This window comes from Oncorhynchus gorbuscha, linkage group LG02, assembly GCF_021184085.1.
Source record: "Oncorhynchus gorbuscha isolate QuinsamMale2020 ecotype Even-year linkage group LG02, OgorEven_v1.0, whole genome shotgun sequence".
NCBI classification, from domain to species: Eukaryota; Metazoa; Chordata; class Actinopteri; order Salmoniformes; family Salmonidae; genus Oncorhynchus; species Oncorhynchus gorbuscha.
The window spans coordinates 67,795,988-67,868,076 of record NC_060174.1 but is presented as its reverse complement, the minus strand read 5'-3'; the positions used below and the strand labels follow the sequence as shown (position 1 = coordinate 67,868,076).

At 43.8% G+C, this 72,089-nt stretch overlaps 2 protein-coding genes and 1 non-coding gene across 4 annotated transcripts in view; 2 read left to right on the top strand and 1 right to left on the bottom strand.

Annotated features, from left to right (window-relative positions):
* LOC123990568 (mucin-6-like) overlaps window positions 1-1,188 on the top strand; it is a 45,433-nt gene extending 44,245 nt beyond the window's left edge. The window contains exons 3-4 of the mRNA XM_046291178.1: window positions 243-317; window positions 415-1,188. Coding sequence (XP_046147134.1) covers window positions 243-317; window positions 415-676 — 337 coding nt within the window. The 3' untranslated portion in view covers window positions 677-1,188. The remainder of the gene's footprint in view (window positions 1-242; window positions 318-414) is intronic.
* Window positions 1,189-29,006: 27,818 nt separating this feature from the next.
* On the top strand, window positions 29,007-55,969 carry LOC124008001 (histamine H2 receptor-like). 2 transcript variants are annotated; one of them, XM_046318921.1, is made up of 3 exons: window positions 29,007-29,364; window positions 52,024-52,935; window positions 53,134-55,969. In XM_046318921.1, exons 2-3 carry the CDS (start codon window positions 52,315-52,317, stop codon window positions 53,560-53,562), a joined length of 1,050 nt encoding a protein of 349 aa, XP_046174877.1. In that variant the 5' UTR covers window positions 29,007-29,364; window positions 52,024-52,314; the 3' UTR covers window positions 53,563-55,969. The 2 variants fall into 2 exon arrangements, with proteins under 2 accessions (XP_046174877.1, XP_046174882.1); XM_046318926.1 differs by having other exon boundaries at window positions 51,247-52,935.
* Window positions 43,904-43,958, bottom strand: LOC124015952. Its single transcript, XR_006835266.1, has one exon. It is a non-coding gene; the product is annotated as a U7 small nuclear RNA (small nuclear RNA).
* Window positions 55,970-72,089: the final 16,120 nt, after the last annotated feature.

Here is a 72,089-nt window from a genome sequence, read left to right as displayed (position 1 = left end):
TTAACGTTTACTGGCATAGAGATTTGGAACTCTCTTTCTTGTTGGTCTATTAACTAATTTACTGCATGGTAATTTTGGACAGTCTTTTCAAACAGCTCTTACACTGATAGGGCATTATCAAACATTTCACAATGCCATAGTATTACTCCAATCGCATGTGTGGAAATGTATATAAAACACAGGAAAATTGTGTTTTTGACTGCACTGGAACTTTAATATCGCCTGCTCTCCTGCTGTTTCAGTCGGCGATGCTACAGGACAGGGCAGGACCTCAGGGAGTGCTACACCTGTCAGAAGACCGCTTGTATCGTCTACAGGTGAGACACAAGAAGCATGGTCAGATCGGTTTGACTCGTTCCTCCTGTTCTTGCTTTCCTCAGTTTTCACCCTCCCTCTATCTCTCTGTCGCTGCAGTGTGGAGTATGACTTCAGGCAGCAAGAGAGACGTTTCTTGGCGGTTCTGAATCCTCAGAAGGCTGACAACAACGCTACAACATTTCTCCCCTCCCTGCCTCACAACCCCACCTTGCTGACGAATGCCATCACTAAGACCATGACCAAGTCCAAGGTTAAGAGCAAAAAGTTGTGCAAGACACTTTTCCGATGGCTGCCTAGGAAAATTCAGCGGACAAAGTCCTCCTTTCACCAACTCTCTCCAGATCATTTGAACTCCTAGCATGCTGTCCATGAGGTATCCCCTGTAATATAAAATCTGATGTCCCTATTACAGGAAGCAGCGCTTGTCATCGTGGAAGACAATGCCACTTCCTGTTCACATGATAGCTGTTCTGAAATCTGATTTGCTCCTTTAAGGCTGATTGACACCCTACTGTCCAATCAGGACATAGCATGAACAGGATATCCCCAATAGTAACTAGTGACATTTGCCCAGTCGAGCAAGAGTATATCGTAAGGGAAAACTTCATCCTTCAGGTGAAAATCATAAACCTTCATCCAAAGCACATGCGATAGTTTTGTTGAACTAGATGAGACTTCCAAAGGTTTGCTGGATTGCAATCACCATTTTTCAGAGTAAATGTAGATGAAAGTCCACTTAGTTATGTTCTATAGTGTCTTGTAGCTAAGTGTTGCCGTCCCCTTACAGATTCCCCTAACCAGCTTATCCCAGGGTAAATGTACCTACCTGATTTTTTGGAGAAATAAACCAAAGCTACAGCACATACTGTAAACATGCTCTCTTTCATATGTAAGTAACATTGCTTATTGCTATCCATCTGTCTATCTTAGCCTGTTAGTAATTTAATCACCTCGTCTTACAGACAGACAGACAGACAGACAGACAGACAGACAGACAGACAGACAGACAGACAGACAGACAGACAGACAGACAGACAGACAGACAGACAGACAGACAGACAGACAGACAGACAGACAGACAGACAGACAGACAGACAGACAGACAGACAGACAGACAGACAGACAGACAGACAGACAGACAGACAGACACAGTACAGGGACCCACACATGGTACTACACAGGAATCCTCCCACAAAACTCATAGATACTGTAGTCATCCAGGCCTGCTCTGTTCTCTCACCTGACACAGTTAGACAGTTCACAGCAGCCAGCTGTCCCTGAAAGTGGAGAAACTTTCATTCTCTTTTTCCCAGAAGGGAAAGGCTTGTGCAGAAGGTCTCTAAATCCCCAAACAATCTAAAGCCTAACAGGGTTTGCTAAAAGGCTTCAGAGTTAAACAATGGCAGGACGTATTGCTGCAATGAAGCATGAAAATCCCACAATGCAATTTTCCATGGTCACGTGCAGATACACACCCATGCACATACACACACACCGTATATACGCGTGCGCGCGCACACACACACACACACACACACACACACACACACACACACACACACACACACACACACACACACACACACACACACACACACGCACACACACACACACACACACACACACACACACACAACCTCCTACACTGAACCTAAAAGCACCCAATGGCAGGCTTCAACGAAGCATGAATAACTTAAGCTCATGCTTCTAGTTAATGTCTCTGACAAGTAAGGAGCTGCCTCGGGGAATATGCCATTTTGGAAAAGTCTGATCTCGACTCAGAGATCATGAAAGACAAGGAGAGATATCTTTTTAGAGTCGTCCTGTCAGACAAGGGCTGTGTATTGTTGTGAACTCTTCTTTTGGGAAGCCCTGGCAGCTATGCCAGCATTGCTGCGCGACAAGGACAAAGCAGTGTGGCGTGTGCTCTTACCCCTCTCATACTCTCTTTCACACACTCCCCCTGCACTGCTAGCACTGATAAAATGGGGTGTATGTCCTTGTTCCTATCCCTCAAGTTGTTTACCCAGGACATCTACATAAGGAATACATGTCAACAGAAAAGGCAGAATATTCATCTATTCATTTTGCATTGTGTCTGATGGTAGAGAGAGAGAAAGAGGAAGTGACTCAAATCGCATGCAAGGGTAGAGAGGAACACATGTCATAAGTGTGTGTGTGTGCTTCAGGCTTATGCAGTTACACAGGGAGGCTTGCAACTGTGTTGAAGTTTTAAGTGTTAAGGTTGTTCATGTCCTGTTAGACGTAAAGGCAGAGAACAGTGGAGGAAGCTCATCCCTGTCCGTTTCTGTCAGCACACAATGCCTACGAACCTCCAGTGAGTTCCAACTGGCTTTGAGATGAAAGTTTGGTAAAAAAAAAAAAAAACTTTCTACTGGAAACGAGACAGCTAGCAAAGAGAATGTAATTATCCTTGTAGGGGCAGAGAGGAAACAGGGCCATGTCTCTTAAAAATAACTCGAGACTAAACTGATCCCCTACTTATTGCCTGTATTGCTTATGACTGCCTCATTTCAACAGACCATGACTAGAGACACATGTATTTGATATGAAGTATCAGAAGGTCTTTGCATTTAATCCTATTCATGAGTGACTTTTAATGGCGTGTGCTGTGTTGTTTACAGCGATGGCCTTTCACTTAACTTCTGACGTCCTCACGTGTCAAATTGAATTGCATGAACTATTTGTTTGCTTGCATGGTGTGCTGTGATCCCCCAGATTGGAATGGACTACATGGATTTGAGACAGCAGTTGCCAATTCCCTATCACCACCTCCCTCTCCAAACTCCTTTCTTAACACGCCCTCAGAACTAGTGTTAGAAGGAACCAGAATGTACCTGCAGTGTGATCGGCTGTTCGCCTGCTAACACCGGGGACACGCCCGATATAACTGTGAGAGGCTACACACCCAATGCTACAACCCAGCAGGCCCGGCGCACAGCGAGAGACCGCCCAGCAAGCAGCCACCGACAACTGAGCCATGCTACCAAGAGCTCAATTCATCCAACACTCTCTATAGTGTTACTAAAGAAATTGTATGTTATTTATCCCCTGCGACTATAGTCACTGGGGACATGCCCGACTCAGCTGCCAACGCTACCACGTAGCTGGGCCAGTGCGGAGAGGGTGACGGCCACCGAACTGCTATTGACAACCGAACCAGCGATTAACGACCCCCGATCGGGAGGAAGAGCCAATCCCTGCTCGGGTAGAGACTAACAAACACTTCTCCGAAGAAACCGAAAGAACATTGAGTGAATCAACTGTTGTGTTAATTTGCCCCGGCGCTCATAGTTAGTCTATAGCCCTAAATGCAAGCCATTTTATTGGGCCGTAGGAATACTGTGTATTGTCAATGTTGTAAAAGCTTGAATTTATAATAAAAAACCTTTGTACTTTAGCATGCCTCTGTGGTGTTTGACGTGGGATTTTAGAACTCTGCTTGTGACACAATGCATGGGCAGTAAACACTGTGTGTAAAGGGCAATACTGTGTTTTACTGAGACACAAAATAATGATGGCTCAACAAAGTATTTCATTTATGACTTGCAGCCCCATCTGCGGCCCAGGTCAGCAGACTAGAGAATGTGTGTGTCTGTCTGGGGGTCATTGGTTTGGGGGTGCATGCACTTTCTTTTGTAAGATTTCATTTCCCCCTGCCTTTTCTCTCCTGTCTTTTTCCCTACAATCTCGCAGCAGAATCTGATGAACTGAACAGACTCTTCCACTCATTCTCCCCTAAAAATGGAAACGGTGCTGCTGCGGTTTGATTCAGTTGGAGAGGACTAGCGACTCACTTTGACATGGAGAGCTACTGGCGGTCTTCCCTGGGGACAGCGGGGGGGGGGGGGGGGGGGGGAGATTCTGTCTGGGGAGCTGCGAGGTCGGCGTGCCCCGGGACGAAGATGCGTTCTGGCAGAGGAGGTGGTGATGCTGCAGATAGTGGGAGTGGTGGGGATCTCCCAGGTAGCTCAGGATTCACACTCAGGGATTGGTTGAAGTACCACATTCAAAAAATAACTTTTTATACAATTTTGCATTATGAGCCATTCTGTTGATGTTGTTGGGTGTTGCATTCATGAACATCGTATTAGTGGTTTTTAACATTTGTCTCCTGTCAGCACTTTCTTTTTTTCATATTTGGTGTTTTATAAGTCAGGCCCCTAGAGATGAAAACAACTAATATGACGTGGTTTTAAACCACATCAAGAGATTCAAATAAAGAGGGTTCTAAGCTTTGTGTGTATCAGCTCAACATCAACAAGAATGTGCAGGAGCGATAGCTACAACAGATGAGCTGTTTAGTGAAAATCACCTCGTCCAGCGTTTGTCCGTTTTTGGCACCGTTTGCATTCTGCCCATTGCAAAGCAAATGCCCCCTTTCCATTGTACGCTAAACCTGGTACTTGAAATGAGTTCCTCATGTTTGTCCATTGTGTTGCCCAAAACAGCATCCTTCACCTCTAAAACAGGGTTTATCCAGATCCGGATTATTTGATCAAATATACATTTTGTACTGTTTAGGTTATGAATGTACTGATGTAAGCGGACGCCGTGGCAACCCAGCATCTTCCAGAAAAACAATTTCGGATCAGAGTTGTGCCTGTTCTTCACATGCATATCTGCTCTCTCATTGGCTAGAAGGTTCCCCTCTGATCTCGCCGCCTCCTTTGTGGACATGTATTCCCATTGTTACAGTGGTCAGTCCAGTATTTTGTCAGTATATATGCAGCCCTAACCTTAGCAAGCAGTTGCTTATCAACAGACAGTTTGATAGTAGACCATTTGAATTTAGAGTTTGTGTATTTTATTAGGGTCTCCAATGAGCAGCTGCATTGCTCTTCCTGCCGGGGGTCCAAACAGGAAATAGAACACAAATAAAATACATAATGCATACCATACTTAACACTCTAAAATACATAATACATACTATACATAACACTATAAAATACATAATACATACTATACATAACACTGTAAAATACATAATACATACTATACATAACACTGTAAAATACATAATACATACTATACATAACACTATAAAATACATAATACATACTATACATAACACTATAAAATACATAATACATACTATACATAACACTATAAAATACATAATACATACTATACATAACACTATAAAATACATAATACATACTATACATAACACTATAAAATACATAATACATACTATACATAACACTGTAAAATACATAATACATACTATACATAACACTATAAAATACATAATACATACTATACATAACACTATAAAATACATAATACATACTATACATAACACTAAAAAATACATAATACATACTATACATAACACTAAAAAATACATAATACATACTATACATAACACTAAAAAATACATAATACATACTATACATAACACTATAAAATACATAATACATACTATACATAACACTAAAAAATACATAATACATACCATACATAACACTCTAAAATACATAATACAATGGAAAATGCAATATAAGATATATTAAAATGTCTGTGTCTCTTCACATTCCCCAAGGTGTTATTTTTGATCTGGTTTTATCACTAGCTTGAGTTACCTGGAGTGGCAAGGTTTCATGTAGTCATGGCTCTATTTAATACTGTGAGTTTCCCAGACTCTTTTCTGGACCTGGGGACTGTGAAGAGACCTCTGGCTGCATGTTTTGTGTGGCATCGATGAGGGTCCGAACTGTGTGCCAACTGCTTGAACAGACAGTTCGGTACATTTAACACATCAACACCTCGCACAAAGACCAATAGTGATGTGGTCAATCTCACCTCCACTTTGAGCCAGGAGAGATTGACTTGCATACCACTGACATTTGACCTCTGTGTACATCTAAATGCAAAATGTGCAGCTCTGTTCAGGACCAACTGCAATTTTCTTGTGTCTTTCTCTGCGGCACAAGACCACACAACTGGGCAGTAGTCCAGGTGCGACAAAACTAGGGACTGTAGGACCTGGCTGACTGAGTTAGATCAAGAAAACGGAGCAACGCCTTATCATGGACAGACCTCTTCCCATGTGTTTTGGCTGTGACAGCTTGCTATATAGGGTTAGACCCTACAGTTTAATCTCCTCAACTTGCTCAATCGCCACATTATTCAGTAACAGATCTAGATGAGGTTTAGGGTTGAGTAAGTGATTTGTCCCAAATATTATGCTTTTATTTTTTGAGATACGTAGCACCAACCTATTGCTAGTTACCCATTCTGAAACTGACTGGAGCTCTATGTTAAGGGTGTCAGTTAATTATTTGACCATAATAGCTGACGTGTATACGGTTGAGTCGTCAGCATACATAGACACACAGGCTTAGTTCAAGGTCAGTGGAAGGTCCTTAGTAAAAACAGAAAACAATAATGTCCCAAGCCAGCTGCCCTGCGGTACAACACACTCAACCGAATATGCATTAGAGCGGCTTCTATTAAAGAAAACCCTTTGTGTTCTATTTGATAGGTAACTCTGAATCCATGATAAGGCAGAGGATGTAAATCGATAACAGTGGTCTAAGACACTGCACCTCAGTGCAAGAGGCGTCACTGCAGTACCTGGTTCAAATCCAGGCTGCATCACATCCGGCTGTGATTGGGTGTCCCATAGGGTGGTGCACAACTGCTTCTGGTTCCGGTTGGAGCGAGTGGTCGCATCTGCACTTCGCTCCCGCGGGTAGTATAACTTTTTCATTATATTTCATTATAGCACAACGGTTTGATTTGTCTAATCTTAGCAATTTCTTCTCAGCTAGCTACATAGCCGTCTTTGTATCAAAGATAATTGCGTAATTATCGTATTTCGCCGTCCTAACGTAGTCTTCACTGGCCAGCTAGCTAACGTCCACTGATTAGCTGCACTGGAGAAACTATTACACTCAACTGAACGACTTGATTAGTGTAGTGTTAGCTAGCTACATAGCTGTCTTTGCTGTCTTCGTATCATCATATCCAAGATAATTGTGTTGTTTAGGTTTAGAGTGTGTAGTCTTAGAGTGATTATCTTAATTTACCGAGGTTAGCCAGCCAGCTATTTGTCGTCCTTAACGTAGGTGACTCTGCTAGCTAGCCAACGCTAGCCAACGTCTTCTGATTAGAACTCAACAACCCGGTCGCATTCACAGGTAGTATCACATTTTCACTTCATTTCATTACAGTACAACGGTTTGATTTGTTTGATCGTAGCTAGCTACATAGCCGTCTGTGTATCAAAGATAATTGTGTAGTCTAGAGCGATTTTCTAGGTTCGCTAGCCAGCTATTGTCGTTCTTTTAACGCAACGTAACGTAAACAACACTGCTAGCTAGCCAGCTAGCCCCCGAATAGCAACACTGCAGAAACTATTACACACTCAACGGAACGACTTGATTAGTGTAGTGTCAACAACGCACCCACTGCCAGCTGGCCTACTTCAGCAGTACTGTATCATTTTAATCATTTTAGTCAATAAGATTCTTGCTACGTAGCTTAACTTTCTGAACATTCGAGACGTGTAGTCCACTTGTCATTCCAATCTCCTTTGCATTAGCGTAGCCTCTTCTGTAGCCTGTCAACTATGTGTCTGTTTATCCCTGTTCTCTCCTCTCTGCACAGACCATACAAACGCTCCACACCGCGTGGCCGCGGCCACCCTACTCTGGTGGTCCCAGCGCGCACGACCCACGTGGAGTTCCAGGTCTCCGGTAGCCTCTGGAACTGCCAATCTGCGGTCAACAAGGCAGAGTTCATCTCAGCCTATGCCTCCCTCCAGTCCCTCGACTTCTTGGCACTGACGGAAACATGGATCACCACAGACAACACTGCTACTCCTACTGCTCTCTCTTCGTCCGCCCACGTGTTCTCGCACACCCCGAGAGCGTCTGGTCAGCGGGGTGGTGGCACTGGGATCCTCATCTCTCCCAAGTGGTCATTCTCTCTTTCTCCCCTTACCCATCTGTCTATCGCCTCCTTTGAATTCCATGCTGTCACAGTTACTAGCCCTTTCAAGCTTAACATCCTTATCATTTATCGCCCTCCAGGTTCCCTCGGAGAGTTCATTAATGAGCTTGATGCCTTGATAAGCTCCTTTCCTGAGGACGGCTCACCTCTCACAGTTCTGGGCGACTTTAACCTCCCCACGTCTACCTTTGACTCTTTCCTCTCTGCCTCCTTCTTTCCACTCCTCTCCTCTTTTGACCTCACCCTCTCACCTTCCCCCCTACTCACAAGGCAGGCAATACGCTCGACCTCATCTTTACTAGATGCTGTTCTTCCACTAACCTCATTGCAACTCCCCTCCAAGTCTCCGACCACTACCTTGTATCCTTTTCCCTCTCGCTCTCATCCAACACCTCCCACACTGCCCCTACTCGGATGGTATCGCGCCGTCCCAACCTTCGCTCTCTCTCCCCCGCTACTCTCTCCTCTTCCATCCTATCATCTCTTCCCTCCGCTCAAACCTTCTCCCACCTATCTCCTGATTCTGCCTCCTCAACCCTCCTCTCCTCCCTCTCTGCATCCCTTGACTCTCTATGTCCCCTATCCTCCAGGCCGGCTCGGTCCTCCCCTCCCGCTCCGTGGCTCGATGACTCATTGCGAGCTCACAGAACAGGGCTCCGGGCAGCCGAGCGGAAATGGAGGAAAACTCGCCTCCCTGCGGACCTGGCATCCTTTCACTCCCTCCTCTCTACATTTTCCTCCTCTGTCTCTGCTGCAAAAGCCACTTTCTACCACGCTAAATTCCAAGCATCTGCCTCTAACCCTAGGAAGCTCTTTGCCACCTTCTCCTCCCTCCCGAATCCTCCTCCCTCTCCCCCCCCTCCTCCCTCTCTGCAGATGACTTCGTCAACCATTTTGAAAAGAAGGTCGACGACATCCGATCCTCGTTTGCTAAGTCAAACGACACCGCTGGTTCTGCTCACACTGCCCTACCCTGTGCTCTGACCTCTTTCTCCCCTCTCTCTCCAGATGAAATCTCGCGTCTTGTGACGGCCGGCCGCCCAACAACCTGCCCGCTTGACCCTATCACCTCCTCTCTTCTCCAGACCATTTCCGGAGACCTTCTCCCTTACCTCACCTCGCTCATCAACTCATCCCTGACCGCTGGCTACGTCCCTTCCGTCTTCAAGAGAGCGAGAGTTGCACCCCTTCTGAAAAAACCTACACTCGATCCCTCCGATGTCAACAATTACAGACCAGTATCCCTTCTTTCTTTTCTCTCCAAAACTCTTGAACGTGCCGTCCTTGGCCAGCTCTCCCGGTATCTCTCTCTGAATGACCTTCTTGATCCAAATCAGTCAGGTTTCAAGACTAGTCATTCAACTGAGACTGCTCTCCTCTGTATCACAGAGGCGCTCCGCACTGCTAAAGCTAACTCTCTCTCCTCTGCTCTCATCCTTCTAGATCTATCGGCTGCCTTCAATACTGTGAACCATCAGATCCTCCTCTCCACCCTCTCCGAGTTGGGCATCTCCGGCGCGGCCCACGCTTGGATTGCGTCCTACCTGACAGGTCGCTCCTACCAGGTGGCGTGGTGAGAATCTGTCTCCTCACCACGCGCTCTCACCACTGGTGTCCCCCAGGGCTCTGTTCTTGGCCCTCTCCTATTCTCGCTATACACCAAGTCACTTGGCTCTGTCATAACCTCACATGGTCTCTCTTATCATTGCTATGCAGACGACACACAATTAATCTTCTCCTTTCCCCCTTCTGATGACCAGGTGGCGAATCGCATCTCTGCATGTCTGGCAGACATATCAGTGTGGATGACGGATCACCACCTCAAGCTGAACCTCGGCAAGACGGAGCTGCTCTTCCTCCCGGGAAGGACTGCCCGTTCCATGATCTCGCCATCACGGTTGACAACTCCATTGTGTCCTCCTCCCAGAGCGCCAAGAACCTTGGCGTGATCCTGGACAACACCCTGTCGTTCTCAACCAACATCAAGGCGGTGGCCCGTTCCTGTAGGTTCATGCTCTACAACATCCGCAGAGTACGACCCTGCCTCACACAGGAAGCGGCGCAGGTCCTAATCCAGGCACTTGTCATCTCCCGTCTGGATTACTGCAACTCGCTGTTGGCTGGGCTCCCTGCCTGTGCCATTAAACCCCTTCAACTCATCCAGAACGCCGCAGCCCGTCTGGTGTTCAACCTTCCCAAGTTCTCTCACGTCACCCCGCTCCTCCGTTCTCTCCACTGGCTTCCAGTTGAAGCTCGCATCCGCTACAAGACCATGGTGCTTGCCTACGGAGCTGTGAGGGGAACGGCACCTCAGTACCTCCAGGCTCTGATCAGGCCCTACACCCAAACAAGGGCACTGCGTTCATCCACCTCTGGCCTGCTCGCCTCCCTACCACTGAGGAAGTACAGCTCCCGCTCAGCCCAGTCAAAACTGTTCGCTGCCCTGGCCCCCCAATGGTGGAACAAACTCCCTCACGACGCCAGGACAGCGGAGTCAATCACCACCTTCCGGAGACACCTGAAACCCCACCTCTTTAAGGAATACCTAGGATAGGATAAGTAATCCCTCTCACCCCCCCCTTAAGTTTTAGATGCACTATTGTAAAGTGACTGTTCCACTGGATGTCATAAGGTGAATGCACCAATTTGTAAGTCGCTCTGGATAAGAGCGTCTGCTAAATGACTTAAATGTAAAATGTAAATGTAATTGGCTGAGGTAGGATGTTATATTTTAAGAATGTGAAATGTCAGAATAATAGTAGAGAGAATGATTTATTTCAGCTTTTATTTATTTCATCACATTCCCAGTGGGTCAGAAGTTTACACACACTCAATTAGTGTTTGGTAGCGTTGGCCATGTTCTGTTGTAATCTCCACCTGGCACAGCCAGAAGAGGACTGGCCACACCTCATAGCCTAGTTCCTCTCTATGTTTCTTCCTAGCTTTTGGCCTTTCTAGGGAGATTTTCCTAGCCACCGTGCTTCTACACCTGCATTTCTTGCTGTTTGGGGTTTTAGGCTGGGTTTCTGTACAGCACTGTGACATCAGCTGATGTAAGAAGGGCTTTATAAATACATTTTTTGATGCTGCCACCCCCATGCTTCACAGTTGGGATGGTGTTCACCGGCTTGCAAGACTCCCCATTTTTCCTCCAAACATAATGATGGTCATCAGACCAGAGGACATTTCTCCAAAACGTAAGATCTTTGTCCCCATGTGCAGTTGCAAACAGTAGTCTGGCTTTTTTATGGCAGTTTTGGAGCGGCCTTTCAGGTTATGTCGATATAGGACTTTATTTACTGTGTATATACATACTTTGTACCTGTTTCCTCCAGCATCTTCACAAGGTCCTTTGTTGTTGTTCTGGGATTGATTTGCACTTTTCGCACCAAAGTACATTCATCTCTAGGAGACAGAACGCGTCTCCTTCCTGAGCGTAATGATGGCCGCGTGGTCCAATGGTGTTTATACTTGCGTACTCATTTTGTACAGATGAATGTGGTACCTTCAGGCACTTGGAAATTGCTCCCAAGCATGAACCAGACTTTTGAGTTTGAAGGTGGGCCTTGAATTACATCCACAGGTACACCTCCAATTGACTCAAATTATGTCAATTAGCCTATCAGAAGCTTCCATGACACAATTTTCTGGAATTTTCCAAGCTGTTTAAAGGCACAGTCAACTTAATGTATGTAAACTTCTGACCCACTGGAATTGTGATACAGTGAACTTTAAGTTAAATAATCTGTCTGTAAACAGTTGTTGGAAAAATGACTTGTGTCCTGCACAAAGTAGATGTTCTAACCGACTTGCCAAAACTATAGTTTGTTCACAAGAAATGTGTGGATTGGTTGAACAATGTATTTTAATGACTCCAACCTAAATGTGTGTAAACTTCCGACTTCAACTGTGTTTTTTCAGCAATAGGTTCTGATCAATGGTATCAAAAGCTGCACTAAAATCTAACATAACGCCTCCAAAATTGTATTATTATCAGTTTCTTGCCGAGCATGTTGAGTGCCCTTCCCTATAAGCGTGCTGAAAGTCTGTTTTCAATTTGTTTACAGTAAAATAGCTTTGTATCTGGTCAAACACCATTTTTTCCATAATAAAACAGACTGATTAGTTGGTTATTTGAGCCAGTAAAGGGGTAATTACTATTCTTGGGTAGCGGAAAGACTTTTGCTTCCCTACAGGCATGAGGGCTCACACTATCTAGTAGGCTTCGATTGAAGATATGGCAAATAGGAGTGGCAATATCGTCCGCTATTATCCTCAGTCATTTTCCATCCAATTTGTCAGACCCCAGTGGCTTGCCATTGTTGATAGACAACAATAATTTTTTTCACCTCTTCCACATTTCGTAATTGTATTTCATAATTGAATCAGTTATACTTGGATGTGTAGTGGCAGTGTTTGTTGCCGGCATGTCATGGCTAAGTTTACTAATCTTGCCAATGAAAAAAATCAGTAAGTAATTGACGATATCAGTGGGTTTTATGATGAATGAGCCATCTAATTCAATGAATGATGGAGCTGAGTTTGCCTTTTTCTCTAAATGTAATTCAAGGTGCTCCAAAGCTTTTTACTGTCATTCTTTATATGAGTTATCTTTGCTTCATAGTATATGTTCTTATTTTTTTATTCAGTTTAGTCACATGATTTCTGAATTTTCAGTACATTTACATTTACATTTAAGTCATTTAGCAGACGCTCTTATCCAGAGCGACTTACAAATTGGTGCATTCACCTTATGACATCCAGTGGAACAGTCACTTTACAATAGTGCATCTAAAACTTAAGGGGGGGGGGTGAGAGGGATTACTTATCCTATCCTAGGTATTCCTTAAAGAGGTGGGGTTTCAGGTGTCTCCGGAAGGTGGTGATTGACTCCGCTGTCCTGGCGTCGTGAGGGAGTTTGTTCCACCATTGGGGGGCCAGGGCAGCGAACAGTTTTGACTGGGCTGAGCGGGAGCTGTACTTCCTCAGTGGTAGGGAGGCGAGCAGGCCAGAGGTGGATGAACGCAGTGCCCTTGTTTGGGTGTAGGGCCTGATCAGAGCCTGGAGGTACTGAGGTGCCGTTCCCCAGTACGTTTGCCAATCCGCTATGAGGCCAGACTTATTTGTCATTTATTTTTCCTCATCCCTCTCAACCATACATTTTTTTCAATTCCTCATCAAACCACCGTTTTTACAGTTATTTTCTTAATGGGTGCATGATTATTAGTTACTGGCAGAGGTGTGGACTCGAGTCACAAATATGATGACTTGCAACTCGACTTTGACTTTAACATCAATGACTCGTGTCTTAACTTGGACTGGAGCCTTTTGACTCGACCTGACTTGATTCCCTCCCGAAGCCCAAATATTAAAAATGATGCTGTTAAAAAAAGTGAGCAGCGCATCAACTCTTCTTTTCACGGATTACAGTTCGAATCGGACAGCAGACAATCAAATTGTGCCAGCTGAGAAAAAGTTGTGCCTGGCAGTGCAGAGGAACGTCGGCGGGTGAATTCAGATGGAGCCCTTGGAAAGATGATACCCCAAATGTTTATTTTCGGATATGAAATGATGACGCTGTATCAACAAAAACGGATTGTAACAACATTTTTACCAAAACAAGTTGTGTTAGTAAATCAGTTTTAATCCCAAAACAGCCCATGCCCTACCCTGATTGTTTATAGTCAGACTGTCTCTCAGTCAGGTTTAGGATGCACCATGAAACTATACTGTAATTACAGTAATAACCCTGTAACCCTGGGGTGCAGTACCACCATGGAAAGGATTAGGCAGCAGTGTGAGTTAAAGACAGGAGTGACAGAGCTGGTTAGTCAGGAACATGACGTGGGAGCCAGTCCACTAACAGCTTGTTAGCACACAGCAGAGGATGAGCATGATGGACAGAGACAGGATCTCAGTGCCAAGAGACCTTTTTCATCCCTGTTAATTGGGCCAGAAAGTCATACAGCCTGAATAATCTTAGTGACATGACATGTCCTCCCGAGGAGCACATAGCCTTCACACACAAAGACACCCTCACCGTGCTGGGACACTTACGCACAGAAACTATGTAAACACACGGGGTAGGATACAGCTAAACCAACGTATTCAACCGGGGGTCCTCGGACCCCTAGCTTTGCAAGAGGTCCACGAATATATATATACATACTTACATATATTTATATACACTTACATATATTTATATATATATATATATAAGTATGTGGGCACCCCTTCAAATTAGTGGATTCGGCTAATGCAGCCACAACCGTTGCCAGGGGCGGAACTAGAGTTTTCTACATGGGGTGACCGGGGGGTGGCCAAGGCTACTTCAGGGGGTCCATAGATCATGACAGAAAACATGTGTGTCACGCTAACCTGGTATCTAAGGAGCATGAATGAATCCTATGATTGCTGATTAGAGGTAGAAGTGATAATTCACTTAACCCGGAGTTCTTCAATGAGGCAGATAGGGTGGTCCAAAAGGGTTACTTCACTAGAATCCTTTAACATACTATGAATAGTCAGTGTCTCTACCTCGGAACTGCAGCTCAATTTCTTTCTCTCTCTCTCTCACACACACACACACAGTACTGTACTCACATACTGGAGACACTTGGGTCACTCTGTTTTCATGAATATATAATCTGGGTCTGTAAGTGTTGAACATCCAAAATATTTTTAGAAAATAAAGCTCAAGCACCAAGGAGATAAGAGCATTTCTGTGTTACATAAATTGCATAGTTTTATTTACATTTGACATGGTATTTGACATACCAGGTATCAATCAGAAATGGACTTTAAAAATCATTTTGATGCCCATCAATATTACAAATTTACAGTATCATATTTATGCTCATATATTATGTTAACTAATAGGAAAGAAAAGTTTAGGAGTTGGCCTAATAAAGACCAAATTGAATCTGTGTGACATGGTACCCTTTGAATTTGTCGTTTTAAAATGTCAGTGTACTAGTTCGTACACAGTGCAGGTTTTAATCATTACCAGAGGGACCACCTAAGTGCCAAATTATCCTAGGTAGATTTAAAACAGCAATATTCTGCGGTTCTGTTGAAAACTGGCTAAATGTTTCACAACCTCATCCATGTTGAGGGTGCGAGTCCTCCTCGACTCAACACTGAGAATTCCGAGGTGACTTAACCTGTCATCAACCATTGTTGTCCTAAGGGTTTTAATCGGTTGTAAAGCTGAGAAGCTTCTCTCGCAAGAAGCACTGCGGACTGATGTAACAACAGAAATCTTCTAAAGTGGAAATAAAGTAGAATGGCCTTACTGAAGAGCGCAGTGATTTTCAACGTTGCACCGTCATTACCAACAAGTCAGTTCGTCAAATTTCTGCCCTACTGCCCTTCTGCCTCACTGTAAGTGCTGTTATTGAGGTGGAAAACTCTACGAGCAACAACGGCTCAGCCGTGAAGTGTTAGGCCACACAAGTTCACAGTGAAGTGGTAGGCCACACAAGTTCACAGTGAAGGGGTAGGCCTCACAAGTTCACAGTGAAGTGGTAGGCCACACAAGTTCACAGTGAAGTGGTAGGCCACACAAGTTCACAGTGAAGTGGTAGGCCACACAAGTTCACAGTGAAGGGGTAGGCCTCACAAGTTCACAGTGAAGTGGTAGGCCTCACAAGTTCACAGTGAAGTGGTAGGCCACACAAGTTCACAGTGAAGTGGTAGGCCACACAAGTTCACAGTGAAGTGGTAGGCCACACAAGTTCACAGTGAAGTGGTAGGCCACTCAAGTTCACAGAAAGGGAGCGCAGAGGGCTGAAGTGCGTATCACGTAAAAATCGGCTGTCCTCGGTTGCAACACTCACTACTAAGTTCCAAACTGCCTCTGGAAGCAACGTCAGCACAATAACTGTTCGTCGGGAGCTTCATGAAATGGGTTTCCATGGCCAAGCAGCCGCACACAAACCTAAGATCGCGCAATTTCAAGCGTTGGCTGGAGTGATGTAAAGCTCGCCACCATTGTACTCTGGAGCAGTGGAAATGCGTTTTCTGAAGTGATAAATCACCATCTGGCCGTCTGACCGACTAATCTAGGTTTGGCGGATGCCAGGAGAACGCTACCTGCCCGAATGCATTGTGCCAACTGTAAAGTTTGGGGAAGGAGGAATAATGGTCGGTGGCTTTTTTTTAATGGTTCAGGCTAGGTCCCTTAGTTCCAGTGAACGTTTGCTGCTCTTAGCGAACATGTGCTTTGAGTTACCTTTCTATCTAATAGGCTAGAGGTTAGAGTTTATACTTCCTCTTCCAATTATAATGTGGGGAGCTAAATATATTGAAAAACTATTGAAATCTATTCATTTTAAAAGATTGATTACTTCTCCTTGCCATTATCATTCATCTGATGATGAGAAAAGAAGTGATGGTGCTTCTGTGATGATGGTGTCTCTGGGTCGCAGGTTTGTCCCTTTGCAAGAAAAGGTTGAAGACACGTGAACTAAACAAGCACATACAGTATGTACATTCTGGACACTGTGGTAAACTGTGGGGTGTTGGTTTGAGCGTGCTAAGATGGACTCAGAAAACATGACTTTATTATGCAACAAAAATAAACAACGGAATAACTTAGGGTTGGCTCGGTCCTTCTTCTCCTATTCGGCTCCGTGCCTCCGGGGATGTGTTCCCGTCTGTAGGCTCACTCCTTGCCTCTCTCTTTGTCCTCTTCATGGTGTGCCACAGTGCTCCATTTAAGTGACCTGCACGTTCAGTTGGCACTCTCCACTAATTACCTCTACTTGGGGCCATCAGTGTCGGGGTGCCCAGCCCGTGTACCCCTAGCAGAGGGAGCCAACGTTGCGGCACGTACCTCCCCTCTATCACCAACTCCTGGGGTAGACCTCCCGGGATACCACACACCTCCCCCTTAGCCCTGACTGGGAGGAGGGTGTGCTCAGGCTTAGGTTTGCATTATTCATGGGGAGGGCATCCGCATTGCCATGCTGGACCCCCGACCTGTGGATGACAGAGAAGGAGAATCGCTGTAATGACAAGAACCAGCAGGTGAGGTGGCCATTCGTGTCCTTACCTCCTGCCATCCATTCGAGGGGGGCATTGTCAGAGATCAGAGTGAACTTCCTACCGAGGAGGTAATACTTGAGGGTGTCCAGCACCCATCCTCTCCCTCATCTCCTCCACCTGTTCCACCACTCTGTGAAAGGGGGTGGGTTGGTCCTCCCAGACCTCCGAGGCAAGGTCCAGCAGTCCGTGTGGTTGACGGCCATACAGGAGCTCAAAGGGGGAGAACCCAGTGGACGCTTGGTGTTTCTTGCGTACCGAGAACATCAGGTGTGGCAGTAGCTGGTCCCAGCTCCTTCCGTCTCTCTCAATGACCTTCATCAGCATCTGCTTTAGGGTCTTACTGAAACATTTGACTATCCCGTCCATTTTCGGATGGTACCCACTGGTCCTCACCTGTTTGATTTGTAAAAGATTGCAGACATCTTTCATTACACAAGACATTAATGTGGTGCCCTGGTCCATCAAGATTTCCCGTGAAATACCCACCCGGCTGAATAAATGGAAGACGACCTGTGTTTTTAAAATATCTGTTCGATAATATATCAACCGGGACAGTTGGCTTTTCACTAGGACTGGGAGTAACAATGGCCGCCTTTCTCTTTTGCGCACAATTCACTCTGAGGGCCCACACCTATCCACTTACGCAATGTGGTAGTTCAAGCTCATTCTTCAAAATAAAAGCATGAAACTATGTCTGAAGACTGTTAACACATTGAGGAAGCGATAGGAAAAGGAATCTGGTTGATATCCCTTTAAATGGAGCATTGGGAGGCTATGGAACATGGAGTTAGAAGCTATTTTTATACTTATAGTTATACTCACATACAATATTTTGACAGTTTTTGGAAACTTTAGAGTGTTTTCTATCCTAATCTGTCAATTATATGCATATTCTAGCATCTGGTCCTGAGAAATAGGCCGTTTACTTTGGGAACGTTATTTTTCCAAACATAAAAATAGTGCCCCCTAGCTTCAAGAGGCAAGGGAACCAAAGGGTTTCTATAATGTGCCCTTAGAGCTTTAAACTGGCACTCCGGGCAGGTATGGCAGTATTCCTCCACGGTGTGCATGACTCCGGGCCAGAGAAACCAATTCCCAACTGGTTTTCTGCATTCCCGGGTGTGCCCCGAGGAGGTGTGTGTGGGCGATCACCAACCCCCACGGTAGACCTCCCAGGATACCCCAACACATACACACAAACACACTTTCACATACATAAACTCGCACACATTGGCATACACAGTTCAAAGACATGTCTATTTTAACTCTGGATGTCAAACGATTTTTAAAAATTAACTAGATAGCATGAAGGATTTCCAAATTTGCTCAAAGTAAACTTGTGATTTTTCATTTACTAAAAATAACGAGAATTTTGAAGTCTTGATTTTGGCTAATGAAACGGTTAGCAAAATTAGATAACTAAAGAAAGCATCATTTCTAGACTAAACCGGCTCCGATGCTCGTCGGATGTGGCAGGGCTTGCAAACTATTACACACTACAAACGGAAGGACAGCCACGAGCTACCCAATGACCCAAACATTCCAGACGAGCTAAATTACTTCTATGCTCGCTTCGAGGCAACACAGAAACATGCATGAGAGCACCAGACCTTTAAACAGGTCAACATTCACAAGGCCGCAGGGCCAGACATATTACCAGGATGTGTACTTTGAGCATGCGCTGACCACCTGGCAAGTGTCTTCACTGACATTTTCAACCTTCAACCTTTGAGTCTGTAATTACCAACATGTTTCAAGCAGACCACCATAGTCCCTGTGCCCAAGAACACTAAGGTATTGAGCCTAAGTGACTAGAGGTCCTTCCTGCCGTGAAGGACCTCTATATCAGGCAGTGTCAGAGGAACGCTACCCTAGTCATGGGCTGTTCTCTCTGCTACTGCACAGAAAGCAGTAGCGGAGCGCTAATTGAGGTCCAAAAGGCTTCTTAAGAGCTTCTATCCCCAAGCCATAAGACAGCAAAACAGCAAATCAAAGGGCTACACAGGCCCCTATTTTACGCTGCTGCTACTCTCTGTATATTATCTATGCATAGTCACTTTAACTCTACCTACATGTACATATTACCTCAATTACCTCGACTAACTGGTGCCCCCGCACATTGACTCTGTACGGTACCCCCCTGAATATAGCCTCGCTTGTTAATTTACTGCTACTGTTTAATTGTTTGTTAATTTAATTCTCAATTTTTTTCATATCTATTTTGTACTTAACACTTTTTGTCTTAACTTCTTAACTTCTTAAAGCATTGTTGGTTAAGGGCTTGTAAGTAAGCATTTCACTGTACGGCCTACACCTGTTGTGTTCGGCGCATATGACAAATTAAAATGGATTTGATTTGAATATGTACGCATGTGAATTAGATAGTTCTGTATTTCATTTCCAATAAATATGCTATCTTTTTTTTTTTAAACACGGGTATTGTGTGTGAGAAAACAAATAATAATGCATTTTGAATTCAGCTTGTAAAACAACAAAAATGTGGACTTAGTCAAGGGTTATGAATACTTTTTGAAGGCATTGTACCAATCATTAGTCAGTGTGATGAATGGGGGCTGAGCTAGAGTGTTTTTTGTGAGACAAGGACGGATCCCGAAGGGTCCCAGGGCAGGGTCTTCTCTCAAACATGTCTGTAGAGTCCAAATCTGTTTTCCTTCATAACGCTGACAAGCCAGACATGAGAAGTTAAACTCAGCAAAAAAAAGAAACGTCCTCTCACTGTCAAACACGTTTATTTTCAGCAAACTTAACGTGTAAATATCTGTATGTACATAACAAGATGCAACAACTGAGACATAAACTGAACAAGTTCCACAGACATGGGACTAACAGAAATTGAATAATGTGACCCCGAACAAAGGGGGGGTCAAAATCGAAAGTAACAGTCAGTATCTGGTGTGGCAACCAGCTACATTAGGTACTGCAGTGCATCTCCTCCTCGTGGACTGCACCAGATTTGCCCATTCTTGCTGTGAGATGTTACCCCACTCTTCCACCAAGGCACCTGCAAGTTCCCGGACATTTCTGGGGGGGAATAGCCCTAGCCCTCACCCTCCGATCCAACAGGTCCCAGATGAGCTCAATGAGATTGAGATCCGAGCTCTTTGCTGGCCATGGCAGAACACTGATATTTCAATCTTGCCGGAAACTCGAGCAGAATGGCTGGTGGCATTGTCATGCTGGAAGGTCATGTTAGGATGAGCCTGCAGGAAGGGTACCACATGAGGGAGGGGGATGTCTTCCCTGTAACGCACAGCATTGAGATTGCCTGCAATGACAACGAGCTCAGTCCGCTGATGCTGTGACACACCGCCCCAGACCATGACCGAACCTCCACCTCCAAATCGATCCCACTCCAGAGTACAGGCATTGGTGAAACACTCATTCCTTTGAAGATTAACGCGAATCCGACCATCACCCCCGGCGAGACAAAAATGCGACTCGTTAGTGAAGAGCACTTTTTGCCAGTCCTGTCTGGTCCAGCCACGGTGGGCTTGTGCCCATAGGCGATGTTGTTGCCGGTGATGTCTGGTGAGGACCTGCTTTACAACAGGCCTACAAGCTCTCAGTTCAGCCTCTCTCAGCCTACTGCGGACAGTCTGAGCACTGATGGAGCGATTGTGCTTTCCAGGTGTAACTCGGGCTGTTTTTGTTTCCATCCTGACCTGTCCCGCAGGTGTGATATTCGGATGTACCGATCCTGTGCAGGTGTTGTTACACGTGGTCTGCGACTGTGAGGACGATCAGCTGTCAGTCCTGTAGCGCTGTCTTTGGCGTCTCACAGTACGAACATTGCAATTTGTTGCCCTGGCCACATTTGCAGTCCTCATGCCTCCTTGCAGCATGCCTAAGTTCATGCAGATGAGCAGGGACCCTGGGTATCTTTCTCTTGGTGTTTTTCAGAGTCAGTAGAAAGGCCTCTTAAGTGTCCTAAGCTTTCATAACTGTGACCTTAATTGCCTACCATCTATAAGCTGTTAGTGTCTTAACGATCGTTCCATAGGTGCATGTTCATTAATTGTTTATGGTTCATTGAACAAGCATAGGAAACAGTGTTTAAACCCTTTACAATGATTATCTGTGAAGTTATTTGGATTTTTACTAATTATCTTTGAAAGACAGGCGACCTCCTGAAAAAGGAACCTTTGTTTTGCAGAGTTTGCATAGAAGACCATAGGATCTTTTTTTATTTAACAATGCAAGTCAGTTAATAACACATTCTTATTTTTAATGATGGCCTAGGAAGAGTGGGTTAACTGCCTTGTTCAGGGGCAGAATGACAGATTTTTACCTTGTCACCTCGGGGATTCGATCTTGCAAAATTCCAGTTACTAATCCAACGCTCTAGCCACTTGGCTACCTGCCACACCATCCCATGACCTAGTGTCTATAATACTGTTTTCAGCTCACATAGGGTAGTGGCTGTCACAAACTACAAACTCCACACAGTTGTCTCTGACTAATTGGATATTCATTTCCCACTGAGCAAATTGCTGTACTTCTGCATTCTTTTAAAGTAATTTTTATCAGGTGTTTGCATGGCGGACCTTTGTTTTAAATTTACATTTGTCAATAAAACTCATGTTTATGTGAAATTGTTTTGTGTTCTATAGTTAACCCTGGCTGTCCTGAAAATAAATTAGTAAAACACTTTATTGTGATGCTAAATATAAGGGACATGAAGATTTTTCTGTTGATAATGTGCGCCGTCTATAAATACCCCCCCCCCCTCCCCCTACATTAGAGTCCAGATGACAGAAGACTTCACAGCTGAGCACAACACATCATGTCACATTAGCATAGAGAGAGTGTGTGTGGTTGTGTGGTGTGTGCGTGCGTGCGTGCGTGCGTGCGTGCGTGCGTGCGTGCGTGCGTGCGTGCGTGCGTGCGTGCGTGCGTGCGTGCGTGTGTGTGTGTGTGTGTGTGTGTGTGTGTGTGTGTGTGTGTGTGTGTGTGTGTGTGTGTGTGTGTGTGTGTGTGTGTGTGTGTGTGTGTGTGTGTGTGTGTGTGTCCTTGTGTATGCATGCGTATGTCAGTGCATGAATGTGTACCAGAATCTACAAAATCAGAGCAGCTGTGGCTTTCATTGCGTCAAAACACGGTGTCAAAAAGATGACTTCAGTACTACCAAAGGCCACCAGAGATCAGCAGAGAGTAATATTGCGCTCCATTTGAATCTTTCTCTTTCCGTTGCTTTATTTAATCACACACACAGGCACAAGCATACACACATTGTAAGGCACATGTTTGTTATGTGATAAGGGTACAGCAAGTGTGTGGTTTAATAACACATGGAGAGCCCATCTACTGTATTATGTTTACCCTTGAGTCAGTCAGTAATGTCGTTTGACGCACTACCATGATACTGGCAGTGCATTGATCGGTCCCCAGTTATCAGCAACACTATCATTGATTTGTGTTAGGTCTGTTTGCAGAGTGGACGCCTCACCTCTGGACAACTCCCGCATGTACGCAGCAGACAATGAAGCTCATGTGTACTTTAACTCATAATCAGCCACAACAATGTATTTGTCAATAAGAGGGTGATAAAACCAAGAAACACAGAAGCAATCCACTTTCAAAAACGTTATTTTGGATCACGTCACTGTTCTGTGTACAATTAATAAGAATTGCAACATTTACCTGGAGCTAACTCTGCAAATAGTGCTGCTCGGTGATTTAAAAAAGGTGGTCAATCGATTTTTAATATGATAATACTTTTAGCAAAAAATGTTATCTTTAATTTCCAGTCTGTTGAAACCATAACAATAGAAAGGTTAAACACTTTAGTGAATCATCACATTTGAAAAATATGTGTAAAATAGAAATCAAAACTGGATGGTCTTCAGAGATACAGGGCAGGGGTTAAGGATAGCTGAAGGATGGAACTAAAAACAAACAAAGATAACTATTGTAAAATATACTGTGTCTGTAAAATGTATATAATATTTATACTCTGGAAGAAGTCCATTAGTTTACTCCAATTAGGGGTGGTATGGTTAAGGGAAATAACAAAGGAGAATATATTTTAAATATATACATATTTTATATATATATTTACAACAACAAAAAGATATAGGAAATTGCAAATGAGGCAGACAATTCCATTGATGGAAGCCACAATCTGTCTGCACTATTAAAGCTGATTTGATTTTTTGAAATGAAGGAGCTAATCAACCTCAATGGACTGGAACATAAATGATGCTACTGTTCACCGAGGGTTTGGAATTTCCTCAGTTGGTCAATTGTTAGAAATGTCTATTTTTGTCATGGAAAATACAAGACCATGTGGAATATCTACTATAAGTCTGTGAGATGGATATTTCAGATGTTTCATTGTCCACTGTTTATATACTTGGGATTAACTGTTCTCCCATGGTGTACTTTGTCTCCTGGAAGATATTTCAATAACAATGCTTTTCAGGGATAAAAATAGATGTTATGTTTTATTTCTATGAGGTTAGAAGAGCAGTGACACAGAAAGCTTTTTACTGTTCAGATCAATAAAACTGTATTGTAGACAGCTTGTCCACATCACACTACATTCTCATCATGTCCTGAAGGATATTCTCTAACCCAGTCAGCCTTTTTAGTTACATTCAACTTACCGATGCCTCTGATGGTTCAGAACAGTTCTCTGCCAGCACCATTCGTCTCTGTCCTCCCCTTGACTAGGTCGGTTTTATGGAGCCTATCACACCACTATTTCTGGTTAAACATACAGACCATTCTGATTCTCATGCGTCCTCATCCGGGTTGGGGTCAATTCTAAATTCATTTCAAATGAATGAACGTTGAATTCTATTCAAATGTAAATCATGTTTGAGTTATGGAATTGAAATTAAATTGTAATTAGACTTGACTGTTTGAATTGGGATTGAATTGGAATTGTAAAAAACTCAAACAAATGTACATTTCCCAGATAATTGAATGAATGAACTTAGTATCGAAAATGGACTGCAGGATTTATTTTCAATAATGTAAACTTGTATATCTATATTTCCAGTATAGCTAGGCTATCTGTACAGTGACATGATCAGACTGAAAGCCTGAGCGAATTGAGTTCTAATTGGAAGTTGTGGAATAGTTGGGGATAATATTGAATTAGAAATTGAATTATTGGAATTTACATAACATTGGAATTGAGAGGAATGTGTTATCTCTCAATTCAAAGACTGACCTGGAATTTGAATTCAATTTAATTTAAAGGGAGAGGGAGGGAGTTTAATTACAGCTCGAGCTGTTTTGCAAGGAGGAATGGGAAAAAATGTCAGTCTCTCGATGTGCAAAACTGATAGAGACATACCCCAAGCGACTTACAGCTGTAATCGCAGCAAAAGGTGGCGCTACAAAGTATTAACTTAAGGGGGCTGATTAATTTTGCACACCCAATTTTTCAGTTTTTGATTTGTTAAAAAAGTTTGAAATATCCAATAAATGTCGTTCCACTTCATGATTGTGTCCCACTTGTTGTTGATTCTTCACAAAAAAATACAGTTTTATATATTTATGTTTGAAGCCTGAAATGTGGCAAAAGGTCGCAAAGTTCAAGGGGGCCGAATACTTTCGCAAGGCCCTGTATATTGAATTTGTGGAATTAACTTGTAAACTATTTAGTGCAAAAAGGGTCAATGCAGATAGTCCGAGTAGCTATTTGTAAACTGTTTAACTATTTAGTCTTATGGCTTTGGGGTAGACGCTATTCAGGGTCCTGTTGGTTCCAGGCATGGTGCACCTGTACCACTTGCCATGCGGTAGCAGAGAGAACAGTCTATTTAGGGCCTTCCTCTGACACCGCCTGATTTAGAGGTCCTGAATGGCAGGGAGAGAGGATTCAGAGATGTGCCACGTTGTACGCATTACCCTTTGTAGCGTCTTGCGGTCAAATGCCAAGCAGTTACCATACCAAGCAGTTACCATACCAAGCAGTTACCATACCAAGCGGTGAAGCAGACTGATGGCCCATACCAAATCTTTTCAGCCTCCTGAGGGGGAAGATGTGTTGTCGTAACCTCTAGCCTTTAGCTCAGTGCGGATGTTGTCTGTAATACATGTCTTCTGGTTGGGATATGTGAGGATGAAGACTTCGATGTACTTATTCATTAATGAAGCCAGTGACTGATGTGGGAAACTTCTCAATGCCATCGGATGAATCCTGGGACATATTCCAGTCTGCGCTAGCGAAACAATCCTGTAGCTTTAGCATCTGCTTCGTTGGACCACATCTGTATTGTGCGGTTCTGGTTCTTCTTGTTTGAGTTTCTGCTTGTTTGCAGGAATCAGGAGGATAGAGTTATGGTCACATTAACCAAAAGGAGGGTGAGCTTTGTATGCTTTTCTGTGTTTGGTGATCTAGCGTTTTTTCATCTGTAGTTGCCAGAGGTGTGGACTCGAGTCACATGACTTGGACTCGAATCACAAATATAATGACTTGCAACTCGACTTTGACTTTAACACCAATGACTTGTGACTTGGACTTGAGCCTTATGACTCGGCCTGACTTGAATCCCTCCCCAAGCCCAAATATTAAAAATGATGCTATTAAAAACAGTGTGCAGAGTATCAACTCTTCTCTTCACGGATTACAGTTTTAATCAGACAGCAGCCAATCAAATTGTGCCAGCTGAGAAAAAGTTGTGCCTGGCAGTGCAGAGGAACGTCGGCGGGTGAGTTCAGTCTGTGCGGGAACGTGAGCATCGCACCCAAGATTGAGCTACAACTGGCTAGGCAGTTAGTAGCCTAAATCCTGCCTGATGTTACTGCTGTTCCTAAAACCATTGACATATGTTAGCCTACTGTAACCACACACAGATTGTGTACAAGCCTACATCGCCCGATTGCATCCCATAGCGATCCTCGATTGTCGATCACTATTGGGGGGGTGTGTCTTTCTCATGGCTACCCATGTATTTCCATGGAAATCTAACGTTTATTTGGAAAGTAATAAATATATAGATATCATAATTTGCGTAAATGTAATATACTAACTATTACTCTTGTTATAATATGAAATGGTGAAGAGCACATTATGACTTGTTTAGGACTCAAAACTCAAAGTTAAAGACTTAAGACTTGACTTGATACTTGCCTGTCTTGACTTTGGGACTTGACTTGGGACTTGAGTGCTAAGACTTGAAACTTACTTGTGACTTGTAAAACAATGACTTGGTCCCACCTCTGGTAGTTGCACACCTGGCATTCTAGTAGAAATTAGGCAAGATGGATTTCAGTTTTCCTGCACTGAAATCACAGGTAACTAGGAGTGTCTTCTCTGGGTGAGCATTTCCTTATCTGTTTATGACCCTACATTGCATTTGGAAAGTATTCAGACCCCTTGACCTTTTCCACATTTTGTTACATTGCAGCCTTATTCTAAAATGTATTAAATAGTTTTTTCCTAATCAATCTACACACAATACCCCATAATATTTGCAAATGACTTAAAAATTACAAATAAAACGTACATTTACATAAGTATTCAGAGCCTTTAATAAGTACTTTGTTGAAGCACCATGGACAGCAATTACAGCCTCAAGTCTTCTTGGGTATGATGCTATAAGCTTGGCACAACTGAAATTTTGGGAGATTTCTCCCATTCCTTTATGCAGATCCTCTCAAGCTCTGTCAGGTTGGATGGGGAGCGTCGCTGCACAGCTTTTTTTAAGGTCTCTCCAGAGATCGGGTTCAAGTTCGATCGGGTTCAAGTCGGGGCTCTGGCTGGGCATCTCAAGGACATTCAGAGTCTTGTCCCAAAGCCACTCCTGTGTTGTCTTGGCTGTGTGCTTAGGGCCGTTGTTCTGTCCTGAGCTCTCTGGAGCAGGTTCTCATCAAGGATCTCTCTGTACTTTGCTCCATTCATCTTTCCCTCGATTCCTACTAGTCTTCCAGTCCCTGCTGCTGAAGACAAGAGAATCTTGTTTCTGAGGCCTTTTGGCAAACTCCAAGCGGGTTCTCATGTGCCTTTTACTGAGGAGTGGCTTCCATCTGGCCACTCTACCATAAAGGCCTGATTGGTGGAGTGTTGCAGAGATGGTTGTACTTCTGGAAAGTTCTCCGATCTCCACAGAGGAACTCTGGGGCTCTGTCAGAGTGACCATTGGGTTCTTGGTCACCTGTGTGCCTTCCAAATCATGTTCAATCAATTGAATTTACCACAGGTGGACTCCAATCAAGTTGTAGAAACATCTCAAGAATGATCAATGGAAACAGGATGCACCTGAGCTCAATTCTGAGTCTCAGCAAAGGCTTTGAATACGTATATTAAATAAGGTTTTTCTGTTTTTTATCATTAATACATTTGCCAAAATTTCTACAAACCTGTTGACTTTGTCATTATGCTGTATTGTGTGTGAATTGATGAGGAACTGCTTTATTTAATCCATTTTAGAATAAGGCTGTAACATAACAACATTTGGAAATAATCAAGGGGTCTGAATACTTTGTGAATGCACTAGCTTGTTGTGGTTTTAGTGCCAGCGTCAGTTTGTCGTGGTAAAAAAATATAGACAAACACTCTCTTGGTAAATAGTATGGTCTACAGGTTATTAATGAGGTATTCTAACTCAGGCAAGCAGAACCGCAAGCCTTGCTGAACATTAGAGATTGTGTCAGGACCCGGTTACAAACCCGGGTCTCCAGAGTGAGAAACAGTCACTTAACCAACTGAGCCACGAATAGTCGGCAGAACCCAGAAGATGAGGCAGACACAGCAGAGACAGTGTATTTAATGAAGTAAAAAAGTGAAGTCCTTCAGGAAAACATGTAATTCCACAACCTCATGAGGAATTCCACAAGAACAAAGGTAATCCTCCAAGACAAAAAGGTAAATCCACAAGAACAAAAGAACAAGAACAAGAACAAAAAACAGAATTCCACAAGAGAGTCCACCGGGATCAACAAGAGTACACAGAATACTAGGGCTGGGTGCTAACATACAAACACAGAGCAAATAACTGAGGAAAACTAAGGGTTTAAATACAATCAGGGGAAACGAGGCACAGGTGCAAATAATAATCAAGGGAAAACAAAAGGTCAAAAAGCACAATGGGGGCATCTAGTGACCAAAAACCGGAACAACCCTGGCCAAATCCTGACAGATTGTTCACCAGCTGTTGTTAACAAAGAGTCACACACCTCCCCTCTTGAGCTTACCCGACGCTGCCCCTCTGTACTGGCGATGCATAGACAAGCCAGCTTGATGTACATTATCCATGTCTTTATTCAGCCACAGCTCCGTGAAACATTTACATTTACATTTAAGTCATTTAGCAGACGCTCTTATCCAGAGCGACTTACAATATTACAGTGCTTTAGGTCCCGTTGATAGGATAGTTTCGAACGGATCTCGTACAATTTGTATGTTCACCAATAGAACGGAGGGTAGACAGGGTTTATGTACTCACCTACGTAGTTCCGTCAGGGTGCCGGCTCATCGGCCTCTCTTACCAACGTGTGGGCTCGCGATGGGATATTAAGTTAACAAATAATGATTGACTGCTTCTGGATGTTCAGTTCCCATCAAATATTAGCACCGGTAGAGGAGTGTTGATGCACAATAATCACTAATCCCAGTTAGAGTGCTGTGTTTGTACAGTATGAGTATGTGAGTACAGTACATGGGTGCCTGCGTGCGTACGTGTGTGAGTGTGTGAGAGAGACAGAGAAACGACAGGGAATAGAGATAGGGACAGAGAGAGAGAAGAGTTGTCATTTAATTGTTTTATACGATTCATTTCTCATCCTATTTATGTAACTACAATCCAATTGAATGGGAGGATGTAAACAATAAACAAATAAATATGGCAATGACGAACACTAAAAGGAGGAGGAGGGAGTAAGCAAACAAAGGACAGGAAGAGAGGGAGAGAGCGGGAAAGAGTGATAGGGAGGGAGAGGGAGTAGACACCAGATGGAAACTGAAATTACATTTATAACCTGAGCAGAAGGTTAGGTTTGGCGAGAACCACTGTCGTCATTCTGACTCCCATCAGCCAGTGTGAGGTGAGCTTCTCATTCTGTAACTCCTTCACAGCTTTTGGCACTTTGGTTGTCTTTAAACTCGTTGTGTTTGCTGTGATTCATGTAAATTGTGAATGTGTATTTCTAAGTTTGTGTAGATGTCAGTCCAGGACGTTGTAATAGTTAACCACATTACCGCTGTGTGTGCTTTAAGTGGTTTCCTGGGGGGGTCTTAGTCTCTTGCTGTATTCTGACAGTCGTAAATAAATAATAGTCTCGAAAACCCGATCCTAGGCAACACTGTGACCAGGGTCCGGTTTCAATGATGGACTATTTTGGAATGGAGGAACTACTGCCTACGTCGTTACCTGCATCATTACTTTATACGCTTGATTAAAATACAAAATTGTTTAAAATAGTAACTAGCAAGATGGAGATCACAGAGGTTCTTTTCTTTTTAAAGAGTGCTTTTTTCAAGTGGCTTGTTTGCATCAACTACCTTCACTATAACCACTGCAAAAGTTCTGCAAACTTTGGTTTTGAATTGTGATGTTCTGGCATGTCTGCTTGGTTATTGGTCGGGAGGGTCCCACCATTTTTTCTCTCTCTTATCAATGTAGGCATGACAGAGTTCCTCTATGCCTATAGTGTCCATAATTGAAACCAGCCCCTTGTCACTGTGTTGCCTAGGTTTGGGTTTTCATGACAACGCAAATACACTGTAACAAAAAATGTAAATGATGCTATGTTTTGAACATACTGTGTATTTGGCTGGTCTTCTGCAGTTCGGAGAAGTCTCAGGCTCACATATGTACTGTTCCTTTGTGCGTTTGTGTGCCTGGGTGTGTGTCCGTCACAGGAGGCTGCTGAGAGGAGGACGGCTCATAATTAGTGTAGTGTAGTGAGTGAATGGTATGGTATGGTATGGTATGGAAACCATGTGTTTGATGAGTTCGATGCCATTCCAACTACTCCATTGCAGCCTTTGAGCCCACCCTCCCCAATTAAGGTGCCACCAACCTCCTGTGGTGTATGTGTATGTGCATCTTTGTTTACATGCACACTCTGTAACATATATGGAGAGATTGATGTGTTTGCATAGTGATCCATCTGGGTTTTGCCGTCATTGGTTAGCATGCTAATAGGTGGTTGTAGCTTAGCGGTGCTCTGTTCTGTTCTACTGTTCAATGATTTATCCTGCTGTTGGGATGGACCCAGACTTCTGACTCTAGGCAGTGACTATAAAAACATACCGGTTTATACCTAACCCTGAGGAGATGTCTTATTTACCCAGCATTGACATGTGGGTATTCAGTGGGCAAGGTAGGCACAGGCTAGCCTACACCAAGCTCTCACCAGCCCAACATGGGCTAGACCAGCATCACCAGCCAAATCCACAGCATCACCAGCCAAACACATCAAGCCAACACCAGCCCAACACGGCCCAGCCTAACCCCGGCCAATACAAGCTAACCCACACCAATCCCACATCAGCCCAACATGGGCTAGCCATCACTAGCCCAAAACAAGCCGGCTGGTGATCGCTAGCCCGTGTTGGGCTGATGTGGGATTGGTGCAGGTTAGTTTGTGTTGGCCTGGTGTAGGCTGGCCCGTGTTGTGCTAGCCCACACCAAGCCCAGCTACTTCATAATGTAGAGGTGGGGCTCATTTGAATATTTGGGGGCATAGTTGTACACACTCGTATGCACTTTTTGTGCAACTGTTTCTTTCGTGCTTCTACACCTGCATTGCTTGCTGTTTTGGGTTTTAGGCTGGGTTTCTGTACAGCACTTTGAGATATCAGCTGATGTAAGAAGGGCTATATAAATACATTTGATTTGATTTGATTCTTCCTTTTTTTCTTTTTCTTTCTGTACTATACCGCACTTTACTGTACTCTATTTTACTGTACTGCACCGAACTACTCCAATGTACTCTACTATACTGCACTGTACTCTACTGTGATGTAGTCTGCTGTACTGTACTCTACTGTGTTCTACTTTGCCATACTGCGATGTCTAAAGCTGTGAAACATAGACGACTATGATTGGTTCAGATTTGGTCTGGTCCAGAACAACCACATTTGTACTTGTTTGAGGCCTGAGCTCATATGAATATGAGCAAGTGTGTAGAATACCAATAATGATGATATTGCATATTGCTGCCTTTGTGTACCTGGTCAGGGTACATCACCATGAAGAGAATGACACTCCTATCCATAATTATGTGTTACTGAGTTGTACAGATCTTGTACCCGTGATGTTATTCCCATTACAGTAATTATGTTACCTGATGTAAATCCACTTTACTTACTGTAGTTCAATAACCAAAATATATGTTATTAAACTCAAGGTGTCATGTAATCCATTGACAATCCATTGTTTCTGCACAAATATTTTATGCGACCACGTTTTTAGAAAACGTTGGGGTGGCAGGTAACCTAGTGGTTAGAGTGTTGGGCCAGTGAACCGAAAGGTTACTGGACTGAATCCCTAAGCTTAGGTAAACATTTGTCGATCTGCCCTTGAACAAGGCAGTTAATCCACTGTTCCCTGGTAGGTTGTCGTTGTAAATAATAATTTGTTTTCTTAGCTGAATTGCCTAGTTAACTAAGAAAATAGTCAATAAACAACTTCTCTGATAGAAGATGGCTTATGTGGTATTGATATTAGTCTGAAACGTTTCAAAATAGCCTACAATGTGTACATCTGATCATTTTGGTCATAAAGGCAGTCTCATGTAGAACAGAGTTTAGTAAGATCGTCATGACTTTTAATTACTTTTTTATGAAGGTAAGGGTCAAAATGATTGAAATCCCTGTTTTCAATACCTCACCTTGGAAGGATAATGACACAGAGCCTTTTTCTAAAATGTTTATGATACTGGAGAACGCATTGGGAGCTATCTTAGACCAAACTGTCATCAAGGCAAAGGGTGGTTAATTTGAAGAATCTCAAATATAAAATATATTTAGATTTGTTTAACACTTTTTTGGTTACTACATGATTCCATGTGTTATTTCATAGTTCTGATGTCTTCACTATTATTCTAATGTAGAAAATAGTCAAAAATAAAGAAAAACCCTCGAATGAGTAGTTGTGTCCAAACTGTTGACTGGTACTGTATGTGTCCTAGAACACATTTAATTTGTTCTTTAAAAGTTCTCCGAATATTTTCTTAGGTTGTGGGAACAGTCTGGCGGGAACATTGTGGGGACATCCCGAAAGATATGTTCCCAAAATAGAAAAACTGTCAAGTTGTACAAATTATTACAATGCTACTTTTAGGGTACAAAAAACATTCACCTGATGTTGTAAGAACATTCCCGGAATACATGTTCTATGTTCTTTAATAAAACATTTCTTTAGGTTGTGGGAACATTGTGGGGATATGGTTACCTAAACACTAAAACTGTCCCGTTGTGCTGACATTCAGATAATGTTTGTATCGGACTGCTCAAAACATTCCTTTGATGTTGCAAGAATGTTGACAGGACAGCCTTTAAGTTACGTGAAGGTTCCCAGAACATTTAAATAGGTCGTGGGAACAGTGTGGGTACATTACAAGAGATTCCCAAAACACAAACTATGCTCAGTTGTGATGACATCCATACAATGTTTTAGTTAGGTTGCACAGGAGTTTAGGTTAGGTTGCACAGGACGTTCCCTTAATGGTCTTAAAAAATGAAATAAGTCCGTTTATATGACGTTCACAAGGTATTTGTTTTAGGTTAAACAAAATATTCAATTGATGTTCATGCAATATACATTTGACCTTGTCTTGGACGTCCTCAGAGCAGAATATTTAGAAAATGTTATATTTAAGTTTGACCTAATATTACCACAACGTTCTCAGCATGCACATGAGAAAGCAGATTTGCTTATTTTTTCCCCCATGTGTTTATGTACCCTGCACGTGTGACACAACTCCACCATTCATGTCATTAGCAAAGATAATAGCATTTTTAATCATATTTTGAACATGGTTTCCGATCTCAATTAACCGAAAGGAAGAGGTTGTAGTGTGGATGAAGGGGAAAGGGCAATTATTTAAACAAGGGGTGAGCCATTCGTACTAATCTACAGGAGAACCCCATTCAGGTTTAAGAATAACTTTTCAACGACTGAAGCTTTTAGTGAGATGTTTAATGCTTTAGAATGTAATACTTTTAGCCCCCAGAACTCATATTCATTAGAAAAATAAGCATGTTTAATTTTGTCTGGCAAGTTGTCTGGAGTAAGCAGGGCCATAAGTAAATATGTAAGTACACTTTGAAATCGCAAGTACGACTCCACGAGGGGGCTAAATGGGGCTTAGCCTGCGTTCCTACAACACAAAAGTAAGACTGGAGGCGACAGGGCTGCTGAAGCTGGCTTTAAGTTTACAGTCACCATGGTACACAGAATCCTCAACGAGTACGAAGTCATTTGGGCACAGTGCAGTGCTGGTGGCATTGACACACCACCAGCTCCAAGCAAATGACAATGTTATGTACATACACATTTCCAGCAATATATGGTGGACAGTACAGTAGGCCAGCAGGACCGAGGAAAAGAGACAATGGAAAGTAGGGTTTTTCAGCGTGTTAGATGCTGTCATTGGTAAAATGGCAGAACGATTCAGCGAAAGCAACAGCCAACTGGTGGAGACGTTGTGTGCCCTTGACCCGGAGAGCCATGACTTTCTAGATGTGAAAAACGTCAAACCACTGCTTGAACCAAGCCAAACAGATTTGATGGAAGCTGATTTTACTGTCACTCACCAGTGTTTGCTGGTGAGCGATGGTCCTCTCTGGCTCCAATGAGGACCCCACTTGAATTCCAGCAATGATCCTCTGGGTATCTCTCCACCATCCTGGCCATGCTTACTGCACTGAAACATGGACTGACTTTTGGGGCATCCACGGCTACCTGCGAAAACAAATGTTCTGCATTGACAAATGTGTTCAGTCAGCACAGAAGAGGCATGCTACACCCGAGGAAAGCTGAACTAATCCAACTGGCATTTGAGGGATTTCTTACAGGTATATTTCAGGGAGAACGGAGTAATTTACTACTTAGGAAGTTCCACAAAGCATCAAGGAAGCTGCAACTCTTTGAAAATTGTTTCAAGAAGATTGTTTCAATCTGGCTGGTTGGATTTGATCAAAATCTTGCTTTAATCTGTAGTCGGACACGGAACAACGAAGGCTACAGGGGATTCAGCCCCTTCAGTTCAAACTTTAGCTCCTGCAGTTTTAGTTTCATGTCCCTACAAAAAAAATATCAAAAAATGTAAAAGATTGAGTGACAGGCACCGTATCAACACAATGGACAAGGTGCTCTGCTGTATGTGTAGACAGGCTGGTCTCATAGACTATACATAACAAGGTAGAGTGCCTTGGAAAAGTTTTCATTCCCCTTGGCATTTTGTCCTATTTTGTTGCATTACAACCTGTAATTTAAATTGATTTGGACGTGTAATGTAATGGACATACACAAACCAGTCCAAATTGGTGAAGTGAAATGAAAAAAATTACCTGTTTAAAAAATTGAAATAAAATAATAATTGAAAAGTTGTGCGTGCATATGTATTCATCCCCTTCGCTATGAAGCCCCTAAATAAGATCTGGTACAACTGTCCATAGGACATAGGACAGTATCTGTCCATAGGACCACTTTATGCCATACACTCCACAGAGCTGGGTTTTACGGGAGAATGGCCAGAAAAAAAGTCACTGCTCAAAGAAAAAAATAAGCATCTCTCATCACGCCGAGAATAGCATCCTCACAGTGAAGCATGGTGGTGGCAGCATCATGCTGTGGGGATGTTTTTCATCGGCAGCGACTGAGAAACTGGTCAGAATTGAAGGAATGGTGGATGGCACTAAATACAGGGAAATTCTTTTGGAAAACCTGTTTCAGTCTTCCAGAGATTTGAGACTAGGACGGAAGTTCACCTTCCAGCGGGACAATAACCCTAAGCATTCTGCTAAAGCAACACTTGAGTGGTTTAAGGGGAAACATTTAAATGTCTTGGAATGGCCTATTCAAAGCCCACATCTCAATCCGATGTAGAACCTGTGGTATGACTTAAAGATTACTATATGTCAGTGGAACCCATACAACTTGAAGAAGCTGGAGAAGTTTTGCCTTGAAGAATGGGCAAAAATCCCAGTGGCTCGATGTGCCAAGCTTATAGAGACATACCCCAAGATACTTTCAGCTGTAAAGGTGGCTCTACAAAGTATTGAACAGCTATGCACGCTCAAGTTTTCAGTTGATTTGTATTATTTCTTGTTTGTTTCACAACAAAAAATATTTTGCATCTTCAAAGTGGTAGGCATGTTGTGTAAATCAAATGATACAAATCCCCCAAAATATTTTTAATTCCAGGTTGTAAGGCAACAAATGAGGAAAAATGCCAAAGGGGGTGAATACTTTCGCAAGCCACTGTAAACATAAATCTGGGAAACTCAAATTAGTATCATATGTTACGTTTGGTACAGTTACATAAGACAGAAGGTTACTTAAAGGTGCAATATGCTGAAATCACTCCTCCAGTTCCTGGTTACTATAATTCAAATAGTTTGCCTAATTTCTATAAGGACAAGGTAAGACCCAGATGCAGACCGTGTCGAAGTAACGTTTATTGCAGCAACAGAGGCAAAGGTACAGGACGGCAGGCAGGCTCAGGTCAGGCAGTTGTCGGAAATCCAGATGGGGCAATGGTACAGGGCGGCAGGGAGGCTCAGGGTCAGGCAGAGTGGTCAGGCTGGCGGGTTCAGGGTCACGACAGGCAAGGGTCAAAAACCAGGAGGGTGTGAAAAAGAGAGGCTGGGAAAAGACAGGAGCTGACAGGGCAAATGTAACGGCGTTCGTCTGTTGAAGGAAGAGAGTCGGACCGAAATGCAGCGTGTTTGTTACTCATGATCTTAAATGAACGAAAACGAAACGATACATGAAATAACTCAATACAAAAACAACAAACGGAACGAGAAACCTATTACAGCCTATCTGGTGAACACTACACAGAGACAGGAACAATCACCCACGAAATACAAAGCGAAACTCAGGCTACCTAAATACGGTTCCCAATCAGAGACAATGAGAATCACCTGACTCTGATTGAGAATCGCCTCAGGCAGCCAAGCCTATACAACACCCCTAATCAGCCGCGATCCCAAATACTACAAACCCCAATACGAAAAACAACATATAAACCCATGTCACACCCTGGCCTACCCAAACATAGAACAAAAACACAAAATACAATGACCAAGGCGTGACAACAAATGCTGGTAAGCTTGACAAACAAGACGAACTGGCAACAGACAAACAGAGAACACAGGTATAAATACACAGGGGATAATGGGGAAGATGGGCGACACCTGGAGGGGGGTGGAGACAATCACAAAGACAGGTGAAACAGATCAGGCCGTGACAATTTCAGTTTATGTGACAGAACAAGCAGTCATTGTGTCGATAATCAGTGTACCATCTATATAAGGAACTCAATAAAGTCCACAATAGCCCACAAATACATGTGATTTCCTGTGTGTAGGAAATTGCCCTGGGAGAGCACAGTGAGATTTTGTGCCATTGAACCTGTCACTTCTTGGTCAAAAGCATTTTGTTTTACTTTAATGTTTGTGGTATAGTGTGATATAAGCAGAATTCAATATAAATCCAATGCAAGAACCCAAATTACACCCCTGGCTGTAGCTACATATGGGTATGTTTCATCACTGAAATTATGATATTATGGTTTTCTTGGTAGCCTATTGGTTTTTGTGGTTGTGAATGGAACTGCACTTATTAGAAACGTGTTTATGGTAGGCTGTCACTGCTTAATTGATTATGTGGGTGGGATTTGATTCACAGAAGTGTATTGTGACATATCACAACGTATTACTGAACTTGTAGTTCTTCTGGTACCTACTACTATACCCGTTCAAAGGCACTTAACTTGTGTGTGGTAGTCATGTGTTTGTTATTCACCTAATATAAGCGGGTCTAATGGACCCTCAACATTATTGGGTTTAAAAAAAAATACAACCATAATTTATGTAAAAAATACTTAATATTTAATACTTAGATGTTGACTTATATCAATTACAAGCAATATAGACAGCATACATGGTTAATATTTGCCATTTACCTCTGCTAGATCACATTTATCAATAAAATGTTCCTATCAAATCTAGTTGTATTGGTCACATACACATGGTAACAGATGTTATTGTGAGTGTAGCGAAATGCTTGTGCTTCTAGTTCCGATTATAATCAATTATGCTCAAGACATGGGTGGAGAAAAAATCCTGTTTATCTTGAACAAAAATAGAGTTAACAAGGTTTTCATCACTACCGATATGTATTGCTTTGAACAGAACACATTGGAAGGACATATTTTACTTACAGTATTTAACGATAAATGAGCCCCATTGAATACAAATTAAGGCCGGTCTACACCCCACATGAGGGACTGAGTTGTTGGTTCTGTGGGTCGGGGGGATGAGGCACCAGCATCCTCCTCCTGAATCCTCCTCACAGTGGGTGCGAAAGCTGAGGTCCTTGGGATATGTTTCCTCCTCTGGATTTGAGGTCTTACCAATGCCTTGCCCAGCTCCCCCAGAAAGAGCTGTCTCCTCTGGAGCTTCCCTCTGTTCCAATCTGGGTTCAACGCTTTCCAGATGACACACACGTTGTACGCCGAGATGTCCAGATGTTGAAGAATATCACATGGCCAGCACAGGGTTCTTCTTTTGCAGCTGTAGCCAGTCACCAACTTGTCTAAATTGTGTGGCATTGTAATCCATTATGTTTTCTGTTTTTGATGTTCCTGGCCGCAGATTCTCCCACCCGTATACAGCGTGCTCATGATTACCACATTTCTGCCTTTCTTTGGAATGCAGGACACTAGGGATGTGTCGGCCACAAACACAAACTTAGAGGAATTGATAGGCCTGTTCCGTGTATTCTGGCTTGTTTTTTCATACTGTTCCTACCATCGTCAGCTTCCTGTTGAGGAGCTCTTGTCCCAGCTTGTGGGAAGTAAAAAAGTGGGAAGTAAAAAAGTGATTGCATGTGGTGTTATGGACACGGAGTCCCTGTGTCACATCCACGAAAACTCATATCCCTTGGTTCTTGTCAAGGGCTCCTCCACCTGGCTTCCCTGTAAACACTTGCAAGTTCCACTCATATGATGAAGCAGCAACACAGGCAGCCTAGATCTTGATTCCATTTTTTTGTGGGTTTAGACGGTATGTACTGCCTGAAGGGGCAGTGGCACATAAATGGCATAAGCTGCTCATCAATAGTAACGTTGGGCCCAGGGTTGTAAAACAGGGGAAGGCGGTCCACCCACTTGTCTCACACTGACCCGAATGCAGCTAGCTGGTCTCTCTGCCGCCGAGCTGGTCTGGTCTCCGTTATCGAAGGGGAAGATCCTAGAAATAATGTGGAAGTTTTCAAGAGACATTGTTGCACAGACATGTTCTCTACCAGTTTCTGCATCCCACAGGGATTCTGTGGATTCCCCATTGGATCTGAACACACAAGCAAGGATAAGAAGTATGCATGTAAATGAATTTGGTCCATCTCCTTACATCTCTCTCCAAAAACACACCTTCCCTCCAAATTAGTGCGGTTCAGAATGGTTTTCTGAACACTTTATGTCCTGCACATGAGTAACCGACATCCACGTTGGCCCTGGTTGCATCCCTATCACATTGGCAGCCATGCGGGGTGGCTCATTCCTTGGGCAAGAAGACCATTCAATTTCACCCTTTTTTAAATAATGGCCCATCTGTTCTGTTGTCTATCTACCATTGATCTTGAGTGCTGTAGAGTGGAGTACATGCACTTAGGGTGACCAGACGTCACTCACTCAGCTGACCTTTGCTGATAAACGTACACAGGTGGATTCCCTAAGATCAATTCAATTCTCTTCTCTCAAAACTGAATAATAATTTCATACACCATATTGAGGGATACATCACATCTACTGCCTCAAATTGACTTACCAAGTCATACTAACCAGGTCCGTCAGTAGAAATATTTGACAAAGGGTCCCGCCACATGAGAACCTCAGTAGTCATAATAGTACTTCTGAGCTGGTAAATAGAATAGGACAGTGTCACACGTGATTGTGTCACTGCTGAAATACTGTGACCAAAGTCATTTTCTTGAGCTATCATGACTGCCTAAGAACTGTAGTTCCATGCGTGCAGCGTGGGTGAAATGTAAAGGTAGAGATGACAGCTCATGAGTTGGTTCAACAGTCTAACCAAACCACTTTAGTCAACAACACCCTGTTATCTTTGTCCCCTCCCTGACAGTACCCAGAACCCTGCTCAGGTGGGCAAGAAGACAACACTGCCTGTTGAAATCACCAGGGAGAGCACAGACTTGCCACTCATGGCTATTAAAGTCTCCATGGAAACGGACAAGAGTTCACACCACAGAGGAATCTATATTGACTTTGTTTCACTTGGTTGCTCCAAAGGGCAGAACGCAAGTGAGACATTTGTGGTGTTCTTATACAGTGAGGCCATTATGATAATCAATTTCGATACCACTTTTCCACTGTCGTTGTTGTAAATCATTGTCTGTATTGCAGGGTATACATGTACATTATCTCTCTCATTCTTTTGGTCTCTCACAAACACTCTCTCTCCCCCTCTCCTTTTCCTTCTCTCTCTCCCCGTCTCCCTTTCCTTCTCTCTCCCCCTCTCCCTTTCCTTCTCTCTCTCCCCGTCTCCCTTTCCTTCTCTCTCTCCCCCTCTCCTTTCCTTCTCTCTCTCCCTCTCCCTTTCCTTTCTCTCTCTCCCTCTCCCTTTCCTCTCTCTCTCCCCCTCTCCTTTTCCATCTCTCTCTTGCCCCCACTCCTTTCCTTCTCTCTCCCCCTCTCCCTTTCCTTCTCTCTCTCCCTCTCCCTTTCCTTCTCTCTCTCCCTCTCCCTTTCCTTCTCTCTCTCCCCCTCTCCTTTTCCATCTCTCTCTTGCCCCCACTCCCTTTCCTTCTCTTTCCCCGTCTCCATTTCCTCTCCCCTCTCTCTCTCCCCCTCTCCTTTTTCTCTCCTCTCCTTTTCCTTCTCTCTCCCCTCTCCCTTTCCTTCTTCTCTCTCCCCGTCTCCCTTTCCTTCTCTCTCCCCCTCTCCCTTTCCTTCTCTCTCTCCTCTCCCTTTCCTTCTCTCTCCCTCTCCCTTTCCTTCTCTCTCTCCCCCTCTCCTTTTCCATCTCTCTCTTGCCCCCACTCCCTTTCCTTCTCTTTCCCCGTCTCCTCTTTTTCCATTTCCTTCTCTCTCTCTCTCATCTCCATTCCATTTCTCTCTCTTTCTCTCCCTCTCCCCGTCTCCCTTTCCTTCTCCCTCTCCCTCTCCCTCTCCCTCTCCCTTTCCCTTTCCTTTCCCTTTCCCTTTCCCTTTCCCTTTCCCTTTCCTTTCTCTCCTCTCCCTCTCCTTCTCTCTCTCCCCGTCTCCCTCTCCTTCTCTCTCGTCCCCACTCCCTTTCATTCTCTCTCTCCCCTCTCCCTTTCCTTTCTCTCTCCCTCTCCCTCTCCTCTCTCTCTCGCCCCCTCTCCCTTTCCTTCTCTCTCTCCCCATCTCCCCTTTCCTTCTCCCTCTCCCTCTCCCTCTCCTTCTCTCTCCCCCTTCTCCTTTTCCTTCTCTCTCTCGCCCCCACTCCCTTTCATTCTCTCTCTCCCCGTCTCCCTTTCTTTCTCTCTCTCCCTCTCCTCTCTTTCTCTCTCGCCCCCACTCCCTTTCCTTCTCTCTCTCCCCGTCTCCCTCTCCTCTCTCTCCCCCCACTCCCTTTTCTTCTCTCTCTCTCCTCCCTCTCCCTCTCTTTCTCTCTCGCCCCCACTCCCTTTCCTTCCTTCTCTCTCTCCCCGTCTCCCTCTCCTTCTCTCTCTCCCTCTCCCTCTCCCTTTCCTTCTCTCTCTCTCCCTCTCCCTCTCTTTCTCTCTCGCCCCCACTCCCTTTCCTCTCTCTCTCTCCCCGTCTCCCTCTCTTTCTCTCTCGCCCCCACTCCCTTTCCTTCTCTCTCTCTCCCTCTCCCTCTCTTTCTCTCTCGCCCCCACTCCCCCTTTCCTTCCCTTCTCTCTCTCCCGTCTCCCTCTCCTTCTCTCTCGCCCCCACTCCCTTTCCTTCTCTCTCTCTCCCTCTCCCTCTCCTTTCTCTCTCGCCCCCACTCCCTTTCCTTCTCTCTCTCTCCCGTCTCCCTCTCCTTCTCTCTCGCCCCCACCCCCTTTCCTTCTCTCTCTCCCTCTCCCTCTCTTTTCTCTCTCTCCCCCACTCCCTTTCCTTCTCTCTCCTTTCTCCCTCTCCCTCTCCTCTCTCTCTCGCCCCCCTCCCTTTCATTCTCTCTCTCCCAGTCTCCCTTTCCTTCTCTCTCTCCCTCTCCCTCTCCTTCTCTCTCTCCCTCTCCCTCTCTTTCTCTCTCGCCCCCACTCCCTTTCCTTCTCTCTCTCCCCGTCTCCCTCTCCTTCTCTCTCGCCCCCACTCCCTTTCCTTCTCTCTCTCCCCGTCTCCCTTTCCTTGTCTCTCTCCCTCTTCCTCTCCTTCTCTCTCCCCCTTCTCCTTTTCCTTCTCTCTCTCGCCCCCACTCCCTTTCATTCTCTCTCTCTCCCCTCTCCCTTTCTCTATCTCCCTCTTGTTTTAAGAAGGTCATACAGAGGATAATTTTGCTATTTGATTTAGAATTGTTTAAAACAAATAATTTAATTGATAGACAGATTCACTACATGGAACAACAGATAATCCCCCCAAAAACAAATATAAAGGAAGTTTGTTTGGAAGTGTCTATCATATATATTAATCTTGTTAACTGGTCCCGGGGGACCTTCAGACGAGTATTGTGAGTACTGGGGGCATCATAGAGACCAGTCGAAAGATCGGACACGCCTACTCATTCAAGGGTTTCTTTCTTGATTTTTACTATTTTCTACATTGTAGATTGTAGATTGCATGAATCAGGCCTTCATGGTTGAATTGCTGCAAAGAAACCACTACTAAAATAAGAAGAGACTTGTTTGGGCCAAGAAACACAAGCAATGGACATTAGACTGGTGGAAATCTGTCCTTTGGTCTGATGAATCCAAATTTGAGAGTTTTGGTTCCAACCGCCGTGTCTTTGTGAGACATAGAGTAGGTGAACAGATGATCTCCGCATGTGTAGTTCCCACCGTGAAGCATGGAGGAGGTGTGATGGTGTGGGGGTGCTTTGCTGGTGACACTGTCAGTGATTGATTTAAAATTCAAGGCACACTTAACCAGCATGGCTACCACAGCATTCTGTAGCGATACGCCATCCCATCTGGTTTGCACTTAGTGGGACTATCATTTCTTTTTTGACAAGACAATGACCCAAAAGACACCTGTGTAAGGGCTATTTGACCAAGAACGATAGTGATGGAGTGCTGCATCAGATGACCTGGCCTCCACATTCACCCAACCTCAACCCTATTGAGATGGTTTGGGATGAGTTGGAATGCAGAGTGAAGGAAAAGCAGCCAACATGTGCTCAGCATATGTGGGAACTCCTTCATGACTGTTGGAAAAGCATTCCTCATGAAGCTGGTTGAGAGAATGTCAAGAGTATGCAAAGCTGTCATCAAGGCAAAGGGTGGGTACTTTGAAGAATCTGAAATATAAAATATATTTTGATTTGTTTAACACTCTTTTACTACATGATTCCATATGTGTTAATTCATAGTTTTGATGTTTTCACTATTATTCTACAATGTAGAAAATAGTTCAAATAAAGAAAAGAATGAGTAGGTGTGTCCAAACTTTTGACTGGTACTGTACGTATTCGTGAGAGTCTCATCTTTCCATAGAGTAGTTTGTAGGCTAAACCGTTCGGAGGCTACAGATGATTGTGTGAGAATACTGATTTTTGGATATCTCATGGTCTGATCAACATTGCTCACACTCTGTCACCTTTCACTGCAGATGCAGAAGTGTTTCATACAGTCGGCGGAAGGGGTGGATTGAGATCCATCCAATGCAAAAGAATAGATACTGTGCCTCTAGCTTAAACTGATTGATTTTTATGGGGATTTTTTTATTGTGCTAATTAGATTTCAGCGGGGTGCAGACATCGACCTGAGGTTAAGAAATAATTGCCCCTAACAGTATAAAAGTGTCTTTTGTCCAAGCCTACTGAAAATGTCTGCGGGTGTTAATGCCATGTCTAGACTATGGAGGACGGTTTTTGTCAAATTAAAGTTTATGGAAAATTTTGGCATTTCCACTGAATAGATTTTTGTTTATACCACTCCCACATGAAAAAATATTATAGTTAAAAAGCTGTAGTGTTTTTGTGGACTATATTCTTTTTGCAGACTGTGGTATACTGTATTTTTTTCCTATAGAGTTTTTGCAGATATTACTGTAATAGACTATAGTATTTACAGTTTAATATAGTATAAATACTGTAGTATTACTCTAGTTAATAAACTGTAGTATATTCTATAGTACTTTCTATGGTGTTTTGCGGGCTGTACTACAGTATACTGTAATATTTACTGTTGTGTTTTTGTGGACATTATACTGTAGTTTTACTATAGTGTATTATTTTATTATATTTTGCATAGAAAAGGAGGGCTTTCTCCTTGAGGAAACCTACTTGGCAAATACTAAAAGAGCAAATTTTCCATAAACTGTAGGTAGGCAGGTATCCTTGTGGTTAGAGCATTGGACCAGTAACCGCAAAGGTTGCTAGATCAAATCCTTAACTGACTTGCCTAGTTAACTATAGTATTACTATAGTTAAACTGTAGTGTTTTTGCAGACTGTAGGATACTGTAGTATTTACATCTCATCGCAATATTCTATAGTAATTGCTACACACGAATGAGAGACACTACATTGTGTAGTATAGTACAGTTCTACAGTTTACTACAGTATTCTACAGCAAACTGTAGTATTTTTTTCACGTGGGACTGCAGTCAAAGTCGGACACAAACTCATATGGATGATATTATGCGAGAAAGAAAACAGAATGACACAATTTCAAGAATATTTTATGAATGGTCTAGACCCTTCATGTTACCTAAGGAGAAGTGTGAAGCCATTTAGCTTACACAATTACTGTTCATCGTTATACTTTGTGTTCTGCATGTTTCTGTGTTCTCTGTAAGTGTGTGTGTGGATTGATGCCTACACATTCATATCAGTTGTGTTCCCACATTGTATTCATCTTTCCTTATTTCTATTGTGGATTGTGTTTACGTTACGTGCACCTATGGAAAGTCTACAAAACTATGAGCAAGCCAGCCTATGTATTGAATACATGGATTCGCATTTCGCTACACTCGCATTAACATCTGCTAACCATGTGTATGTGACAAATAAAAATTTGATTTGATTTGATTTGATTTGATTTGATGACACTGATGAATGAATACTACACACAAATATTAAAAAAATATTAAATATTAATAAAAAAAGAGAGTAATATAATTCTGCACCTTTGGATAGTTCTACTGTCACACTTGCTATTGGCACATTTTGTCAGATGTGCTCCCTCTCCAGCCTCTAGGTCACCAGGCTGCTCACCTGTCCCCATCGTTACGCGCATCAGCGCATAATGACACTCACCTGGACTCCATCACTTCCTTGATAACCTGCCCTATATATGTCACTCCCTTTGATTCCTTCCCCAGGTGTCATTGTTTCTGTTTTCTGTTCTGGTTTATGTTCATTAAATGTTTCACTCTCTGAACTTGCTTCTAAGCAAACACATTACAGAATGACGCCTCACCATAGGGAAGCATCAGGGAGTTTTCTTTTGTGTTGGAGGTGAAGTCAGGTCTGAGTGTCCAAACCGGAGCTACCTGGGAGGCCTCAGCCTGTTTGTCAGGCTCTCCTGCCTCAGCTGGGTGAACAGGTTCCCAGTGCCTTGACCGAGGCAACCGGGGAAGTCTTAGCTAGCTCATTAGGCTCTCACACCTCAGCCGGTTCATCATAATGACTCTCACCTGGACTCCATCACCTCCTTGATTACCTGCCCTATATCTTTAAGGCAGGGGAGCCCGTCAAGCCCACTGGGGCGTCAGGTAGCCTAATGGTTAGAGCACTCGACAAGTAACCAAAAGGTTGCAAGATCAAATCCCCAAGCTGACAAGGTAAAAATCTATTGTTCTGCCTAGTTAAATGAAGGGGGAAAAATGTAACATGTCACTCCCTTTGGTTCCTTCCCCAGGCGACATTGTTTCTGTTTCCTGTCTGCGTTGTTCATGTTTCTTGTTTTGTATTATGTTCAATTTATTAAATGATCCACCCCTTGAACTTGCTTCCCGACTCCCAGTGCACATCACTACATCTACTTCCAATTTTGATCATGATTTACTGACTGCAAAGAAAATGTATTGACCTACTTGGATTTTTAAAAGACAAACTAACTTCCTGTTTTGTCTGCTCGGACTAAATAGATAAGCACGGTTGTGTTTTTGCAGGCAGTCGTTCTTTTGATGAATGTATTTGCAATTTTGACAGCTCAATATAGTTTTGATGAATGTATTTGTTTTGAGATTTGGAAAACCCATTTACTGTTTTTCAAAAACTTGTGGACTCTGTTTTAAAAATCGACAACATTGTTCCAAAAAAATGCTTGTCTGTGATTGAAAAAAAAAAACATAAAGCCAGCTCTACAGTGCATATCTCTGCCCGCAGTTATGCATGGGGACTGCATTGTCTTTGAGTTGCAGGATATAAATGTTTAGAGCCTTTGCATACCTTGTCACACCCTGATCTGTTTCACCTGTCCTTCAAATCAAATGTATTTATAAAGCCCGTCGTACATCAGTTGATATCTCAAAGTGCTGTACAGAAACCCAGCCTAAAACCCCAAACAGCAAGCAATGCAGGTGTTGAAGCACGTTGGTTAGGAAAAACTCCCTAGAAAGGCCAAAACCTAGAGAGGAACCAGGCTGTGAGGGGTGGAACATGGCCAAGATGTTCAAATGTTCATAATTGACCAGCATGGTCAAATAATAGGTCTGGGACAGGTAGCACGTCCGGTGAACAGGTCAGGATTCCATAGCCGCAGGCAGAACAGTTGAAGCTGGAGCAGCAGCACGGCCAGGTGGACTGGGGACAGCAAGGAGTCATCATGCCAGGTAGTCCTGAGGCATGGTCCTAGGGCTCAGGTCCTCAGAGAGAGAAAGAGAGAATTAGAGAGAACATACTTAAATTCACACAGGACACCGGATAAGACAGGAGAAGTACTCCAGATATAACAAACTGACCCTAGCCCCCCGACACAAACTACTGCAGCATAAATACTGGAGGCTGGGTCAGGAGACAATGTGGCCCCATCCGATGATACCCCTGGACAGTGCCAAACAGGAAGGATATAACCCCACCCACTTTGCCAAAGCACAGCCCCTACACCACTAGAGGGATATCTTCAACCACCAACTTACCATCCTGAGACAAGGCCGAGTATAGCCCACAAAGATCTCCGCCACGGCACGACCCAAGGGGGGGCGCCAACCCAGACAGGAAGATGACATCAGTGACTCAACCCACTCAAGTGACGGACCCCTCCTAGGGACGACGTGAAAGAGCACCAGTAAGCCAGTGACTCAGCCCCTATAATAGGGTTATAGGCAGAGAATCCCAGTGGAAAGAGGGGAACCGGCCAGGCAGAGACAGCAAGGGCAGTCATTGTGCTTGTCTCCACCCCCCTTCAGGTGTCACCCATCTTCCCCACTTATCCCCTGGGTTATTTATACCTGTTTTCTGTCTGTGCCAGTTTATCTTGTTTGTTCAAGCCTACCAGCGTTTTGTGTGTCAGCTCCTGCTTTTTCCAGTCTCTCTTCTCTCACCCTCCTGGTTTTGACCTCTGCCTGCCCCTGAGCCTGCCTGCCATCCTGTACCTTTGCCCCTACTCTGGATTACCAACCTCTGCCTTGTCTGACCCTGATGGTCGGCTACGGGAACGAAGGAGGGAGAAGAGGTACGATTGTGGTCCCAATCGCTCACTCAGGGATCCCACCTTGCATCTGAACTCCGGAAGTCCCCAGCGTTTACGTGTCCGAGAGGGTCCAAGCTTACTCGAGTCCCTCCAAGAGCCTCGATGTCGATGCAGCTAGGCTGTCTCCAGCCGACACCATACCCAGAGTTGTCTGTATTGAATTACTGCCGGTCATTATGTGTCTACCTGTCCCCTCAAGAGACCTTACTCATTCGTTGGAGTGAGTACTCTGGTGGGCCTTAAAGATAATTTCTTTGTCTCCCCTTGCTCGCCACCCTGCGGTGGGGTGAACATTCCAAGTCTCTCGAGGTACTCATCGACTCGGGGGGGGGGGCGATGTGAGTCTCATGGGTGTTACCCTGGTGTCCGAGCTGAGCATCCCCACTCAACCCCTCTCCATTCCCATGGGTATTAGAGCACTGGATGTCTGCTCTATAGGCCGGGTTACCCACCAGACCACCCCCAACCTACGAGTGTCGGAACCACAGCGAGACGATCCAATTCCTGCTGGTTGATTCTCCGCAGGTTCCCGTGGTATTGGGATTCTCTTGGCTCCAGCAACACAATCCCTCCATTGACTGGGTTACTGGTGCCATCATGGGCTAAAGCCCGTCCTGCCACACTCATTGCCTGAAGTCAGCTCTGCCTGCCCCGGGACGTCTTCCTGGGGGCTTGGAAATTGCCCCAGACCCCTCTGCCAGCTCCGCAGAGTACCAGGACCTCCGGAAGGGGTTCAGTAAGACCCGGGCCATTTTGCTTCCACAGCAATGACCGGTATCCAAGAAGGTCAAGCCTGAGGTGCCGGCACGCCACTATAGGCCTCTATAGGCTATGACCCCGGAAGCCGAGACTTGATTTACCCCCGCTCCAAGATCATTAGCCCCTCTGCTGTTTGTCCTCTGTTGCCCCGTACCCTCCATATTGTTCCTACCTTTTCTGTGTCTGGAGTTAAAACTGTTGTTTCCAGGCCTACCCCTCTCCCCTGTCTCATTGACGGCCAACCAGCGTACGTGATGAGACGTCTCCTGAAGGCTCGACCTGGGGGCAGGGGATTCCTGTACCTGGTTGACTGGGAGGGTTATGGCCCGGGGGAGAGGTGCTGGGTCTCCGCTAGGGATGTCCTGGACCCAGGCCTCATCTCTGAGTCCCAGCGCCGGCACCCCGCTCAACCAGGTATGGGCCCAGGTAGGATGCAGGGGAGTGGGTGGTACTGTCACGCCCTGATCTGTTTTACCTGTCCTTATGCTTGTTGCCACCCTCCTCCAGGTGTCACCCATCTTCCCCACTTATCCAATGGGTATTTATACCTGTGTTTTCTGTCTGTTTGTGCCAGTTTGTCTAGTTTGTTTAACTTCTTGCGTCGAGCCATCCCGGATCCGGGATCGTGACTACAGCCTCAAGCCCATTACCATAACGTAACGTTAACTATTCATGAAAATCGCAAATTAAATTAAATCAATACGCTAGCTCTCAAGCTTAGCCTTTTGTTAACAACACTGTCATCTCAGATTTTCAAAAATATGCTTCTCAACCATAGCAAAACAAGCATTTGTGTAACAGTATTGATAGCTATTGATATCTAGCGTAGCATTTAGCGTTAGCATTCAGCAGGCAACATTTTCACAAAACCAGAAAAGCCTTCAAATAAAATTATTTACCTTTGAAGAACTTTGGATGTTTTCAATGAGGAGACTCTCAGTTAGATAGCAAATGTTCAGTTTTTCCTGAAAAATTATTTGTTTAGGACAAATCGCTCCGTTTTCTGCGTCACGTTTAGCTACGAAAGAAACCTGTATCCAGGATTGTGTAAATCTATCCGCAAGCTCATTAGCATAACGCAACGTTATCTATTCATGAAAATCGCAAATGAAATGAAATAAATCTATTTGCTCTCAAGCTTAGCCTTTTGTTAACAACACTGTCATCTCAGATTTTCAAAATATGCTTTTGAACCATAGCTAAACAAGCATTTGTGTAACAGTATTGATAGCCTAGCATAGGATTATGCCTGGCATTCAGCATGCAACATTTTCACAAAAACCAGAAAAGCATTCAAATAAAATCATTTACCTTTGAAGAACTTCGGATGTTTTCAATGAGGAGACTCTCAGTTAGATAGCAAATGTTTTTACAAAAAGATGATTTTTGTTGACAAATCACTCCGTTTTCTTCATCACGTTTGGGTAAGAAAAAAAACTAAAATTAAGTCATTAAAATGCAAACTTTTTTCCAAATTAACTCCATAATATCGACAGAAACATGGCAAACGATGTTTAGAATCAATCCTCAAGGTGTTTTTCACATATCTATCGATGATAAATCATTCGTGGCAGTTGACTTTCTCCTCTGAAGAAATGGAACACGCATGGACCAAGAGATTACGCAATAATTTCGACACAGGACACCGGGCGGACACCTGGTAAATGTAGTCTCTTATGGTCAATCTTCCAATGATATGCCTACAAATACGTCACAATGCTGCAGACACCTTGGGGAAACGACAGAAAGGGGAGGCTCATTCCTGGCGCATTCACAGCCATATAAGGAGATATTGGAACACAGCGCATTCAGAATCTGGGGCATTTCCTGTATGGAACTTCATCTTGGTTTCGCCTGTAGCATTAGTTCTGGGGCACTCACAGATAATATCTTTGCAGTTTTGGAAACGTCAGAGTTTTTTCTTTCCAAAGCTGTCAATTACATGCATAGTCGAGCATCTTTTCGTGACAAAATATCTTGTTTAAAACGGGAACGTTTTTTATCCAAAAATTAAAAGAGCGCCCCCTATCTCGAAGAAGTTAAGCCTACCATAGTTTTGTCTCAGCTCCTGCTTTTTCCAGTCTCTTTTCCCACCCTCCTGGTTTTGACCCTTGCCTGTCCTGACTCTGAGCTCGCCTGCCTGATGACTCTGCCTGACCCTAAGTCTGCCTGCCGTCCTGTACCTTTTGTCCCGACTCTGGATTACCGACCTCTGCCTGACCTGACCCTGGACCTGCCTGCCGTCCTGTACCTTTGCCCCACTACTCTGGATTATCGACCCCTGTCTGCCTTAACCTGCCCCTATTACAATAAACATTATACTTCTACACAGTCTGCACTTGGGTCTTACCTGATATACCTGTCATATAGCTCCCTCCTTTTCATCAGGTCCCTTTGGTGGGTTTTGCTCTGTTGAGGCATTTATCCAGGCCCACTTCACCATTACTAGATATGAAGTGCATAGTCGGCCCTCAACAAAGATCTCTTTCCTGGCTGACTCCTGATTGCCTGTGCATATTTTCTCTAAATTACAGTCAATCTTTCCTTATATTCAGACTATGGTTAATTCATGATCTTGTGAGGAAAGTACTGTATGTTTGGCCTGTGCTGACTGGGCTGGCTGCCTGCTGTGGATGTTGCCTGCGTAGCGCCTCATGCCTCTGTAATTTGATTGCCGTTTGGATGGCACAGTATAATCGCATCAACTGGGAGCTTTCATAGCTCCCCTATGTCGGTGTCATCCATCCTTAATGATTGTATTGGATCAGCCCTGTTCAGGCCAGGTTTCATCTGTCTGTAATGGGAACACTAGCTACAGTACTTCACCTGGGTTAGGGAGTTGTAGAGGGAGGGCAGCTAGTGGAATTATAACATATCCCCATAAGAACATGGATATTTTCACTAGTCTGGACATTTTCAGTACCTTGGACAAGTCCAAGCTAATGTTAGAGCCCAAATGTGATGTGGCCTTCTAAGAAGTGCTAATGATGTCTCAACATGGTTTATAAAACAATGCCTCGCCTGGTGGCAATTTCCCAATATTCAATGTTAGATTTTAAATGCATATTTTGAGCAGGCCTTTAGGTCATCTTTGACTCCTGGGTTCTGGGTCCAATATGTAAGCTGCATAATCAAAAGGCCTGCAGATAAACTTTAGCGAAGCTTCAAGCTAATGCTGGCGTAATGTTCTTGTGTTCTTCCAGAACAAACAGCACCACACTGCATCAGAGGCAAGTGCATTCATTAACATTTCTCCTTCACATGATGTGCAATTGAATTACCATCATGAAAGAAAACAATTATTCAATGAAGTGAAGGACGACCTTTGATATTTCAACCATGTACTGTATATTAGACACCAAAGGGCCATTGTTTCAGTTCTGTAGTCTAAGAGACGTGAATTTTCATACATAAAAAGTATATATATTATATATTTGCGTAATGACAATTTTCTCATGGGTCAATGTTTTTTTTACCTTTACCTAAAGGCTGTCATGTTATCCAACACAGCCTTAACCTCGTACCACTTAACATCAGTCTACTAATGCACTATCATGTTGAAATCAACACAGCCTTAACCTCGTACCACTTAACATCAGTCTAACTAATGCACTATCATGTTGAAATCAACACAGCCTTAACCTCGTACCACTTAACATCAGTCTACTAATGCACTATCATGTTGAAATCAACACAGCCTTAACCTCGTACCACTTAACATCAGTCTACTAATGCACTATCATGTTGAAATCAACACAGCCTTAACCTCGTACCACTTAACATCAGTCTACTAATGCACTATCATGTTGAAATCAACACAGCCTTAACCTCGTACCACTTAACATCAGTCTACTAATGCACTATCATGTTGAAATCAACACAGCCTTAACCTCGTACCACTTAACATCAGTCTACTAATGCACTATCATGTTGAAATCGACATAGCCCAATGGCCATTGTTTTGTTTTTTTGTACACCAGGGCAGCTTGAAAGAGGACATCTTCTGTGAAATTATTAAACAAGAGATGGCTGCAATACAGCATCCCCCGACAGTGTGAAGCCCTCATTAATCTGATGGATACTGACAGCTGAATTGACAGGACCCTGTCATTATACCAAGTCCTCAACAAGCTTGTTAAGCAGAGGGCTGGATTCTATGCAGTAGTCCTGTCTGTAGTCCTGCCTGCAGGAGAAGATAAGCTGACAGAAGCAGTAGGTCTGATGTGGAGGCAGGGCCGGACCTTGTGACCTAGTGCAGGGGGAGGCACACCATGATCTCCACGGCACTCCGTTGGCTGTTTCTGGTGTCCTTCATCGTGTTGACCATCGGCGGGAACGTGCTGGTGTGTTTGGCCGTGGGGCTCAGCCGCCGCCTGCGCCGCATTGCTAACTGCTTTGTTGTGTCACTAGCTGTGACGGATCTGTTGCTGGGCCTGCTGGTGCTTCCCTTCTCTGCCACCCTGGAGCTGCGGAGTGGACACTGGCCCCTGGGGGGCACCCTATGTAACATCTATGTGTCTCTGGATGTGATGTTTTGTACGGCCTCCATTCTGACTCTGCTGGCCATCAGTGTGGACCGTTACCTGGCCATCTCAGCCCCACTCTGCTACCCCCGCAGGGTCACCCCTCCCCGAGTAGCCCTGGCCATCACCACCATCTGGGTCACTTCCCTGGCCATGTCCTTCCTCCCCATCCACCTGGGCTGGAACACGGCTGACTTCAGGGTGCAGAACCTGGACTGGGGCATTTGGGACGAGGTGGAGGAGGGACGCACCTGCCGCTTTGAGTGGCATAACAACTACGTGCTCCTAGATGCCTTTGGCACCTTCTACCTCCCACTACTGGTCATGTGCGGGATGTACCACTGCATCTTTCAGATAGCACGCAAACAGGTTCATTTTATTTATTTGTTGTGTGGTAGTATCATCAGTGGTAGTAGTGATAACAGTAATTATGACTGGAGCAGCAATAGTAGTATTGGAATAATTAGTAGTAGCTACTGTAGTTCCATCCATTTATTAATGTCATCATTTCAGTCATCCATCTGCTGACCCTCTTTCTCTTTAACCTGTCTTTATCCATCCATTCAGGTACGGCGTATCCGAGCTGCCACACCCTCATTCGCCCCCACAGCATCAGCGGCGGCCACAGCGCGGGAGCACAAGGCCACAGTGACTCTAGCAGCAGTCCTGGGGGCCTTCATTATCTGCTGGTTCCCCTATTACACCTTCTTTACCTGCATGGGCATCGGGGCAGAGACTAACCCCCCTACTACTGCCCACTCTGTGGTGCTGTGGCTGGGCTACTTTAACTCCGTTGTCAATCCCATCCTGTACCCAGCCTTGAATAGGGACTTCCGCAGAGCCTATGGGGAGCTGCTGTGCTGCAGGGGGCCGCGGTGGAGACACATATCCACAACTATCTGCGTGTCCTTGCAGAAACAAGTGCCCCTCTCTAGCGAACACAGAGACACTGATCTGACCAATGGCCACACAGACACCCTCCCTAAAGACAATTAGCCAGAGGGAAAGAGCCTCACCTCTCAGAAGAGCAATGGCAGCAACATTGCTGACCAGACCTGGTAAAATACAATACACACTGGATAGGGACTAGGTAACACATGCAGGACACTTTATAAAGGTGAATGAGGGACAGTTGTGCAGGAGCTAGTACAGTATGATATAAAATGACTGATACGTTATCTACCACCTGCGTATAAAACAAAGGAGAACAAACCCATACCAAGAAGATAAAGAGAACAGAGAGCCGAGTCAATATTAACTGTCTAAATAGCTGTGTCTGTGCTGATAATTTCCCAGCTAACTGATGGAGACATAGGCAGTTAAATGTTTTGGTGATCCTCTCTGTTGCAGACCCACTTGTGGTGAATTGGTGACTAACCTGGATGGATTTACTTGAATGTATATGTGTGTTCATCCCTAAAAGGTACAGAATGTCCAGTCAGAGCTACAGTATGTTGGATGGCTTCCAGGAGGTTGGCGGAGGGGATACAAGGACATCTGGATGTGTCATCCAGGCATCCCGGCCCCATATGGGATACCTGTCCACCTTTAAAAAATGTACCCCTGCCTCAACAGCCAGTTGATGTAGTTCCACTGGGCATAGGTTCCCTCAACTTCAGTGGTTTCTAAACCTTTTGGTGTTGTGACATCTTCCTATGGTCCTCAGATTAACCTAACTGTTTCCTGCCACAGGCGACAGCCCAATCTGTGACGCAGTAGAAATACCTGACCTACTGTTTGACAATTATTATCTCACATCAACCCAACAACCCCCACATTCACATGTGCTGCCAAGATACACTCACCTGTGCTGCTATTATATGGCATGTGACATTCACACCATGAGACGTTACTGTTGACTGTTTATCAGAATGTAGTGTAATTTGCCCACTGGATTTGTAGACTTTGTTTCTGTCTGGCCATGTGACCTCATATTGTACATACAATAGTTCATAATATAAGTGAATGACATTTTTTTTTTTAAGTGCCCGATACAATCAAATACTCTCATTCACACTCGGACACTTGCAAACGATGTACTTTGTCTGCAATGACTTCTATAAATGACATGTCCCTGCCCTCTAGTGACCAAATGTGTCATCGCACTCACCCTCACAAGAAGAGGTGACAAAATCAATTGTATCAGTATCTGTGTGTACAAATCATTGTTACAGACATATGTTTATCTATAATGTATTATACATGTACATACGACCAATTATAATGACCTAATATGTCCTGGTTATTGTTGAACTGCAAAGCAAGAAATAAAATTCCAATCTGAAAATGGAATTTAAACATCACCTGACAATTTATTTTCACTAAGCACTTTCAGGCATGATACAGTACAGTACCTGTACTGTAATTAAAATCTGGAGAAACAACAACCAATTCTCCACTCTCACACTCTGAACCCTCTCCAGCAATCAAATCCTTCTTCTGGAAACTCTTGTTGCTCTTGCTCTCAGTGACGAACCACTTCATATCTGAAGACAGACAGCAATCATATCCTCAATATCATACACAACCGTTTTTGACATTATACCTTTACGTGAGGATATTGTTTCTTCTTGTTATGTGTTTTTTTTTTATATATCTGTAGTAGTATTGAACTACCATTGGGATTACTGAAGGTCAAGACAGCTCGTGACCTCCAGGGAGAAGTTGTCTGAGCTCCAAGGAGACTCCTCAGCTCCACGCTTCTCTCCGGGCCCACTCTCTGAGTTAGGGACATCCTGACGTCCATCTGACACATCTGAGATTAAACGCACCAGATATTCATATCCAAGAATCAGATTCCTAATTGTACATTTCTCTGACATCATTTGCATATTTCTGCTTCTGACAAATTTGCGAGGAGATGTGGCCTGATAGGCCTGCATTTTGCAACACTGCTTTATGATATACCAACGGGGATTATTATTATTAAGTTTATAAAACAATACATAAAAGATGAGTCTTGGGTCAAGGGAATGCATCACAACAAGTCTTACCAGTTGTGTCTTATAACCACAGAAGCAAGGAAATAGCATTGAACAAATAGCAGAGAGGTGTTACCTGATAATTCATTACCTGTTAGCACCAAGGTGGAAAACGTGAAACAAACCAAACAAAACTATGTTGGTAAATCCATTTAAATTCTCTTTTTGACAGCACCTCTTTTGATTTGAACGAAACCTTTCATTGTAGAAGTGGCCAGAAAGGGACTTTTTGGACCTGAATGCGTTCAAGAGATAAAGGTGCTCAAATTGTATCTATTTTGCATACCCCACCATACCATGAGACATCCATGTCTTCGTCAGTGGAAAAGATACATGGTTTGGATTGATATAATTTAAAAAACAACCCATTTTATAATTGAGTTTTTTTTAAATAATGTACAATGTCTCTTTTAAATTTTTACATTAAACGTCAATTATCTAAAATCTCGTAAACTCCGATATTTTTCATATTTGTATATATTGCCACTTAGACCCTCTTTTACATCATCTGAGGTTTTTGTGTTGTGCCTGTCATCGGGTGGAGACACAACATGCTCTTTCTATGATCTCAATAGGTTACTAGCCAACACTTAACCGCTAGGCTACCTGTTTTACAACAAGTGATGGTAGACGAGGCATCTGTTACAGCATTCCTTATTTTGATTTAGACAAAGACAGGACTAACTTCATCTTGGCGTGACAACAAATGGTCAACTCATGCACAATTAGGCCTAGTCTGTGCTTCAGTCTGTAGCCTACTGATAATATAATAATAATAATATAATAATATATAATATATGCCATTTAGCAGACGCTTTTATCCAAAGCGACTTACAGTCATGTGTGCATACATTCTACGTATGGGTGGTCCCGGGGATCGAACCCACTACCCTGGCGTTACAAGCGCCATGCTCTACCAACTGAGCTACAGAAGGACCACGGCTGCGGGTAGCCTGTTAACTCTGATCCCATCTGGGCCAGGGGTAACATCATGTCATGTTTTTATGGACTAAGTTATAGGCCCATTTATTTTTGTTCTGAGAAAATGTGAATGTGATCAAATGGGGTTTATATTCACACGTCGGGTGGCTTGGCTACCAAGACCTTGTTAATCCAGAATTATTGACTGGAATGAATCAATCAACACAGTAGTGATGACATACTGTATGAGTATCTCTTTAATTACAGATCCAAAGGCCTACCCGATGCAACCCTGCATACAACCATCTCAGCCCTGTAAATGCTATTGTCCAATCAAAGTTGTTTTTTTAAACCATATAACCTGATTAGAAAAGAATTATGCTGATTTATTACTGTCATACCCTACAACTAGGGTCTGGAGTTTTACCTGGTTACATTAGCCTACCAGATCAGGAAAAACTCTGGTCCCCAGGAAAACTATTTCCCCCCCCACCACACCACTCTTGGATACTACCTCTGAAATCACCACACAATGTTACAAATGAAGAAGCATACGCTACATAACCTGTAAGTACGGTCTACTATCTTGACGTTTTGGTGTCAGGAATGTGCTTCCATAGGTTAGCACTCAGGGGGACAGATATGGACCTTACAGGAAGGACACATTTCCCCAGCAGGTGGCACTATGTCTCGGATAATAACTTTACTCAAATGTTCATGTTTAATTCCAAAATAACCGCATCGAGCCTATGCCTCATTAGGAAAGCATGTGGATCAGTTAGCCCTACGGGGCTACTTTACAAAGTTCACAAGGTCCAGCAAGGCACATTAACAGGGCAGTCATATGGTGTATTTTGTTAGGATGTATTGGCATTAACAGATGCCATTGGAATTATTGGCTTCTCCTGACACTGAGATGCGCTGCCTGTCTGATCTAGTGGATCATCATTCTCACAAATAACAGAAAAATAAGTTTCATCATGGCCACACATTTCTCTGGCGCAGCCAATATTGGAATCCTGGCACCGCCAGTGGCTGGCTGCAGCTTCTGTTGAGAGAGAGCATCAGTAAAAGGTATGCACACAAGCACGAAACCCGCCCTGCCCGAATCAATTCTCAGAATTTGAGGCCCAGCCCAGTATAAGCCTCGAGTGGAAGAGGAAGGCAAGATAACAGAGAAATGTTGTTGATTTTTTTCCTACCTTTTTTTTCTTCTTAGGTGGGACCCCTGGTGTCCTGAGGCCCCAGGCAATTGCCTTTTTTGCATAATGGTAATTCTGCCACTGCTGGCAGTAAACAGTCTGTAGTCTATCCAGTCACTGGTCTAAGACTACCTGATAACGTGCAAAAGGGAAGATGGCACAGGGTAGAGAGGTACAGCAAGGGCTAGGCCTGAGCTAAGACTGGGGCCTGGGGCTGGGCCTGTGTCTGTTGCTGCTCAGGACACTTGACAGATATACTGACAGACGGCATTATGTATATGGACAGATGCCACTTTCCCTGAGGACAGCACACATTCTATCAGGATGTTACACGCATTGGACAACTTGCTTTATTGAAACGTGTCCCAGGGATCACTTTCAAATCGATCTCTAGTTGTGTACAACCACATTACCAAGCAAATGTGTACCTACTGTATGTGATCCGATCTGTGATTTAATCATGCACGTCCATAAGAGTGATTCTGTGGAAAAGTCAACCTGAAGCATGAACAAATAAAGTTTGTCATTTCCAAATGAAAGCACGGAGGGCTATATGTTGGAGTTCAGTCTTTTGACCATTACAGAGTACGAGGCCAAGTCTCAAATTAGGCTTTTCATATTTCATGGCTTTTAGAAAGGGCTCACAGAGCTTGTTTTTTTCCAACTCACAGCTGTCTCCCAGTGTTAGTTATTGAAGTTGAGATGTTCATGAAGCAATGCAGATCAAACTGAAGCATCTTGGGTTTTGTTTGTGTGTTCTACAACCTTGTAAAGATCAGGGGGTGACTGGGACAGGCAATGTAACTTTCGTCAAGGTTTAATATGGTCCAAAAATGTTATAATCTATTTTCATTGTCAGTGTCCTTTTTCAGCGTTATGATATGCGTAAGATCCGTAATAGTTGTGGATGTTATGGATATTGATGTATCAATTCTTAGCTTCAGAATCTTGTGCATTCACCACTTTTTGTGTGCTTGTTTCTGATAAGTATTCTTCTGATTTTAATAGGAGCAATTGTTGATACCTTGAAACTGATGTGTTCGAGCTAAGATTAGGCCTGCTGAAAAAAGAGCATAGACCAGCTAGACATTTTTGCTGGTCCATACTGGTCTATGCTGGTCCATACTGGTCTATGCTGGTCCATACTGGTCTATGCTGGTCCATACTGGTCTATGCTGGTCCATACTGGTCTATGCTGGTCCATACTGGTCTATGCTGGTCCATACTGGTCTATGCTGGTCCATACTGGTCTATGCTGGTCCATACTGGTCTATGCTGGTCCATACTGGTCTATGCTGGTCCATACTGGTCTATGCTGGTCCATACTGGTCTATGCTGGTCCATACTGGTCTATGCTGGTCCATACTGGTCTATGCTGGTCCATGCTGGACAGTGCTGGTCTAATACTGGTCAGGCTGGTCTGACCAACATGGTCTAGCTGGTTAAATGTTATGCTGGCTGGCCTGTCACCAGCATACCAACATCACCAGCATCAAAGCGTCCAAAATATAACAAAGACTGGTCACCAGCAAAACCGGCACTATGCTGGTCTGTGTTGTTTTTATTTCTGAAAGGGAACTTAGAAAACATATGCTGAAATGTATTTATTATACATGGCAGTTTGATTTAGATAGAGAGATATGGAAAGAGTTTATTAACTATCTGTGAATAGTCCTGGAGTGGCGGTATACTGTCTCATTTGCATTTATTTTATTTTATATATTTCAGAAAAATGTTCATACAAAAATAAAATGGTTATACTTGTGTCTACATTCAACTGGTAAAGGTTATATTTAGGGTGTGATGCCAGGCCTTGTATACTATTCAGGCTACCTGAAATTATGCAATCAATGCCTTCCTCTGATATTTGAACTTCTTCGAGATAGGGGGCGCTCTTTTAATTTTTGGATAAAAAACGTTCCCGTTTTAAACAAGATATTTTGTCACGAAAAGATGCTCGACTATGCATGTAATTGACAGCTTTGGAAAGAAAAAACTCTGACGTTTCCAAAACTGCAAATATATTATCTGTGAGTGCCCCAGAACTAATGCTACAGGCGAAACCAAGATGAAATTTCATACAGGAAATGCCCCGGATTCTGAAGGCGCTGTGTTCCAATGTCTCCTTATATGGCTGTGAATGCGCCAGGAATGAGCCTGCACTTTCTGTCGTTTCCCCAAGGTGTCTGCAGCATTGTGACGTATTTGTAGGCATATCATTAGAAGATTGACCATAAGAGACTACATTTACCAGGTGTCCGCCCGGTGTCCTCCATCGAAATTATTGCGTAATCTCCAGCTCCATGTTTCCATTTTCTTCAGAGGAGAAAGTCAACTGCCACGAATGATTTATCATCGATAGATATGTGAAAAACACCTTGAGGATTGATTCTAAACAACGTTTGCCATGTTTCTGTCGATATTATGGAGTTAATTTGGAAAAATGTTTGCGTGGTAATGACTTAATTTTCTGTTTTTTTTCTTACCCAAACATGATGAACAAAACGGAGCGATTTGTCCTACACAAATAATATTTTTGGAAAAACTGAACATTTGCTATCTAACTGAGAGTCTTCTCATTGAAAACATCTGAAGTTCTTCAAAGGTAAATTATTTTATTTGAATGCTTTTCTTGTTTTTGTGAAAATGTTGCCTGCTGAATGCTAGGCTTAATGCTATGCTAGCTATCAATACTCTTACACAAATGCTTGTTTAGCTATGGTTCAAAAGCATATTTTGAAAATCTGAGATGACAGTGTTGTTAACAAAAGGGTAAGCTTGAGAGCTAATATATTTATTTCATTTCATTTGCGATTTTCATGAATAGTTAACGTTGTGTTATGGTAATGAGCTTGAGGCTATAAATAGGATCCCGGATACGGGATTGCTCGTCGCAAGAGGTTAACCTCTTGCGACGAGCAATCCCGTATCCGAATGACAACAAACATTCCAAATGACAACAAATGAGTTACGATAGATTTTTATCAAGTAATCTTTCATATTTGAATGTCCATTTCAGACTCTGTAACGTCCATAATGTAGGGTGTAACATCCATAATGTAGGGTGTAACATCCATAACGGAAGGTGTAACATCCATAACGGAGGGTGTAACATCCATAACGGAGAGTGTAACATCCATAACAGAGAGTGTAACATCCATAACAGAGAGTGTAACATCCATAACGGAGGGTGTAGCATCCATAACAGAGAGTGTAACATCCATAACAGAGAGTGTAACATCCATATCAAAGAGTGTAACATCCATAATGTAGGGTGCAACATCCATAACAGAGAGTGTAACATCCATAACAGAGAGTGTAACATCCATAACAGAGAGTGTAACATCCATAACAAAGAGTGTAACATCCATAACAGAGAGTGTAACATCCATAACGGAGGGTGCAACATCCATAACAGAGAGTGTAACATCCATAACAGAGAGTATAACATCCATAACAGAGAGTGTAACATCCATAACGGAGGGTGTAACATCCATAACAAAGAGTGTAACATCCATAACGGAGGGTGTAACATCCATAACAAAGAGTGTAACATCCATAACAGGGAGTGTAACATCCATAACGGAGGGTGTAGCATCCATAACAAAGAGTGTAACATCCATAACAAAGAGTGTAACATCCATAATGTAGGGTGTAACATCCATAACAGAGAGTGTAACATCCATAACGGGGGGTGTAACATCCATAATGTAGGGTGTAACATCCATATCAAAGAGTGTAACATCCATAATGTAGGGTGTAACATCCATAACAAAGAGTGTAACATCCATAAAGGAAGGTGTAACGTCCATAACGGAGGGTATAACATCCATAACAAAGAGTGTAACATCCATAATGTAGGGTGTAACATCCATAATGTAGGGTGTAACATCCATAATGTAGGGTGTAACATCCATAATGTAGGGTGTAACATCCATAACAAAGAGTGTAACATCCATAATGTAAGGTGTAACATCCATAATGTAGGGTGTAACATCCATAATGTAGGGTGTAACATCCATAATGTAGGGTGTAACATCCATAATGTAGGGTGTAACATCCATAATGTAGGGTGTAACATCCATAATGTAGGGTGTAACATCCATAATGTAGGGTGTAACATCCATAATGTAGGGTGTAACATCCATAATGTAGGGTGTAACATCCATAACAAAGAGTGTAACATCCATAATGTAGGGTGTAACATCCATAATGTAGGGTGTAACATCCATAATGTAACATCCATAATGGAGTGTAACATCCATAATGTAGGGTGTAACATCCATAACAAAGAGTGTAACATCCATAATGTAGAGTGTAACATCCATAATGTAACAGAGGTGTAACATCCATAACGGAGGGTGCAACATCCATAACAGAGAGTGTAACATCCATAACAGAGAGTGGGAGTGTAACATCCATAACGGGGGGTGTAACATCCATAACGGGGGGTGTAACATCCATAACAGAGAGTGTAACATCCATAACAAAGAGTGTAACATCCATAACAGAGAGTGTAACATCCATAACGGAGGGTGCAACATCCATAACAGAGAGTGTAACATCCATAACAGAGAGTGTAACATCCATAACAGAGAGTGTAACATCCATAACGGAGGGTGTAACATCCATAACAAAGAGTGTAACATCCATAACGGAGGGTGTAACATCCATAACAAAGAGTGTAACATCCATAACAGAGAGTATAACATCCATAACGGAGGGTGTAGCATCCATAACAAAGAGTGTAACATCCATAACAAAGAGTGTAACATCCATAATGTAGGGTGTAACATCCATAACAGAGAGTGTAACATCCATAACGGGGGGTGTAACATCCATAATGTAGGGTGTAACATCCATATCAAAGAGTGTAACATCCATAATGTAGGGTGTAACATCCATAACAAAGAGTGTAACATCCATAAAGGAAGGTGTAACGTCCATAACGGAGGGTATAACATCCATAACAAAGAGTGTAACATCCATAATGTAGGGTGTAACATCCATAATGTAGGGTGTAACATCCATAATGTAGGGTGTAACATCCATAATGTAGGGTGTAACATCCATCATGTAGGGTGTAACATCCATAATGTAGGGTGTAACATCCATAATGTAGGGTGTAACATCCATAATGTAGGGTGTAACATCCATAACAAAGGGTGTAACATCCATAATGTAGGGTGTAACATCCATAATGTAGGGTGTAACATCCATAATGTAGGGTGTAACATCCATAATGTAGGGTGTAACATCCATAATGTAGGGTGTAACATCCATAACAAAGAGTGTAACATCCATAATGTAGGGTGTAACATCCATAATGTAGGGTGTAACATCCATAATGTAGGGTGTAACATCCATAATGTAGGGTGTAACATCCATAACAAAGAGTGTAACATCCATAATGTAGAGTGTAACATCCATAACGGGGGGTGTAACATCCATAACAAAGAGTGTAACATCCATAACGGAAGGTGTAACATCCATAACGGAAGGTGTAACATCCATAACGGAGGGTGTAACATCCATAAAGGAGGGTGTAACGTCCATAATGGAGGGTGTAACATCCATAACAAAGAGTGTAACATCCATAACGGAAGGTGTCACGTCCATAACGGAGGGTGTAACATCCATAACGGAGGGTGTAACATCCATAACGGAGGGTGTAACATCCATAACGGAGGGTGTAACATCCATAACGGAGGGTGTATGTCTCCTCCGCTAATTTCTATCATTTTTACTTTTCTCAAGTTGCTGTTCCGTTATTTCCGTGTTTTAAGTGGTTTCCGCCCAGGGACATCATCCATAACGGAGGGTGTAACATCCATAACGGAGGGTGTAACATCCATAACGGAGGGTGTAACATCCATAATGGAGGTTGTAACATCCATAACGGAGGGTGTAACATCCATAACAAAGAGTGCAACATCCATAATGGAGGTTGTAACATCCATATCGGAGGGTGTAACATCCATAATGAAGGATGTAACATCCATGATCATTTTTATCTTTAAAGTAATAAAGGAAATTACAATACTTTCAAAATTATAATTTTTGTGAAATCTTTCCTTCAAAACTGCTGTGTTTTGACCGAAGACTTAAAACTCGCAGACTTTTCCTAATATGTTCTGTCTTTGCAAAACGCTTGTTCATTTCGTGTAACATCCATAATGCCTCTTATTTTATTTATTTCTCCAAAAAGCCAATATTTAGACGTCCGCTTTTTAGGGTATACACTCCCCCAAGGGGCACTATAGACAAACACATCGAAAGTTTAGTTTATGTTCTGTTTGTCCATTCTGTGAGACATTAAAGTTGTGATTTTGCATTCGAATGAAATGGTCGTAACGCTGGATTCGCCCATATCTTTGCACATGTTGACCCGTACAAACTCTCAACTCACATGTTGACCCATACAAACTGTCAACTCACATGTTGACCCATACACACTCTCAACTCACATGTTGACCCATACACACTCTCAACTCACATGTTGACCAATACACACTCTCAACTCACATGTTGACCCATACACACACTCAACTCCCATGTTGACCCATACACACTCTCAACTCACATGTTGACCCATACACACTCTCAACTCACATGTTGACCCATACACACTCTCAACTCACATGTTGACCCATACACACTCTCAACTCACATGTTGACCCATACACACTCTCAACTCACGTGTTGACCCATACACACTCTCTACTCACATGTTGACCCATACACACTCTCAACTCACATGTTGACCCATACACACTCTCAACTCACATGTTGACCCATACACACTCTCAACTCACATGTTGACCCATACACACTCTCAACTCACATGTTGACCCATACACACTCTCAACTCACATGTTGACCCATACACACTCTCAACTCCCATGTTGACCCATACACACTCTCAACTCACATGTTGACCCATACACACTCTCAACTCACATGTTGACCCATACACACTCTCAACTCACATGTTGACCCATACACACTCTCAACTCACATGTTGACCCATACACACTCTCAACTCCCATGTTGACCCATACACACTCTCAACTCACATGTTGACCCATACACACTCTCAACTCACATGTTGACCCATACACACTCTCAACTCACATGTTGACCCATACACACTCTCAACTCACATGTTGTCCCATACACACTCTCAACTCACATGTTGACCCATACACACTCTCAACTCACATGTTGACCCATACACACTCTCAACTCACGTGTTGACCCATACACACTGACATGGTCTTCCCAGGTAAAAGTCTGTACGGATCAGATAAATCCTGTATATTGAAGATTTATTTGTCATGTGAATAAAATGCACCACAAACATGTATTACTCCCAGAGTCGGTAATACGGTTAAAGAAAAGCAACAACACTGCATCAGAGAAAATCTAGCATGAACAGACAGTCCTACAGAGAAGTCTGGAAAAGGAATTGATCAGAGATCATTTCCAACACCAGGGAGATGGAGACTGTGTATTCCTCCAGAAGCCAGACAGAGGGAGAGGAGGAAAGCAGAATGTAGCGACGTGATATTGCAGCAGAGATTGCATGTTTTGCTGAGCTGTTTCATTACTTTTCCACTCATTCATACCTGTCTCTGTTATAGCCTTTATTTGTTGTTCTCTTTTTAACACTCTTTCTTTACTCCTCCTGAGGCTATTGTTAGTTTTTGATTCCCTCTTTTTGTAGTTTTGTTTCTGTTGAGCTGGAGGGGGCTCCAATTCCCTGCATTACCGCTCCCCTCACATTTCGAGTGCTATCATTCACACTGCTGCAGTACAGAGAGAGTGGGGGCAGAGAGACAGGGAGAGGGGGTAGAGAGAGGGAGAGCGGGCAGAGAGACAGGGAGATGAGGCAGAAAGAGGGAGAGCGGGCAGAGAGACAGGGAGAGGGGGTAGAGAGAGGGAGAGCGGGGAGAGAGACAGGGAGATGAGGCAGAGAGAGGGAGAGTGGGCAGAGAGACAGGGAGATGAGGGAGAGCGGGCAGAGAGACAGGGAGAGGGGGTAGAGAGAGGGAGAGTGGGCAGAGAGACAGGGAGATGAGGCAGAGAGAGGGAGAGCGGGCAGAGAGACAGGGAGAGGGGGTAGAGAGAGGGAGAGCGGGGAGAGAGACAGGGAGATGAGGCAGAGAGAGGGAGAGTGGGCAGAGAGACAGGGAGATGAGGGAGAGCGGGCAGAGAGACAGGGAGAGGGGGTAGAGAGAGGGAGAGTGGGCAGAGAGACAGGGAGATGAGGCAGAGAGAGGGAGAGCGGGCAGAGAGACAGGGAGAGGGGGTAGAGAGAGGGAGAGCGGGGAGAGAGACAGGGAGATGAGGCAGAGAGAGGGAGAGCGGGCAGAGAGACAGGGAGAGGGGGCAGAGAGACAGGGAGATGGGGTAGAGAGAGGGAGAGCGGGGAGAGAGACAGGGAGAGGGGGTAGAAAGACAGGGAGAGGGGGCAGAGAGACAGGGAAAGGAGGCAGAGAGACAGGGAGAGGAGGCAGAGAGAGGGAGAGTGGGTAGAGAGACAGGGAGAGGGGGCAGAGAGACAGGGAGAGGAGGCAGAGAGAGGGAGAGTGGGTAGAGAGACAGGGAGAGGGGGCAGAGAGACAGGGAGAGGGGGCAGAGAGACAGGAAGAGGGGGAAGAGAGACAGGGAGAGGAGGCAGAGAGACAGGGAGAGGAGGCAGAGAGAGGGAGAGTGGGGAGAGAGACAGGGAGAGGGGCAGAGAGACAGGGAGAGGAGGCAGAGAGAGGGAGAGTGGGTAGAGAGACAGGGAGAGGGGGCAGAGAGACAGGGAGAGGCGGCAGAGAGACAGGGAGAGGAGGCAGAGAGACAGGGAGAGGGGGCAGAGAGACAGGGAGAGGGGGCAGAGAGACAGGGAGAGGGGGCAGAGAGACAGGGAGAGGCGGCAGAGAGACAGGGAGAGGAGGCAGAGAGACAGGGAGAGGGGGCAGAGAGACAGGGAGAGGAGGCAGAGAGAGGGAGAGTGGGTAGAGAGACAGGGAGAGGGGGGAGAGAGACAGAGAGAGGCGGCAGAGAGACAGGGAGAGGAGGCAAAGAGACAGGGAGAGGGGGCAGAGAGACAGGGAGACAGAAACAGAATGGGGGGAAATGAGGCATGAGTACAGTGCACAGTGTAAAAGTATTTCTTCCTCTGCCAGTCTGCCTGTGTCTGTCTCTTTCTTATGCCCCTAATAAAGCATGGTGTTTCTCTCTTAGCCAGAGTAGGTGTAGGAAAAACAAGAGTCAGAACTGTGAGCGCTGCGTTAGCTGCAGTATCGTGATGGGGAGGGAGCAGCTAAATAAATTATTATTGCTGCTGTTTATAGCTGCACAGTGCAAAGGGCTATTCTAAATCTGCTACACAAGCACTGTGCAATGATTACACCCCTCAGTGTAACACAGGCATGGGCACCTTATTACATCCTACTAATCACAGACACACAATTATCACAGTGGGGTGCGGTTACTATTACTGAATTATGCGACTACACACACACACTCTCATTAAAAGTGACCCCAACACATCAGTGAGGAGGGGATATCTGGAATGATGTATTATAGTATTAGTATCATTCTTTTGACTCATGTGCTCAATATAAAACAAATCAATATGACTTGACGTCCCTCCTGTATTTTACATGAACCCTACAGTACACCTGGGATGCTTCACCAGTGGCCCCCTCACTGCCTTCATTCATGAATGGGGTGGGATGGCGTGACAGCATTGATTCTCACTAGGTGAGCCATTTCTCCACGTACATACATACATGCTGATGTCTCACTCCATCTGTTGATGAATAGAGTATACTTGGCTAGCTGTTTTCCCCTCGTAAAATATTGACTGAATTAAAGGTACCCCCATCCCCCTCTGTGCGACAGCTTCCCTGATAGCTACCTGACTCCACCAACCCCATCTCCAACCATGGCAAAAGAAGCTACCTTCTCAAACAGGCAGAACGACATAGACTGTGAGAGGCCTTGGTCCAGGAAAGACAGAATGAGATTAGGGCAGATAAAGAGAGATGGGAGTTAAGGAGTGAGATCTGTGGTGGTTCAGGCACGGTAATGTTCAACACTGTAGTCATTCTCTGACAAATTCTCATGGACACAGTACGGAGTGTGATAACAGATTAGCCTGCGCTGGGTTTCAGTACTGGAGTTTTTGCAGTACAGGCCTGTACTTGTGGGATTAAAGAGTTGTACTGTGTTGCAAGGTAGTGTCAAGTGTAAGTGCAAGTGTTAAGTGTGTCTTGCAATAAACCAGGTCTCTGTAATGTTTTGCTGCCCCAGATCTTCTCCCTGGCCTCCCACTGTCACAGACCATAATGCCACACACAGTTAACTGCTAAACTCGCGGAGGAGTCTGGAGATCCCAGGCAGGTTTAGCATGTACATGCTGACTACACCAGTCACATGCGTTTTTTTTTATTTAACCTTTATCTAACTAAGAACAAATTCTTATTTACAAAGACAGCCTACCGGGGAACAGTGGGTTAAGTGCCTTGTTCAGGAGCAGAACAGCGTTGTACCTTGGGGATTTGATCCTGCAACCTTTCAGTTACAGGCACAACACTCAAACCACTAGGCTACCTGCCACCCCCAAATGTTTGTCTGCCACCACCAGATGTGATCAGGACACGCAGTTTGAAATATCAAAGCAAACTCTGAACCAACTGTAATAATTAAATATGAGGACAGGTCGAAACACATGAAACATTCATGGACATTTAGCTAGGTAGCTTGCTGTTGCTACCTAATTTGTCAGGGGATATAAATATTGGGTTGTTATTTTTTCTGAAATGTACGTCCTTTTTTTAGCTGGATCTTTGTAAAATATCAACCCATTTTGAGTCATACAAAACCGTGTGTTCTCTGCTCCAACAATTAATCGACAGAGTTGGTTTCTAGTAATCTCTAGAGTTTTAATCTTCTGTGGATTTTATGTGGTGGTTGTCCACCAACTTTAAGGTGCTTTACTGCCACCAACTGGACCGGAGTGTGGACCTCGTTCTTCTTTCAATCACCCACATGGTGATATGCTCCTAAAAACCAACAGTGAGATGGGAAAGGCAGGACTTGCAACACATCAAGCATTTTACCGTTTTTTTTTTCAATTGTTTAAGCACAATTTTGAAAACAGGGCCCGGTTTGTCAAAACACGACACACAATTAGCACAACCCTACACCAAAGTAGCACAACACTTCAGATCATGTGCTAAATGGAACACTTTTGTCAAAACTATACACGACTTCATAAAAATTATATTTTGTTACCATACGAAACCCACACATTTCATATGACTTCAATCTTTTTGAACCAGTTACACACAGCTGTTGCCAACCTAAAACACTGCTGTTGCCAACCTAAAACACTGCTGTTGCTAACCTAAAACACTGCTGTTGCCAACCTAAAACACTGCTGTTGCCAACCTAAAACACTGCTGTTGCCAACCTAAAACACTGCTATTGCTAACCTAAAACATTGCTGTTGCCAACCTAAAACACTGCTATTGCTAACCTAAAACACTGCTGTTGCCAACCTAAAACACTGCTGTTGCTAACCTAAAACACTGCTGTTGCTAACCTAAAACACTGCTGTTGCTAACCTAAAACACTGCTGTTTCCAACCTAAAACACTGCTGTTGCTAACCTAAAACACTGCTGTTGCCAACCTAAAACACTGCTGTTGCTAACCTAAAACACTGCTGTTGCCAACCTAAAACACTGCTGTTGCCAACCTAAAACACTGCTGTTGCTAACCTAAAACACTGCTGTTGCCAACCTAAAACACTGCTGTTGCTAACCTAAAACACTGCTGTTTCCAACCTAAAACACTGCTGTTGCTAACCTAAAACACTGCTGTTGCCAACCTAAAACACTGCTGTTGCTAACCTAAAACACTGCTGTTGCCAACCTAAAACACTGCTGTTGCCAACCTAAAACACTGCTGTTGCCAACCTAAAACACTGCTGTTGCGAACCTAAAACACTGCTGTTGCTAACCTAAAACACTGCTGTTTCCAACCTAAAACACTGCTGTTGCTAACCTAAAACACTGCTGTTGCCAACCTAAAACACTGCTGTTGCTAACCTAAAACACTGCTGTTGCCAACCTAAAACACTGCTGTTGCTAACCTAAAACACTGCTGTTGCTAACCTGCCAAAAACACTGCTGTTGCTAACCTAAAACACTGCTGTTGCCAACCTAAAACACTGCTGTTGCTAACCTAAAACACTGCTGTTGCCAACCTAAAACACTGCTGTTGCTAACCTAAAACACTGCTGTTGCCAACCTAAAACACTGCTGTTGCTAACCTAAAACACTGCTGTTGCCAACCTAAAACACTGCTGTTGCTAACCTAAAACACTGCTGTTGCCAACCTAAAACACTGCTGTTGCCAACCTAAAACACTGCTGTTGCCAACCTAAAACACTGCTGTTGCTAACCTAAAACACTGCTGTTGCTAACCTAAAACACTGCTGTTTCCAACCTAAAACACTGCTGTTGCTAACCTAAAACACTGCTGTTGCCAACCTAAAACACTGCTGTTGCTAACCTAAAACACTGCTGTTGCTGTTGCCCTAAAACACTGCTGTTGCCAACCTAAAACACTGCTGTTGCTAACCTAAAACAGTGCTGTTGCCAACCTAAAACACTGCTGTTGCCAACCTAAAACACTGCTGTTGCTAACCTAAAACACTGCTGTTGCCAACCTAAAACACTGCAGTTGCTAACCTAAAACACTGCTGTTGCCAACCTAAAACACTGCTGTTGCCAACCTAAAACACTGCTGTTGCTAACCTAAAACAGTGCTGTTGCCAACCTAAAACACTGCTGTTGCCAACCTAAAACACTGCTGTTGCCAACCTAAAACACTGCTGTTGCCAACCTAAAACACTGCTGTTGCTAACCTAAAACACTGCTGTTGCTAACCTAAAACACTGCTGTTGCTAACCTAAAACACTGCTGTTGCCAACCTAAAACACTGCTGTTTCCAACCTAAAACACTGCTGTTGCTAACCTAAAACAGTGCTGTTGCCAACCTAAAACACTGCTGTTGCCAACCTAAAACACTGCTGTTGCTAACCTAAAACACTGCTGTTGCCAACCTAAAACACTGCAGTTGCCAACCTAAAACACTGCTGTTGCCAACCTAAAACACTGCTGTTGCTAACCTAAAACACTGCTGTTGCCAACCTAAAACACTGCTGTTGCTAACCTAAAACACTGCTGTTGCTAACCTAAAACACTGCTGTTGCCAACCTAAAACACTGCTGCTGCTAACCTAAAACACTGCTGTTGCCAACCTAAAACACTGCTGTTGCTAACCTAAAACACTGCTGTTGCCAACCTAAAACACTGCTGTTGCCAACCTAAAACACTGCTGTTGCCAACCTACAACACTGCTGTTGCTAACCTAAAATACTGCTGTTGCCAACCTAAAACACTTTTAGCAAGTCTAATTGTCAGTGATCAGAGTGCAGTAAATGAAGTACACAGAGAAAATAAAACTACACAAACACTACACAAGACCAATGCTGCAGACTGAGGAAAACATCATCTATTTCTCTCCGTATACCCAAATCAGTCAACATGTCAACATGGAGAATCACAACAAAACGTCCCAGTGTTCATGCTACTACAGTAGTGTGCATAACACTTTTAGCTCAGCAAACAGACAAACGTAAAATACAGTATCCAGTACAGGTTACAATTACAGTAAATAACAACAAACAAAACATCATCTGAAAAAAACGGACAATATTGTACAGAAAATACTACAGTCAACATACTATACATTATCTCTTCTCCTAGCTGGATCTGGCCAGAGAATTGCATCAACATCACAAGCAATATCATCATTAGCAAGACAACGCGGGAAGAACAGTCTTGAATGTCGAATCCATCCTTGCACAGCTGCGGCGTCGACTTGGTCACAGGCGTCCTCCATGGCCTGAATGAGAGGTACCTGAGCCTGGGGCTGGAGATCGTAAACCTTCCACCGCCATGCAGAGAAAACTATTCGATAGGGTTTAGAAACGGAGAGTATGGTGGAAGGTATAGTACTGTCAACTGTGGATGGTGTTGAAACCAGTTCTGGACCAAAGCAGAGCGGTGGATTGACACATGGTCCCAGATGACCGTGTATTGGAAGACAGGACGAACAGCTGATCATCCTCGCAGTGGCAGATCACGTGTAACAACACCTGCACAGGATCGGTACATCCGAACATCACACCTGCGGAACAGATACAGGATGGCAACAACAACTGCCCGAGTTACACCAGGAACGCACAATCCCTCCATCAGTGCTCAGACTGTCGGCAATAGGCTGAGAGAGGCTGAAATGAGGGCTTGTAGGCCTTTTGGAAGGTGATGGTTGCCGGACCAGACAGAA

What these genes read in the sequence shown, in the direction of transcription:
- LOC124008001 (XM_046318921.1), top strand. Translation starts at nt 52,315, where the DNA reads ATGATCTCCACGGCACTCCGTTGGCTGTTTCTGGTGTCCTTCATCGTG. An exon ending in TTCAGATAGCACGCAAACAG is followed by an intron (nt 52,936 to 53,133) that starts GTTCATTTTATT and finishes CCATCCATTCAG; the next exon opens with GTACGGCGTATCCGAGCTGC.